The sequence below is a fragment of the Trematomus bernacchii genome, unplaced genomic scaffold, assembly GCF_902827165.1.
Source record: "Trematomus bernacchii unplaced genomic scaffold, fTreBer1.1, whole genome shotgun sequence".
NCBI classification, from domain to species: Eukaryota; Metazoa; Chordata; class Actinopteri; order Perciformes; family Nototheniidae; genus Trematomus; species Trematomus bernacchii.
Window position 1 is genome coordinate 3,849,387 of NW_022987851.1, and position 60,948 is coordinate 3,910,334.

Below are 60,948 nucleotides of genomic sequence, written 5' to 3' on the forward strand. Positions count from 1 at the left end.
CCTTGAATGTGTAAATAGCCCAGCAGTTTGGGGTTGAATCAGTTTTAAGAGACCTGGATAAAGCGTTGGAAGCAGGGCCCCATTCATCAATATGAATGTTGCTCTGTGACCCTGACTCGTGAGAAAAAAAACCCAGATCTTCAGAAATTGGGTCCATAGAGCATTCGTAGTTACATTTTCCTTAAACCCCTGAATCTCCAATCCACTGTGTGTGTGCTGTGTACATGTGTGTCACAGTTAAAGAGGATTTATTTAAAATCTTTAATTGACATGTTCTTGGTTTTGTTCATTTATATCACCTAAAAGAACATTAGCAGCCTGTATGGGGTTATTACACCTCACTTTGCCTCTTGGAACTTGGATAAGCCATTTGTTTCTTACTGTATATTCAATTTTGACAATATTGTTTCTGATAAATATGTAATCTAAAGAGTGAGCTCAGGTGAAAGAAACCGTGTGAGACTGGTGGAGTGTTGTGGTCGAGGGGGGTGCAGAGGGAGGGAGAGGACAGCTGTCAAGCAGCCTGCAGGTCTACATGAAACCTGCTGCTGACTCGGCAACTGCAGACTGACAGACAGCTGTCCTGGAGCTGCCCACAGAGGTTAGACTCATATGCGGCTGATATTCTCCATTTATTTAGAAACTGTCAGCACCCTCAGCACAAGCCAACCTCACTAGCAACCCAACAAGTGATTATGCATTTGGCCAATAACACAACCCTTTATACGTAGCATATTATTTAAATTAAAAGGTGTTTTTGCCGTATTGAAATTGCAGGAAAATTAAACAAATGTGTTGACAGATGGAAAAGACGAGGTACTGATAAAAAGAACAGAAGTTGCAACAAAAGCGCAATTGAAATCACACCAATGAATAATGATGTACATGCAGCATGTGATTTAACAGTCTAATAGTGTTTCTACTCCACTGAAGACACATCAAATGGTGGCAGAGAAAATTATCATCTGACAGAAGGACTAGCACAACCAGCCGATTATCACGATGCATTCAAATACTTATATTTTCAGAAGAGTTCTGGATGGTTTTGTGAAGTGATTCACCATTTTCTCTTGCTTTTCTGAAAAGTTGAATGGCACTGAACAGCTTTGCCCATGGATCCAGTGAACTCATTTACAAAGTATCACAAACGTCTTACTTTCAAACCACTTGCATGATTAAATTAGAGTTTCTTAGATGATGATGATTCATTTTGAAATGTTCCTTACAATACAAATAATTTTGCATTCAAAACTGCTTCACCCAACTTAGCGAAGCTGCTTAGACCTACAAAACAAATGAGTACCCCATTATATCTTAAATGCTCTTTTAGAAGATTAATAATCTAACTTAATGCTGTTAATACAGCTTTAATGAATGATACATAGTTTGGGAATACAACAATGTCTGAATACTTTTACATTTGTATATCAGATTTGAAGATATAACTGACACAAAATACTGGAAATCATCAGACCAAAAATACGTATTAGCAACCTACTAACCTATTATATCAACGTTCAAAAGTCCCTATCGCTCAAATCTTGAAGCTTACTCACTCCTACACTTAAATGCTGCTCGTGTTGCATCTCTCCATCTTTGCCTGAGGCCAAAAGCTGCTTTTGACACAAATCCTCCAGTTTCTGGAGTGAAAAAAATGAATGAATGTGAAATCATCTAGGAACGAGAGCTAAATAATACTGTGGGTCATTATTAACCATGCCTATGCCTTTGATAACAACCGTAGAAGGCATTTGCCTGTGGGTCATTTGTAATGCAAAATTGCCTATACAACCTTAAAAAAAATCATGCAACCACGGTGAGATTTTTGAGTGGAGACAAAGACCCCATAATCTGATAGCGCTGCCTGTTTGCCATGCTTCCGGACAGAGCTTCAAATGAACCATGATATGATCGCCAAGCTGCAGTGGAAGTGCACCAGTGAACAACAGCAGACGGTGATGCAGCTCTCATATTTCAGGAAGGAGACTAATGACATTGATATGACCTTGTTAGAGACTCCCTATTTGGGCAGACATACTGTATAATGATGACACATGAAATGTAATAATAACCATATTGCTTTGATTTTACAATCATTTTCAAAGAGCTGGACAGGCAGAATGGAAGTAAACCTTCAGAATCAGCTCGTATTAATCTGCATTTCAAAGATAGTGGGCTAAAAAAACGGGAATGACTCAATAATTCATGAGTTACCAACTCCACAGCTCTTTAGAGTTCCCGTAGCTGTTTGCAGGGTTCACAGATGTAGCCCACTTGGACCCACAAACTGTAGACATTTTCCTTTCCTCCTTCAAATCAGTAAATATGCAACCCTTGAGCTGAGCTATACAGAAAGTACATTTCCTATGTAGACAGCTGTTGGAGAGGAGACACTGAGAAAGTGAAGTGGAAATATGGCGCTGTGAATGCAAATGTCATCATCTCAATGTTTTCAACTGTTCATCTAAAGCCCAGGAGAAACATTATAGTTCTCAGTACATTTATGACCAGTATAGCAATTGTGAAAACCACATTATCTACACAGGAAGTGAGTGGGCGTCCACTTGATGGAACATAAGAACTCAAATCTAACTTCATGAACGGACAACAGCTGTATGTCGAGCGAAAAGAAGGTCAGAGTCTCCCTTTCGATCTATAAGACTTTGTTAATACTGCAATGCAGATTAGTCTCATTTGAGCTGTTTGAAAGTGCTACTAGGCATACTTTAAGTGTTATGAAATATTTGACATCTCTAGCAGGGGTATAAAAGGAATTGACACACTTTGAAACACAGAGAACTAACTTTAATTGTTTTGCCCAAACAAGAAGCAGAAAAAGATAATGATCCCATCAAAATAATAAGACAGCTGTGGGTCAATTGAAGCAGACTGGGGATACTATGGTGAAGCTCACACTTCTTATCCTTCTTAGTTTTGAATGTGTATATTTCTACCACTGTCCAGAGGTCACACATGCTGACCACAAGACTTAAAGAACTGGGGGGATATAATAAATAGCACTTGACTTAATTAGCATTTTATCATTCCCGGTTCCCTCGTCTCAAATTCAACGCTTTTTTGAACATGGTTGTGGTTTGAAGCCTGAAATAGGGTCTGTGGTTAATACAAGCTTACGAGATGTTCACGTTTTGTTATAAGACATTAAGTATGTCGGTAAATACCAGACTGGTGAATGTCTGAAGTTCGTTGTGGAACGTAGTCTGTAGCTTTTTATTCTTGCAAATTGCATTTTTGCTGAAAAAATCTGAAAGTGTTTTAGAGATTATCCTTCTGAACAAAACGTGTTAATCACAAACATGTTCTGGCCACATGCTTATTTTCTGCCCTATACTGAAAGCCAATGGGGGAATCCCATTGCTTTTGGTCGAGGGAGCCCTTGTGAAGCTAACTTCCAGTCGGGCCTAAAAAAATATGTCATCATGCCTGACTCAATTGCCTTACGTCAAGATTTTAGATTCTTCCAAATGAGCTCACGCCTAAAAATTATATTTGTGAAGAATATTTTTCTGAATGAAATGTGTCAATTTCATCAATCCCATTGACTTGTAATCGAGGTAACCAATGCGATGCTAAGTTCCAGGTCGACCTACAAAAATACGTCATCCCTGAAGCAGTCAATTGTGAACATGAAGTCTTAGACATCAGCATGAGAGCTTGTTCATGTTTGCTGAACAGAGGTCCCATAGAGCTTGGTATGTAGTCTTGTCAAATGCAGGAACATGGCTTGTTTTACTTTCTGATAAAACAATATGCAAACGATAATAAATGAGTGTATATGGAATTCCATTCCATTAATTGTTTTGTTTTTTACCGAAGTCTCAAATGGGTTCGAGAATCATTTAGTAGTTTTGGTATTGACTTATACATTTCTGGAATTGTGACATTTCTATACCAGTACATGTCACTGGAGTTCATCAAGGACTACTAAGGAAATGCCAAGTCAGGTCTTACTTTGGTAGAAGACATTGTGCTTATGTATAACCCCATTATTTATAGAGAAAGGGTGATTGAGAAATGATGTTTCAGGGCCTTTAAGAGTGATCATTTTTATCTCAAAAAAGGAGATGTTGGTATCCTTCAGCCAAGATCTTTTTTATGCGTGGACTGATATGATTTTCTTTTTATCACCTTGGATCCGGAGCTCTCTCTCTTTAGCTCACGATGATTCACTCTCTTGCCATTCTGGGCCAACGTGCAGAGATGTTTAGTCAGCCCTGTCCGGCTACTCTTGTAAAAGTGAGCATGACTCTGCTTATTTGATGTATAATTAATCATTACATTAAGAGTAAGCTGAATGCACAAGGTCAGAGTGTTGACTTTGTTAATGGCTGGAGGTGTATGTTTTGGAAGGAAGAATAATTTGCACAATCAATTTTGTATTCCTTCAGTGTTTTCCCCTGGAGGGGATGTACAATCATTTCCTCATGTCAAGATGATGGAAATGTCAGTTGTTAATAACAGCAAGATAGATATTTTCATTGTCAGCAACTGACTGGTGAGCGTGCTCCTTTTACATATTGTGGTTTACATTATTTCACATTTGATTTTACCTAACAGTCTTTCAATCTTAAAAAATGACATTCTAAGGATTTGCATTCTTGTCTGGGGAGAAAGGGCAGTAACATCCCTACATTGTTACTCAGAATAATGAGAGAGAGAAAGACGTAACAAAGGTCCCCAGCCTCGACTCCAACTGGGGGTGTTCTAGTTCATCTGAACCCCTAAGCTGTGTTTGCATCCCACTTAAACTTGAATCTATTGAAGAACTTTCCATTCATGTGACCAATATAAGTTTGATATATCGCTTCTATCTAGGCAGTTTATTTTTACACTACGCTACTCTCAATACTCATTTATGAAATGATTCATGGTAAGCACATAGCCCTAGTTGAATCAATATTGTTCCGATCCCTGAACCCATCAGCTCTGACAGTTTAGCGTCTGGGCATAATGGCCAATATTTTTGGGGTTCTAGCGTAGCCAGCTAATATCCCGATAATGGGACACAACTTCCTCAATTAGCAGCACGAGATGAAATAATGGAGTTGGAGTTAAAGGGGATGATGTCTACGGTAATCTCTTGAAGATCTTAGATGAAAGAGCAAAATCAATGTCAGACGATGGGTGATGGGTACCAAGATTGCCTTTCAGTCAATGTGTTCCACCTCTTTTGTTCTAAAAAAAAAACTGCCTACCTGCATGAACCCAAAGCCCGTTCAATCACGATTGGTCAACAATACTCGGACTACACTGAACTGAATTGAGAATGAAAGCAAAATCTTGTCTTGTAGCCTTTTTACTGCACTCATATGCAGATGTATTCATAGCGATTCATATTTCTTTTAGCACTGTCAGCTCTACATTTGTAAGTCAAATTGTATAAAGTTAAAGTAAAGTAGTGATAAAGCCAGTGGGTGTATCTACTCTACACTGGTAGCAATGTGGCGATGCCCCAAACCAAAACAATATGAACATCTTTCTACACAGCAGTAATCCTTTTATAGCAAAACCAGGACACAATAAGTTGGTCAGGAAATGTAGTGGGTCAACCCCTTAAGACAGAAAAAAGAGGGAGTGAGTCAGACAGACAGTTAATAAGTGGCCGTGTCAAGGCCAAGCAGTCATGGGCTGATATTAAAGAGGTTGTGGCTTCCCTGAGGGAGTGTGTTCTAGGCCAACGATGGCCTGCCTGCCTGGGGGCCTGTCATCATATGCTGTGTCCATTCAGCAAACCACAGCACACTTCCTCTGACATACACCATTACTAACACTTACACATACACACAAACGCTCTTGAAGTGTGACATCTGTCTGGGTGAAAGGGGTGGAAAGACTTCCAAGGTTAAGTGTATATACTGAAAAGAGAAGTGCAAAAGTGGTTTGAACTATACGGACACAAATAGGTGATTTCACTAATTAAAATGACACGTGACAATACTGAATCTAGCATAAACTGTTTATGGCAGCTGTATTCAAAGGGTTCTTTCCTTGGAAAATCCACTGGGAAACGGGAAGTGATTTTTGTTTTAGATGTTTATTTAGCTAAATTAGAAGTAGAGGTTTTTGGATAGTCAATGAAAGCCATCATACATGGAAAATGATGTCACGGTTATAGCAGGGACATTTCACTCTACCATGTTTGGCTGGTTCCAACACTTCCTCTGTTAGTTTGTAATACATATATTCTCAGTTAATTTCTCGATAGCTAAAGATCCAGTGGTACAGTGACTAAAATCATCAAATTAAAATATATAGCCATACACATCCTTCATTACAAAATTATAATTAAAATGTGGCCTGAAAACTGCATAATAATGCAATTTATGTTTCCAACAGACAACACCAACGCATGCGACAAAATAAGACCAAATAACGCATTGCAGGCAACCAGAGAGGGACTGTTAATTTGATTAAATTACAGATTACTCTAGGTTGAACGCTCAAAGAAATGTAAGGAACACTCTGAAAACACATCAGATCTCAATGGGGAAGAAAATCATGCTGGATATCTAAACTGATATAGACTGGGTAATGTGTTAGGAACGAAAGGATGCCACATCGTTTGATGGAAATTAAAATGTTTAACCTACACTGGGCTGAATTGAAAGACACCCCGAAAATCTAAGTGAAAACATTATTTGGTAGGCTAGTCCATTTTGCGGAAATTCCATTGCAGCAACTAAAAGTGGTACTCAGTAATGTGTTTTATCCTAATGTGCTTTTTTGCATTCTTAACAACGTCAGGGAATGCTTCTTATGAGGCGATGGATGGTGTCCTGGGGTATGTCCTCCAAGATCTGGAACAGGGCATCACTGAGCTCCTGGACAGTCTGAGGAGCAACCTGGCAGAGTCGCATGGACCGAAACATAATGTCCCAGAGGTATTCTATTGGACTTAGGTCAGGCGAGCGTGGGGGCCAGTCAACGGTATCAATTATTTCATCCTCCAGAAACTGCCTATATACTCTCGCCACATGAGGCAGGGCATTGTCGTGCGCCAGGAGAAACCCAGGACCCACTGCACCAGCGCAGGGCCGACAATGGGTCCAAGGATTTCGTCCTGATACCTAGTGGCAGTCAGGGTGCCGTTGTCTAGCCTGTAGAAGTCTGTGCGTCCCTCCATGGATATGCCTCCCCAGACCATCACTGACCCACTACGAAACCGGTCATGCTGAATAGACAATGACCAGGCAGCAAAACATTCTCCACAGCTTCTTCAGACACTTTCATGTCAGTCACATGCTCAGGGGTGAACCTGCACTCATCTGTGAAAAGCACAGGGCACCAGTGGTGGACCTGCTAATTTTGGTGTTCTATAGCAAATGCCAACTGAGCTCCACGGTGCAGGGCAGTGAGCACAGGGCCCACTAGAGGACGTCGGGCCCTCAGGCCACCCTCATGAAGTCTGTTTCCAATGTTTTGTCAGAGACAGTCACAGCAGTGGCCTGCTGGAGGTCATTTTGCAGAGCTCTGACAATGCTCATCCTGTTCCTCCTTGTACAAAGGAGCAGATACCGCTCTTTCTGATGGTTTAAGGACCATCTACGGCCCTGTCCAGCTCTCCTAGATCAACTGCCTGTCTCCTGGAATCTCCTCCATGCTCTTGAGACTGTTCTGGGAGACGCAGCAAACACTCTGGCAATAGCACGTATTGATGTGCCATCCTGGAGGAGATGGACTGCCTGTGCTTCCTCTGTAGGGTCCAGGTATTGATTGATTGATTGAAAAGTTTATTAACAGCTTGTATATTGGGTACAGTACAGTACAGCTCAAAACATACAATTGTTAAGGGGATGCAGACCAGAGAAAGACTTTCGTCTTGTTTACATCAGGGTCCCCCATTTCCAATTCATCATAAATGTACAAGTAGTGACACTGACCCTACCCAAATGCAAAACTAGTAAAAAACAATCAGAAAAGATGATGAGGGAAACATTTCAGTGGCCTCCGCCTGGAAAACAATTCCTGTTTTGGGGGATGTGTCATTGTTGCCACCTCAGCTCACAAATCAGCTGAAACTAATTAACAACCCCCTCTGCTACTTAAATGACCACATCCATATCCCAGAAGTTTAATTGACTTGATGCTATACTCTGATTAAAAAGTGTTCCTTTTTTAGCAGTGTATATAACATAGGTCTAGTCTTTTTTGGACATTTAAATGTGTTTAAAAAAGCCACTGTGCAAGCTAGGTAGTTAACGATAGCAAGTTAGCTGACAACAAACATCTTTTAAAAACCAAATTACAGTGTACAAAGTAAACACTATCCAGCAGTGTAACCGTTACAATATGAGTATTATCTGCTGACTTCACTGACTCAGTGTCCATTCAATCTGAAGTATAAACAGAGCCAGGAATCCCTTTTTACTGTGGTGATTCACTACACTAGGGTCAACTCTGACACTGACACCACAGACCTCTAGCCCATAGCAGCTGTGTTAGCATGGGTAACATTAGGGAAAATGGGATTTTAGCATTCTTTCTGTCTAATTGAGAACTAACACCAAACTAATACAAAGTGAACATACTACCATGCATCACGTAATAATGATCAGTCCAGCAGCGGTATTCCAGTATTTAGTATAAATTGCTGCTTTCCTGGCCGGTGATACAGTATACAGCAGTGTTGTGTTTACAGTGAGAGCCTGTAGCAACAGTACGGATTCAAACTCACAGATCTGGCCAAGTTAAAGACAGTCGCTCCATTCAGAAACAGCAGAGGACACAGGGTGAACCGTATGACACCTCCCCTCCACAACCACACTCAGTCATGACTCCATGACTCCTGACTCTAGTTTCCTCAATAGTTTACGTATGACAGCTTCTCAAGATTATAGGCGAAACATACGTTTCTTACTTATGGTTAATTTGACTCAACTGAAATTGTGAAAGACTGAAGAATTTTTTTTTTTTTTCTTCATTGTATTTACCACAGTATTTACCATAAAGTTTAAAATTACACCCAGAAGAGACGAAGAAAACCTCCAGAATTAATGTATTTGATGCACACTTACTCTCAGTGGTATAAGTACTCAGACATTTTACTCAAGCAATAGTAGAAACAGTCTACAAATACTCTGTTACAAGTGAAAATCGTGCATTTAAACTCTCACGTAGGTAAATGTACAAAGGTATTGGCATCAAAAAATACTTAGAGTACCAAAAGTAAAAGTACTTATAGTGTGTAATGTCCCGTCGTAGAATCATGTATTACATTAGTGGAGGATTTATTTGTATGCATTAATGTGTTCATTACAGCTGTTAAAGATGGAGCTACTTTAATTCAGAAATCCTTTATTGGTCCCACAATGGGGAAATGTACATCATTACAACAGCAGACATTGCAGATAAAGTAAGGAAACTTTTTTTAAATGGCTTAGTAGGCTATGCACAGTAAGTTAAAAAACTCAAACTAAAACTAGCAGATATGTACACCATGGTAATTACTTTAAATACTGCTGCTGGATATCTTAACCCCTAATTATATATCACAGTTTATTTATTAGTTCATTTATATTTTGTTTTAGCTAATAATCTGAATGTGTAAAGTAACTAGTAACTAATTTTGTCAAATAAATGTAGTGGAGTAGTATATAAAGTACAATATTGGCACCGAAATTGATGTGGGGTAGAAGTATAAAGTAAAGTAGTATAAAATAAAAAATACTCAAGTGAAGTAAAAGTACCCCAAAATCGTACTTGAGTACAATACTTGAGTAAATGTACTTTACTATGACACCACTGCTTATTATGTTAACTTTGGTAATTCTGTCTCGCGCCACTCAGGTCTTTCTTTGCTTTTCTTATTGAGTTATATGCGACATTGTTCTTCATTTGTACCTAAACATTTCTGCTATATGATATTTTATTCGACTGTATTCCACTATTAAGTTGTATAGGCTGTATACAGGGAAAAACAGCTAGCTGCTCACAGTGAAAAGCGACGCAGGGAAACGGCAAGAGAGTGGAGTGATGCTGCGTGTGACCCGTCCGCTAACTCCCACAACAAAACCGTCACACACCGGCCGTGTCCCCGCCTGGTCCCCGGTCGACCTCTGAGAGGCATGTAATCCCCCAGCCAACACACACATACGGGGTTAAGGTCAGGCTACTTACGCTCTCGGTCTGGGGAAGCCCATAGATAACAGCACGTCCAGGTTGGAGCCACATTTCACTGAACCCGGTCGGTTCTGCCGGAGCCTCCGAGGGAGGATTTTACTGTAGAGGTCCTCTTTGGCAGCCATGGTCCACTGGGTCCCCTACTCCGCTACAAACCCGATACAGTCCACCACCACACCTCCAGCTAGTCCATGAGCGTCGGCCGGGTCCGCATGAGTGAGAGGGGAAGGCAACAACACGGAGCGGAGCTGAGAGCAGCGCTGTGCGGCCAGGCAGAGCCCTGCTACTCCGCCCACTGGAGGAAACTGCAAATTAGATCTGCTCACTGAATACACACAGTACAGGGAAATAGTACACAATATATGAGAGGGTTAAAGGAAAAAATGATCATATAATGTTATTGGCAGTGGTGTAAAGTAACTAAGTATACTAAAGTACTGTAGCCTACTTAAGTACAATTCTGAGGTACTAGTACTTTACTTGAGTATTTCCATTTTATGTTACCTTGTAATACAACTCCACTACAATTCAGAGGTAAATATTGTACTTTACTCCACTACATTTATTTAGCAGATATGGATTAATGATCAATTAAATATGATCAATTATTAATTAATAAGACTAAAGTTACACCTGGATTCAATTCACATGCTACTCAGCAGTAAATCAATAATACATTAAAAAAAAAAAAAAAAAACATTTGTTCCACCTTTACAGGGCTTGATAAACACATTGATATATCAATGATTATAATGAAAATATATAATATATATTGTTCTGAAATGGGCAAAGCGAGTACTTTTAAACTGTTGGTAATTTAAGTATATATTTTGTGCTTTTACTAAGGTAACATATTGAATGCAGAACTTTTACTTCTAACAGTGTATTCCTTCACTCTGGTAGTTGTTCTACTTAAGTGCAAGATCTGAGGACTTGACCCACTTCTGCTTATTGGTTATTTAAACTAGTTTGAACTACTGTATAGACTATATTTATGTACAGGTTGAATAATGTTGCTTTGAGAATTGGAATTGGTACATGACTATTACAGGTGAACAATAAAACTGAGAAAAACACTGACAACGATACAGTTGCTTTTTAATTTGTGTAAAAAAATTACATTAGATTATACAAAGATAATATCTATAAAATATCACATGTAGAAAAATAATTACATAATTTTCACATTACTGCGATTGATATATTTGACTCAAGGTCATTCTCGTGCAGAACCTTACATTTCCATGTGATCATCATTGTCATATAATCTGAAATAAAAATGTAAAATATGCAGACTCTCTTTTGTCCAGAGATCAAGTGACGCAAATCCTGATGGATGATAAAGCACCATTTGATCAATCTGATTAATAATTACACACAGTATCCCCAAAGATTTAATCACCTAATGGCAACCCTGATTTTCCTTTTTTAACAATGGCTTTCTTATATTTTCATGTATCAGAATACCTTTATTCATCCCACAGAGGGGACATTTACACATTTGATCATAAAACAATCATGATCTCCGCTGTCTGTTTTAGTAATAAGGGCTATGAAATGATATTGGGCCTCACTGAGGGTTGCACTCTGCCATATCCAGCCGATGGCCATGAGCTGGCCTCGGGTAGCCCTGACTGAGTCGTGGGGAGATGTGAGGCTAGTGTTGGCCGCCCACAGTGCTGGCAGATGGGTTGTATGGAGCGATGACACAGAAGACACAGCCTGCCTCCTGGAAAGCTTGCCTCATTTCCACCTAGTGGGCAAAACACAGACTGCATTAAACAGCATTGATTCACAAATAAAGTACACACTCAGAATTTGCAAACTATAACAGGTTAATTACTGTTAAATCTTAAGACCTCAAGTCCAAGATCCTGTCAAATGACACTATATGGAATTATAAAAAGGCCTGAGCTTTGACATACTGTGACGTTAGGAATAGTTTGGATCTACTAACAAAACCTTGCAGAACTTGGGATTTGCTGCTCCACTGCTGCCTCGATTGGTTCATTTTTTTAATTTGTTTTATTTATGACTCTGATGTATCTGAAATAACCCTTTAAATAACACAAACTACTAACCATCCTGCAACCTTCATGTTCCGCAAGCAAGAAATACCGTTTTTGTCAAAGATGGCTTCGAAAAGAGCATCAAAAAAGGGCTTTTTGACGGCAAGGTAAAGGGAGAATTTATTCTAAACATTTTCGATATTACGGACTAACTTTGGCCCCAGCCATTAGACACTGCACGCTGACATAATATTTGTGGTTACTTTGAATGTTGAATTTAAAATTCTGCGAAAATGTAAAAGGTATAAATGCAGAAAAAAGAAAATAAGGAAATGTTACTTTAGATTTGAAGTCATCTAAATACTAGTGTTATTGCAAGACATATAACTTCCTTTACGTGGAAATATGCTCACTATTTTAAAGTTGTTTGGTTTTCTGAGCATTTTTTTGTCAAAATAACTTATTATTGTTGGGATGGAGCCAAAATCAGGTAGAGTATTGTTGAAAGAAATACTACATTCATTAATTAAGGGTTAACAAAGCCAACATTGGACATCCCTACATGGAAACACAAATTAAAAAGTCTTTCCTTTAGCAGAGAATTTTAATGAGGATTTCTTTTGATTTCATCAGAAACTAGAATCATGGTTTCAGACGTTTAGAATGTGCTCTGTGACTACACATCACCCTCTGATCCATAGAACATGTCTGCTTAGCTCTCCTGTTTACTAAGGTAAGGGTTAACTCATCTATTTTTATTTATTTTGTATTCATTAGTTTATTCCACTCATTGCAATTATAAAACAAAACATGTACACTTTATGCAATGTTTATAGCCCATGATGGAAAGGAACAGGGAGAAGAAAATCTTATTTTACCGGCCCCTTACTCATAAAAAAAAAGTCACAGCTGCTTAAAAATAGAGAAACATGAAACCAAAATCAAAAGTCAACATAACAATCTTCTGTACCTTCAGCAACACGGGTTACCTGACATCTTTATTCTGTCTAATTTGTATTTCTTTATACATTTTATAAAACCTAAAGATGTTCTTACAGCCCTTTAAATCATTTGGTAATGAATTCCACAGTTTAACGCCAACTACAGAGATACATAGCTGCTTTAAGGTAGTCTGTGCAAAAAGTTACATTTCCATCCAAGTTGCTCATCCTCTGAAGTTAAAACAAATTTGTTTTGGATATTTTCTGGCAGTATGGTATTTTTTGCTTTATGCATAACTAAAGAAGTCTGTAATTCAATTAAATCTTTACATTTTAACAGCCTCGACAATAAACAGTTAATTTGTGTGTTCTCGGGGATGTGCATTATGCAAAATGCTCACTGCTTTGTTCTGTAGTGTCAATAAAGGTTTTAAATTACTCATATCTAATGGAGTACAAAGGGAACCAAGACGAAGAAAATAAATATGAGGCTCCAATCTCACATAATGTAGTCTTACCAGTTTCTCTTCATCCAGACACAGACCCACCACGGCTCCCCCACTGCCGGGTAACTTCACCGCCGATCCAAACTGCAACGAGCATTAAAACTTCATGAATGCATAAATAGAAAAACACTCCACACAGATGGAGATGGATAAAAGTGTGAATTAATAAATAATGCTTGCTCTTAGCAGGTGGAAGAACATTTCAGTACCGACCTGCCTCGCCAGCTGAACCATCTTCAGGTTCCCCGGACCCAGACAGTCATCAGTGTACACAGACCTGTGGGATATGTTGTTACTGTAGCTAAGAGTGTACCTGTAGAACCTTCTGCCTAATGCCTAACATCAAAATATACTATTTACCTCCGCAGCTCAAAGTTCTGGTCCATCAGTTGAGCCAGGCGCCTCCAGTCTCTGTCCTGTAGAGCCATCCTGAGGAGAGAACAATATTGAATCAGCTTCACATCTAATGGTCCCATCTCTGAAATGTCACAACATAGCCAAAAACACTTCCACAGTATTTCACACAACAAGTCAAGGAATCCATCGGTTCTCTGTCCGTCCGTCCCTTCGTCCGTCCATCTTCAACCGCTTATCCAGAGTCTGGTTATGGAGGAAGCAGTTCCAGAGTCCCTTTCCCCGGCCACATCAACCAGCTCTGACTGGGGGATTCCAAGGCACTCCTAGGCCAGCGTGGAGACATAGTCCCTCCACCTGGTCTAGGTCTACCCCTCGGTCTCCTCCCAGCTGGACGTGCTCGAAACGTCGGCCTGGTGGCATCCTTACTAGGCTCTACTCCGTGTTCCTCCCAGATGATTTAAATTCTCACTTATCCCTAAGGGAGATGTCAGCCACCCCGGGAGGAAACCGTTTTCGGCTGCTAGTATCCGCGATCTCGTTCTTTAACCATAGGTGAGAGTAGGAACAAGAGCGGTAGATTGAGAGCTCTGCCTTCTGGCTCAGAACTATGCTGTAAAGCGACTGCAATACTGCTTCCGATTCTCCCGGCCCATCTCACCTACCATCGTCCCCAACAGATACTTGAACTCCTTCATGTGGAGTAAGGGCTCGTTCCCTACTTAGATTAAGGGTTCAGGAATCCCAAAGCCATTTCACGACAGTTTGAAAAAAGGCCAGACATAATTGTGGTCAGCTTTTGCGTGAGATGTTTTAACCAACCTACCCCAGTGCTTTTTATTGCATACATTCTTGATCAACAATCCACTTCAAAGTGCTCAAACCAACCTTGCTTGATCGGTGAGCTCAGCAAAACTCTCATGGCCTCGACACCAGAGGCTTCCCCTGTGGAAAGACAAGCAGCATGAAAGTAGTCCAACTAACTATTTCCTTTTAATAATCCAACATGAACAGAAATATGGAAATATGCACATGAGCTTGCATATTATTTTTTAAGAGGAACTGAGGATTTTTGTTCGTTTATAGAAAAACTGAAATGTCTGGGCATTACCTACGTAGGAAAAGTTAATCCTAAAGGGGAAACACAATTATACAAGACAGTATCTTCTAAAGGGGTGTGAAAGAGAAACTCCCTCTGGAGGGAACTTTGGTATTGTTTAAAAGCCTTTGCAAAACCATTTACATGCACTGAAACCTATATAAAACACTACAGGAAAGCAATGATAGGGCCTCTTTAATTAGCAGTGAAGATTTGCTGAGTCATTTTCCATAAGAAGACTCACCACTGAGCCAGCGCTGTCTGATGTTGCTGTGGATGCGTCCAGAGTCGCTGGGGTCGCTCAGGTAAGCCAGCCAAAAGTGTGGGAGCCCACTCATGTCCATAGAAACATAGTTCCTGACAACAGGAAACACACATTAGGAAAGACATTTCTTTGTATCATTCACCTTATCATCCACGGACAGATGTTGACTTCAATACCGTAGCCCTGCTCTGCCATGAGATTCTTCTGCTGAAATCCATGTAGACAAGCCTTCATACACCTGTAAAGACAAAGGAGTATTGAATTTAAGTTAAGTGACATGGTTCGATGTTGTGACGGTACATTTGTGGAGAGTTTATTTATTTACTGACCTGAACAACTCTGTCCCTGCAGGCCCGCAGTGATGAAGAGCTCATCAGTCTCCACGTTGAGGATGAAGTTGGCTCGGATCGGCTTTGGGAGATCCTGGAGAGGTCAAATAGGAGATACATAAACAAGTTAAAGACACAATAGATACCTTGTATGTCATTTTCACATTATATGTAATAAAAAAATAAGTGTTTTTTTTGTGTTTTTTTACCATGTAAGACTAAGCCATATTAATGAGGGGTCATGTTTGGGTCTAATCTGTCACAATTGTGTGTTATTATGTTTGTGCGTAATGTGTCACTGTCCTATTGCCAAGGGCAGAGATACAGTATTTAGAGGTGCTGTGTCATATGATTGGGGTGTGTTTTGACCGTTTTTTTTACCCGTCTGTAGCAGCAACGTGTGGTGATGTTACGTTCGCGAACATCTTTTGAGCGGCTCTTTGGTACAAACGAAGGGAACCGAGTCGTACTTGGTGAGAGCCATTCTTCAGTGGTACAGGTAGACGACGTGTGTTTCGGGTGAAAAAATGAGCAATCGCGAAAAATTGCAGCAATGATAAAGCGGAGTGCAACATTTGTGTAAGCCAAAATATAATTTAAAAGCAGGGTCAACAAATAATCTCCAACCGCCACTTTTTAAAAAAACGGCTCTTTGACGGCTCTCGGAAAGGAACGGAGCCATAAGATCCGGCTCCCTTCAAAGAGCCGTAATTCCCATCACTAGCAACGTGTGTGGAACACTGCTAGCATTGTATGGACTTTACTTTTATAATGCACATGCTCAGAAAATAAATGGATTGTATTAAGCTTCAACAAAAGAGCATGCAGATTTCTTGATTGAGGCCACACAGCAACGGTATCTTATTGAGCTTTAGTATTTGACTAAGCTCCTTTGGAGTCTTTCATTTCATTTGTTTAAAAAAGACTTTGATGATTACAAAGAAACACAATTGCAGCTGATGGTTTTTTCATTATGACAAACAGCGGAAAGATATGACAGCATATCAGGGCCATTTCAGTTATCAACAATATGAAGGGAAAGAGGGGTAATATTCAGTAAAAAAAGTAAAACAAAAATCAACTTAATCTTAAACAAAAAAAATCTTGGCTGCCAGCTCTAACCACTGAGCTATCAGGTGACCCGTATGTGGTATCCGCTGCCAGAGTGCGCGAGTTCGAGTCCGGCACACAGAACTTAAAGGCATTGTCGACCCCTCTGTCTCCACCCTTTCAACACTGTATCTCTCAATAAAAGGCACTCTTTAGGCCAAACATATCTTTAAAAACAAATAAATAACTTGGATAATCTCTAAAATAAAAATTAAATCTACTTTAAAAGAATAACTCCACACCTCACTAATGTTATTTAAACTTCTGTGATGAGTTTTTCGTGTCTTACATCAGTGACTATCTCTGATATTATTTTCTCAAATTATTAACCCCCTTCCTCGGCTATGTATATTTGTATCTTTTGTTTCATCATATGTTTTTGTTTTTAATCCTTTTAGGACAAAATGTCCTCTCCATTAAAGGCAGCTCATTGTGGAATAGCCTCCCAACTGAGATACGGGATTGTCCCACTCTCAATAGTTTTTAAAAGGTCACCTCAAAGAATGGTTGAGAAACAAACAGACGTGCAATCACTGCTGAATGCACTTTAACACAGGGGTATCTCCTCTTGCACTTTATGTAGCTCTTTGCTGCTACATATGTACGTGCTGCTATGTGGTAAATACTTGTGTGTGCTGCTCTTGCTCTTTTGCATATCATGTATTTGTCTTTGCTATGTGTATAATTGTCATGTTCTTAAATGTTTTATGTGAGGGGACTGCAGATGGAAATTAGCTCCAAGCTAAAATCCGGCATATTTACACTATTTGCATTTTTTTGCAAGTGTTCATTAATGTGCATTGCCCCTGCTAATATAAACTATTAACATTTTTTTTTTTTAAATCTGCTGTAGTGGTAAGGTGTAACTGAAAAGTCCAGATAGCTTTGATGTTTTGGTAACTCCATCAGATGGGACAAATCCTTACATTGTCGGTGATATTGTAGAACTTCATGAGACACTTCAGAGTAGCTGAGACGATGGCAACTGTGAAATAAGAGGGCCGTCAATTATTTAAATAAAAAGGCATAGAAAATTACCTAAAATGACCTTATCCAAATCATCAGACAGAATGTTTTACCTGCTTCCAGCGAGGCCCTGCAGTAAATTAGAGACAGATCATTTCATCATTACGGAAGGTTTTCACATGAGGAACCAATACACTGACTGTTATCCAGTATTTAAAATGGCTGCTCACCACTTGCCGAGGAATGTTGGTGTCATACTTCAGTGTGAAGTTCTGCTTTGTCAAAGCAATACTGTGGAAAAAACACACAGCAGACATTGAAGGAGCATTATAAGCTAGTGTGACTCTCATTAACAAATAAGGTAAGCTAAGTTAAATAAATAAAATTAAAATTAATTTAGGATTAATTATTTTAAAACATATAAAAAGACAAAAACGTTTTTTATTATTATTGTATTTTCATATATGTATGTATTGAGTATTGCACACAGAACACACAGATATGATACAAATATCTTTGATTCAGGGTGAATACAAATTTTTTTGAAATGATAGAACTATTCAGTTGGCTTGATTCAGGGGAGAGCCCCACAGTGTCAGATTGTTTTAATAAATACGTCATGTATTTAAAGCAGTGCTTTTAATTGTAACTAAGTATTTTTACAATATTCTATTATCACTCAACAAAATTATCTGAAAACTTAATTTATTATTCACTATTTTAAATTGCAAAATTAACCCATAGTGTTGGAGAAAGTTAAAGCAGTATCCGTGGGTGATATATAATGTATATGATATACAAAGTTGGAGGTAAAAAGAATGCTAAAGCTAATATTTAAATTAAATATTTTATCCAATAATAATCTGACCTTACCCTTGTTTGGAGCAGAACTGGTAGGAACTTCTTGCAGGTAGCCTGCAGCAGCCGCAGACCTCCCAGGTACCTACAGGTGGGGGGGGGGGGAACAGAACATGTAGAAAAAAGCCTGAACATGACTCGTGTATTTTTGCTCATTTCACGTGTGATGTACTCACCCTTCCTTCCTGCTGATGCAGAACAGATCTTGCAAGCTTTCCAAACTCTGTGGGGTCGTTGAGGGGATGAGGGACTAACACCTACAGAGTCACAGAAATTCACAAATGTTTTCCACAATATGTCCCAGATGAAGTTCTATTTTTTTACTTCTGAATTTGTAAGTGTTACCAAGTCTGGCTCTCCACAAGAGTGACCTCGGCCCAGAAGTTAGAGATGGACATGGCGATGGTTTTCCCGTTGAAGCCATCCGAGGGGTTCCCCATCAATCCAACCCTGTGAAGCATCATATGTTTTGAAATCTGTTCATATAGTGTCTTTCAGGTTGTAGGGCTCTTGTTGTGAGGGTAGGAGGAAGGAGGGACAGTTTGAGTGCGTTGTGTTGAGGTTTTTCTTACCGGGCAAAGGATCTGTATGTGATTGGTTTAGCAGGGTTGTCTTGTTGCTTGGTGGAGTAGTGGGTGAGCCACTTGGTGTAGTCTGACAGGCCCTGAGATTTCAAGAGGATGAAAGAAAAGATGTTAGAACTACTAAAGGGCTTTGAATGTAATCAGAGGGATACTATATTAAATCAGAAGTAACATGCATGGCAACACATGAATAAAGTGACCAAAACAACCTTTAATCACCTAAGAAACATTGACAATGTTTTGGCTTTAAATATCCTGTTAAAGAGGCAAACAACTATGTTTAGACTCAAAATAAATCTCTCTTTATCATCACTAAGGATCAAAAGGACAGCCACTTAGTCCACTTTAAGAATATAAAGAGACCCGTATGTGTTTTGGGGGTTTTCCCTTTCCTGTAGTGTGTTAAATAGGTTTCAGTGTACAGTTGAGGCCTAAATTATTAGCGCCCCAGGAGTTATGGAACATTTTCCTAAAATTCTTCCCAATGTTTCCAGCATTGATACAACTTGATATAATCAAACATTCACCAGTGCTATTTAATAGCTTTTGGTACATTTTGGAAAATAAAATAAGTTTTTAGGCTTGCTTTATATCAAATATAGTGAAAAATGGGTTGGTCAAAAATATTAGCCCCCAGGCCATTAATAGTCAATAGTGTACCCTTTCTGAGCCACAACTGACAACAACCTCTTACGGCCCTTGCACACGGCGGCGTGCGTTGAAGCTTGCTGGCGGGGGGGGGCTGAAACTCGACCAACAACCAATCACATGAATCTCCCGCCCCGGACACACAAGCACGCGGTTTGATTGGCTAGAGCTTGTACTGGCATATGATTCGATTGGCTGACGCTTCCGCCGAAGCTTCAAAAGTTGAACATTGCTCAACTTTTGCAGCGAGCAACGCTTCTGAAGCTACGCTTCGCTCCCACAATGCAGTTCGGCGAAACGTGACGTCACCCCCATTCAAAGTGAATGGGGCAGAAGCGTTGAAGCTTCAACGCACGCCGCCGTGTGGACGGGCCGTTAGAGTAGTTCTTTACTAGGTGGCACAGGTCTCTTGAGGGATTTTGGGCCCATTCTTCCATTGCAAATTGTTCCAGCTGGTCCAAATTGCGTGGTTTCCGAGCATGGACATTCACTTTGAGCACCCGCCACAGATTCTCAATAGGATTAAGATCTGGGCTATGTGCGGGCCACTCCAGCACCTTGGTTTTGGTGTCCTTTAGGAACTGTTGAACCAATTGTGATGTGTGCTTTGGGTCATTGTCTTGTTGGAAGACCCAGCGACGACCTAAGCGAAGACTAAGACCAGATTTTTTCATATTATCCCTCAAAATGTCAACATAATTTTAATTTTTCATGATGCCTTGCACCCGAACAAGGCTCCCTGTGCCTGAGGCTGCAGAACAGCCCCACAGCATGATGTGTTCTTAAGGTTGAAGGCCTCTCCCTTTCTTCGCCAAACATAAGCAACATCCATGTGCCCAAACAGTTCCAGTTTAGTCTCATCAGACCAAAGCCACAGACTTACAAAACTCATCTTTACCTTTCAAATGTTCACGGGCAAACCTCAGTCTGGCTCTGATGTTCCACTCTTTGAGTAATGGGGTTCTTCTGGGACGATGGCCCTGAAGCCCACCACGATGAAGAGCCCTCACAACTGTGTTCCTTGAAACATCAACTCCAGAAGAGGCCAGGTCAGCAACAATCATCTTGGCAGATGTCCGGGGATTCTTGCTGACATCTGACTATTTTCCTCTCCAGAGTTCTTGAAAATCTTGCGCTTTCGACCACGCCTAGGTTTGTTTCTTACAAAATGTGTCTCCTTGTACTTCGCAATGATGCAACGTACAGCAGTTCTAGACATTGTGAAGCGCTTGGAAATAGCAGTATAGCCTTCCCCCTTATCATGAGCCTCCACTGTCTTCTTTCTGAGCTCAAGACTGATTTCCTTTGTCTTTGGCATGGTGAGTAGGAGTAGTAGTATAGTCCCTCTCAATAAGGTATTCAAGTGCCTGTTTCTTGGAGTCCTTTTATGCTGATTGAATGCTCAGGTGTGGCTTGAAAGCTGATTGGTTGATTAGGTGTGGTTTGAAAGCTGATTGATTGATTAGGTGTGTTTTGAAAAAAAATTCACATGGGGGCTAATATTTTTGACCAACCCATTTTTCACTATATTTGATATAAAGCAAGCCTAAAAACGCATTTTATTTTCCAAAATCTACCAAAAGCTACTAAATAGCACTGGTGAATGTTTGATTATATCAAGTTTTATCAATGCTGGAAACATTGGGAAGAATTTTAGGAAAATGTTCCATAACTCCTGGGGGGCTAATAATTTAGGCCTCAACTGTATGTAAATGGTCTGCTAAGGCTACAATCCCACACTCCCCCCCCCTGCCTGAAACTCCTCCATTGGACTTCATTGGACTCCTTTGTTTACTTCCGTAACAGAGCAGACTGGGCTCTGGTTTCAGACAGAGGGTGAAAAGAGGTGCTGCAGCACAGGCAGTATGAGAAAAATAAAGACCTTTTTGAACATTAAAGCCTGGAGACATGTCACAGTAGAGGCACACAATACAAATGTTAATTAACTCATGCTTTGTTCAAAATAGATTAGGTCATGACAATGTTCCTTTTCCTGGTCTTATGAAACGGTCAATGGAAAAATGTCAATAAACTGGTTCTGGAGTTTTTACCAGAAAAAGGAAAATAGGGTTTCTTTGCTAAGCTTCATTCAATTCCAGTTTTATTTTAATTGTATTATTGTTAAGGTGTATGTACTGTATATAAACATCTTAGTATTAAGATTGGTGTACTTTGTAGAACTTTGTACTTAGAACTTAGAACTTGACTTTATATAATCTGTAATGAGCTCTTAGATCTTCTACTGTTAATAATTATTATTACTGTTTTTAATTATAGGAATAACAAAAAATACTTTGCTTTTTTTTTTTTAAACTATGCTCCAACATTTTGAAAGACCCTACCAAGATCTATTACAGAAGTAAACCTTTTTCTAAAATGCCAGCTAAAAACCTTCAATTTCAATTTGGCCTATAATTAGTTTGCACAGGGAAGAGGTCTGAGTGGATGCCTGTTTTAAAACACTGGTCTCTCAAAAGGGAGAGTCCTGTGGCTGGCTGATGATGATGAACTGAGGTAGAATACAAACCACTTGTCCAATGAGCTGGAAGCCAGTAGGAAGCTTCATCCCAAACACATCCAGTTGCTTCTCATTGACGAGCCACTCCTGAAGAGACAGGAAACACACATTATTATTACTTTATTCATTCATGATAATGCACTTGTTTGTTTTTTGGAGTAAAGTGGGACTGATTACAATCTTAATGAGTCAAATTTTGATAACGAAAAGTTTAATCAAAATGAAAATCAAGGTCATACAGTAATTGTCCATAAACCTACTTTTTAAATCATGTGCAGATAGAATAATCACACAAGGGCAAAATTACAGTCAATTGACCCCATTATACATTTCTCGTACGGCTCCACAAATATTGAGAATTTAATCGAAATCACATATGGACTAGTGCAATATTCAAATTGTTTAAGCACAATATTGGTCAAAGGCTTAATATGTGTTCAAATATTATTTGAATATACAGTAAGTATTGTGGAGCTGCAGCGATATCCAAGCCTACAGATCTACACTCCTGACAAAAACTTATCTGTCTGGTACAAATTATCTTTAAACAAAATAAATCACACTGTAATCATTTAATGTATTTTCAATGAAAATTCCAAAATGAATGTTTACTTAACAACATAGGCAATTAGTTAGTAGAGAAAAGTCCAGTTTAATGTTGTGAGGGGGCAACATTTACAGTTTCTAACTTGATCTGAGGTCACACTTCTTGAATTAGCACTTACGAACCCAGAATCGTCCGAAGGATGCCTGAGGCTGCAGGCGCAGGAAGTCGGACAGGTGGGACAGTGTGTCTCTCTGGAGACAGTAAAACACAACGCTGGCCAGCCGGGACGCTGTGAGCCCATCCTGAGGTTTCTCCAAGAAGCGTGTTACCCTGATTCAGAACACTACAATAGATTAAAATCTAATCTGCAAAATAATGAAATGCCACACACAAAGTACTTTTGTAAAAAGGTCAAACATGAGACATTTCTGCATTTAAATGTCTTTGAAATAGTTTTCCTGTTAAATGTATTTGATGGTGTCTGTATTCCATTTAGCACACATAAGTGTAAGTCTGCTATTAGGCAAGCTGTATTTAATTGACTTTTTATGCAGTTCACAGCTACATTGTTACGATACATTTTTAGATCTTGGTCGTGTTCGTAACCCATATTTTTAATCTAGAATAAGAATTTTCGGCATTGGAGGCCTGGATCTTAAATTATTATGTTAGCAAACATTAGCTGTAGCTCAGATCGCACTCGCTCTGATAAGTTATTTTCCCCCGCATGAAGAAACACAGGTTTAATTGGTTATATTGGTTTTCATTTGTTTGTTTTGGCTTGGATAATTCCTCTGTGGATAACTTGGCTTCCAGTAAAACCTATTGACCGATGAACACTAAATCCTCATCGCTAAGTAGAAGAAGCATTCGTGGTAAAGGCAGCACCTCCCCTAGTGGCAGAAAATAACATACTGTGCATTTGTTGCTGCTGTTACAGCATGTGGTGCATTTTAGAGAAGTGTAGAATGAGTCCTAAAACTCTAAAATGAATTAGCATTTTACAACATCCGAATTCGTCGTCACGAGGTCAACGTTTTTTTTTAATGTGATTGTGGTCAGAAGCCTGGAATAAGGTATTTGGTTAAAACAAGCTGAAGAGATTTTGAAGTTTGGTTCTTTGAAATTAAATAGTCCGTAATTACACCACTGAATTTCTGAAGCTTCTATGTGTCATAAAACGGCAGTTGCTAAATAACTAATTAAACTACTAAATGTCCTCAAACCACAAAGGATATTTTCTGCAATATTCCGAAATCCAACGGGGAAATCTCTCTGATATTTGACGAGGGAGACCTTGCGATGCTTCAAAAATACATCACTTCTCCATTTTATTAAACTATAGGTAAATAATGTCTCACCTGTGGGTGTCGGGGCAAACCTCCACTATGCCTCTGGAGCTGCTTTTCTCACTTTCCTCCAACTCGTAGTATATGATTAACTCTCCAGGCTGCAACACACACAAAGGGAAGGGCTGCTCATGACTTAAAAAAATCAATTTTACCTTGATAAAAACCCTTAACACACACTCGGTTGTATGCTTTTATGTCCACTTAATAGATGAAATCGTATTGTGGCGAATCACCTCTGACCTGAAGAAGCGGATCACTTGAGCAATGTCAAAGTTCTGGTCTGCACACAGCATGTCTCCTGCAATCTGATCACGCAAAGAGAAAACCGTCACTGAAAGACATCCATTCATTCAATTATAATAGCATACACCCTGTCAACACAATGAAATCAAACTAGGCAGCAGGGTTGGGTAACAACAGATGAATGTGTAATCAGAATAACATGGTCAGATAACAAAAAACCCAGTATCTACTAGCTGATTACATTTTAAAAGGTTGCAATAAGAGTAACAGCTACCTCTGTAATTTGTATTTAGTTTTTGTGTTTTATTTATTGTGTTATTAATAACGTGTGCATATGTAGCAATTTTTTGTAATTTTTATCCTCATTTTACCTGCACTATCCTCTGTTGTAATCATGTTAATTTCCCCATTGCAGGACAAATAAAGTTTGAGGCAGGGGGGCGGGTGTGTTGGAGAGAAACGATAGTTACGTCTGTAACTACGGTTCTATGAGTCCCTACTGACCGCCAGAGGCGGTGCTTTAGCACTGGATATGTCCATAGCGCGCATGCGCAGCTCGAGTACCAATAACAACAAAGTCACCTGTGACCCACGTGACACCGGCGACCCACGTGACACCGGCTATATCTGCCGATGTCGTCAGAGGATCTGTTCCTAGAATCTTCTCGCGAGCACACAAGAATTCTGAGTGACAGGATACTCTGGCGGTCATCCGGGACTCATAGAACCGTAGTTACAGACGTAACTATCGTTCTATTTCGTCCCTACTGACCGCCAGAGGCACTGGATGACTTATACCAACCATGTCATGAAGAATCCAAGCCCTTGCTCACTACTGGAAGCAGCGGAGCTCGGCAAAAGGACCACGCCCAAAGGATGGGGAGTGGCGACATTAACCCGATAAAACCTGGAGAATGTGCCAGAAGACGCCCACAACGCCGCGGCGCAGGTGGTCTCCAGGGGCACCTCTCTCAGGGCAGCCCAAGATGTTGAGATGCTCCTTGTAGAGTGGCATCTCAGCCCTGATGGCAGGGGGCGGCCACTGGCCCCATAGGCATGTGGAATGGTATCGACAACCCAATGGGGCAGCCGCTGTTTAGAGGGCACAACCTCTTTTAGTGCCGGGAGCGGGAGCGAGACCACTGCCTTCACCAGCTGAGTTAAATAATGAAGCTTAGCAGAACATGCAAGATGTTAGCCAAGTGGCTGCTGCTAACATTCAAAGCAATACGTTACCGGGAGCGGGAGCGAGAGCACTGCCTTCACCAGCTGAGTTAAATAATGAAGCTTAAAAGTATATGCAAGGTGTTAGCCAAGCGGCTGCTGCAAACAATCAAGCAAGTCCAAGTCAAATAACACAAATGTTAAGCCCAGATAATTAGCTTCTAAAGAAGAGAACAGCACGGCATAGAACCGTATTTACAGTAGTAACCATGGCCAGTGCTTACACGGCATAGAACCGTAGTTACAGTAGTAACCGTGGCCAGTGCCTACACGGCATAGAACCATAGTTACAGTAGTAACCATGGCCAGTGCTTAAAAGTGTCAGCCAAACGGCTGCACACTAGCAATAATATAATATTGGGAGGGATGAAACCCTCTTTACTGGCCACACATGCAGAGCACACAGCACACACAGTGAAGATTGTTCTCTGCATCTAACCCATCCTAGTGCTAGGAGTCTAGTACTAGGAGCAGTAAATACGATATAGTTAGGCTGAGCCACGCTACTGCTAACTAAATAAAACGAGAAACGCAGCTAAAGCTGGAAACTCAAAATGCCAATGATAGCTCGGGCACAACGCCACAAGCAGAAAGTACAAAAGAGCACAATAAGGGCAACTTTATGGGAGAGGAAGCGGGAACACTGTCGTCACCAGAAAGTCTTAAGCCAAACAAAAAACAAGACAGCAATCAGGACAACTTAGCTGGGAGAGGGTGTAGGGACACAGCCATCACCAACAAAGTTGACACAAACCTGTCCGTCGCGAAGCTGCACGCGGCCAGCTGTATGCAGAGAAATCCCTCAGATCAAACGTTCAAACTGAACGCTGTAGGCTACAAGAATGTAGCCACGGTACTCTCGCGCAGCGAGAAGATGAAAGGAACAGATCCTCTGACGACATCGGCAGATATAGCCGGTGTCACGTGGGTCACAAGTGACTTTGTTGTTATTGGCACTCGAGCTGCACATGCGCGCGATGGACATATCCAGTGCTAAAGCACCGCCTCTGGCGGTCAGTAGGGACGAAATAGAACTCCCTCTGGATGGAACTTTGGGATTTCTGCCTTTGCAGACCATTTACATGCACTAAAACCTATAAACACGCTACAGGAAAAGGAAACGCACAAAGAGCATGATAGGGCCCTTTAATCTTTTTGAAATCCAATAGATTTTGTTACTTATACAAAAAAATGTAATGCGATTTGTGTGCAATAGCTGACTACATTTTATCAGTTATCTGATCCAACAGTGCTGAGCAGCTTTTTAAATAGAGATGCTCCAACACCAATAGTAGATGAATTCACCATACCACCATGATGTCGTCCTCCAGCTTTCGGCTGCGGATGACCAGCTCCAGATCAGCCACGGCTCCGAGGCGGTCCTCCAACGTCGTGCTGCCGTCATTCACAATGTTTTCAACCGGGAAGTCGTTAGCTGTGGCCCAGCGCTCATAGTACTTATACCTGGTTGGTGAAACACAATGAGAATGGAGCCACCAGAATATAAAACATTCACTTTGTAAATATCACTTTTTCAGAATTATGGGAATTGTAAATTAAAAAAGGCAAAAATATTTGTATCTCAAGTAGGGGTGTAACGGCCCGTCCACACAGCAGCGTTAAAAAAAATCTTGGAACGCTTCTGCCTATTCACTTTGAATGGGGTGACGTCACTTTGCCTCACTTTTCGCCGAACTGCATTGTGGGCAGCAGAGCGGAGATTTTCAGGATTTTCAGGATTCAAAGTTGAGCAATGTTCAACTTTTGAAGCTGAGGTGGAAGCGTCAACCAATCAAATCCCGTGTATGCAAATCTGACAGTTCAAGCGCTAGCCAATCAAACCGCGTGTATGCTGGGAGAGACATACCACAGGTCATTTCCTCATATTCCAAAAAATGGAGGAGAAATTAGCGGTAGGGAATCACCCGGTGCTTTATGACCAGTCCCTATTTACCTACCGGGATACAAACCGGAGGAGTCAGGCATGGAGGGAGGTGGCAGAGACAGTGGTAGGTTTTCGCCTGTTTGGGGAGTTTATATCCAGTTTACTTCGGGCTTTTTTGCTTCGTATGTCGGGGGGCGGGAGATTCATGTGATTGGTTGTTGGTGCCTTGCTTGCAAAAAATCCCCAAGCTTCAGATACGCCCACATCCAAGATTTTTTTAATGCTGCTGTGTGGACGGGCCGTAACGGTTCACAGAATTCACGGTTCGGTACGTACCTCGGTTTGGGGGGTCACGGTTCGGTACGGGTTCGGTACAACAAGAAAAAACAAAAAAAAGTCCAAAATGCATAATTCCAGGTTTGTTGTTATTTATTTTTGAACAGTAGTGCAAGTTTCAGTATAAAAATAAGGAACTCTAACATTTGAATAATTAACTGTATTACAGTTAGAAAACAAACCACAAACAGTACCACACACACTCAGATGGCCATATTATCTATACAAAGCTAAATGTCAAACAAAAAGGTTTCTTGAAAATATTACAAAATAAATAATAAGAAAGTGTTTCCAGTGCGCATTGCCGTTGAAATATATATGCCAATAGCTTCCGTTATTTATTTTGGTCTCTCAGCTTTCATGTCTATTGGCTTCTTAAAAACAGCGGGGATAAGCTTTTGAACTGCTGTTGTCTTTTGCCGGGCTCCGGTGATTGGCAAATATGGCTGATGCCTTCTGATATGATTTAGCATGTTTGGCGTGTGTTTCCATTAGCATACCGCACCGCTGTCGAACAACGCCAACACACCGTCCTCGTCCGATCCAAGCCCCCAGGAAGTGCACCGGACTCTGAGGAAAATATATTCGTTGTGGCCAAACGGCGGTACTACACTTCCGTATCAATCGCTGGGCCCGGAAATACTTTTTCCCATTGACTAATGGCGCATTTCCACTACACGGCCTCGCTCGGCCTCGCTCGGCCTCGTTAGGACTGGCTCACTTTATAGCGCATTTCCATTACAGTTTAGGAACTGGGGTAGTATCTATAGTAACGCAGTGTAGGCGGAGCCGCGACGTAATCTTCAATGAGAACCCCAGAAAAAACAACACAGCCGTTAGCTGTTAGCACTCAGAGCTCCTCATATGTTCAGAAACTAGACAAAAGTTAAACAAGTACAAACCACAGACTGTCTGTGTCATGGCGAATACAGTCGCTGCTTTATTTATGTCTGTATAGGCCGTTGTTGTGAGTGTGGACGGTCGAGGCATATACTGCGTTAGCTTAGCCAATCTCCATTTAGAAAACACGCATTTTAAAAGGTTTTTCGCCTGCCGTCTGTCTGCAGACTTGTCAAAGCATTAATTCATGGTTTTTACTAACCGGTATCAGTATGTTGTTACTTCGGCATCATTTTGAAACGTGTATTACAATTAAATCACGGTCAAATATGTCCATCTTGTTGTAGTTGTAGCCCCCTTGCCAGCGATTCTCTCTCTAGTTTAGCATACTCAGCCCGACTCAGCCTCGTTGTCTCTGGCCCTACACCCACGATTTTATGAGGCCAGAAAAACTGTGAATTAGGAACCGCCGGCCGGTACTAGGCCAAGTGGAAACGCAACCAAAAACGGGCCGCTGACGTCACAGCCCTCTTAAACCGTGCTCCGCGCTGTAGTGGAAACGCGCCATAACATTGGGAAAGAGACGTCTGTAAATCGTTGGATAATTTCTTTTAAACTAAATAAACTACCCAGTATGAACATTTGTATAGCCCTTATTAAAAACATTCGGTCCTCAAGTTGTAAAATGTGCTAATAACGTTATTCTGAGTTATTTTCCTCTGCATTATGAACGCGGATCTAGCCCACGGGACCGCGCCGCCCGTATTCGTCCCGAACCGTCACGGATACCGTTACAACCCCTAATCTCAAGTGAATGCATTAGGCTTCCGTATTCCAAAATAGCACCAAATGGGTATATTTGAACTCACTTGTCCGCATTAGTCACCAAATACACTTCTGTGAAAAGCTGTCGCCTGGAGAGAGACCATAAGAAGTTAACCAGTCAATGTTTTCAAAATAAAGGAAAAACAGGAATTAGGAAGTATCATGTTGGGGCGACTTGCGCCTGTCACGCACATGTTGACGGTTTCCCACCAAAAGTCGAGGATCTTCCTTCCTCCCACGCCAGGAAGTAAAGCCTTTGGTACTCCAGTCAGGTGGCTGTATAAGCCTGTTTCATCATTCTGGGAGAGGAGAGATGGAAAAAAACAGGTGAACTCAAATACAGGTTACTCAACTACCTATACTATGATGACAGTATATAGAAGGAATGTACACATGCTCGTCTAGAACAGAACAGAACAGAAGGAGTTAGTATGTGGGAGAGAAACTCCCTCAAGAGGGAACTTTGGGATTTTAATGTTTGCAAACCATTTACATGCACAGAAACACATACTATATCACACTATAGGAAAACAAAAATCACAATAGAGCTTTTTTAAAGAAAATAAAAAAGTAAAAGTATTGCTAATACACTGGCTGTGTACATGTATAATGTTCTATCATTTATTAGTTAATTCATGTGTAGCCTACTGAGAATGATTATCTGCAAACTAACTTATTTAAAACATAATCATTTTTGTAGCGTAACAATTCAATTAAGCAGTGCAGTACTTACTTAAAGGGGACCTATCATGCAAAATGCACTTTTGCACGTCTTTTATACATGAATATGTGTCCCCGGTGTTCCAGGGAACTCACCAAGTGTCAGAAAACACAACCCTCTCTATTTTCCTCCATACCCAAATCTCTAAAAAAGGGGGTGCAACGGATCTGATAAAAACTGATCCAGATTTGAACACTGTCCTGACGTCAGGACAGTGGCGCTACGGCTATTGGGCCAACTCCACTAATCAGGAGGAGACAGCCAGGGCCATTGCCGTTCGAAAGCGCTGGAGACGCTGTAGTACATATGCCAGGCTTGTAGATGGTGCTGTTCTCACCAGGGGCGTCGCCTGGACCTGAAAACATTCGGGGCTTAGCCCAGTGGTGGCGGCCGCGGCGCTACAGTGGAATTTTTTACTGCAACATTCCCCACACGCACACACACAGTACACCTGCGACTGTTACAATGAAGGCTCGATAATCAGCTCACAGCATATAGACAGGGGTAAAGTGCTATTTTTTGGGGGGGGGCGGACCTCACCTCCTCTAGGGGGTCCGGGGGGATGCTCCCCCGGGAAGATTTTTTTTTAAATATTGAAGTTAAAAGCATCAATCTGGTGCACTTTGAGAGCAAAATTAAGAGATCTATGGACACCTCTCAACACCCATATGAAACAGAACTGTAAACAGATTTACTTTTTCTTTATGGATATTTTACAAATCACTCCCCTTTTAAACTGCCATATAGTATTTCATAACTGTTTTTCCTTTATTCTCTTATTTTTTTTTATAACTATAATGATCATATGAAGGTGTGCCGCGGAAATAATCTTTTGAATAATTTGTGACCAAACCGTTTGAGACCCACTGAGATAACTTAGACTAAAGTTAACTATCTAAACACTTAGAGAGTCCTTTAGCTCACCTGAGTCTCTCAGTCTGACAGGACAGGACTCTCCTCCAGCAGCTTGTTGTGGAACAAACAACTCCTTATGTCTGTTAGCGCAGCTAGCTAACCAGATGCTAACAACACGGTCCCTGCTGTTCTTATTATACATCCATGGCTGGCACCGGTCCCTCTTTCTCCCTCTCTCCCTCTCTCCCTGTCTCCCTCTCTCTCTATCACACTAAATGCGCTATTACCACACACACACAGAGCTGAGCTGACACAAGCACACGTTTATTTCCATGCAACTCTCTGATTGGTCTGGTGTCATGCCTCTGTTGCATTCACTGAACACGGGAAATTACAGTCCTTACGTCCTCTCTTATGTCATGATGAGGTTCACGTAAAGCACGGTTAATGTATTATATTATTGGAGGGAGAATTGTCCGGGGCTAAAGAAAAAACATTCGGGGCTAAAGCCCCGAATGCCCAGGCCAGGCGACGCCACTGGTTCTCACAGAATCAGCCCTTGCAAAAACAGAGCTAACATTTTTCAAATTGAGCGAAATGAGGCATGGCTAAAATGCATGATCTGTTTGGTATTTTGAAGAAAAAAAAAGTATAAATATGCCTTATATACTGTAGGTATGGTCCTACACTATAATAACTAGTAATAACAGTCCGCTGCAGTACAGTATGTGTTATTAAGGTAAACTTTGGATTCCCTAGCTCATTGTATGCGTTTTACATAATGTACAATTTTATATTTAAAACAAAAAAAGGATAAGTGTTCACGTGGGGTTGTATGATACGTATAGGTGATATTAAATAACGTCAACTCAAACACAGGTGTCCCTAAACACAACACGTCCCCCTCTGATAATAATAACGTTATTTTGGGGAACATCATGTGCCAACCTTATGAAGTTAGCTCCATAATTGTGTCTTTCTTCCTCGGTGAATGTAATTGTTAAAAAAATAATTCGGCAGGTATATAACGTATACGAGTCAAGGTTTTTCACAAAACTTTAATTTCATTCCACCACAATGATAGATGGATAGACGGCGTTCCAGAGCCAATGACAAAAATGTCATTTTTTAAAGATTATCAGAAATATTGTTCGGTCAGATGTGCGCCGAATGTAACTTAACATCCCTGTGATTCTGTGCATGAGGTGGTGGTCTAACAGGTAAACAGACCAGCCGACTTGTAAATAAGTGGTAAAAAGGGGGATTCTTTAAGGTAGTTCTTTGTACCGTTATTGCTACATACCGAATCCGAACTTTGCACTCCTTCAGCTTATCTCCTTTCTGCCGCAACATTCAAGCTACTCACCTTAATTTGAGCCTCTAAGACGGTGCCGTGGCCCGCTACCAGCAGTATACAGATCATTGGTGAAACTTCACTGTGTCGTTATGTTGCTTTTAAGTCAATAAGAATAGAGTCCAGTGGTTGAAAATATCTTCGGTATCTCCAACAGCTTAATTTCGCAGCGTCAGTGAAGTAACGCACTTCCGTAAAGATCCTTCAAAATAAAACACCCATGACTTTTTTAGTAGTTCTTCTTGGTAGAGCAATACATACAAAAACAGCGTATACACAGTGGTGGAAGAAGTAATCTGATGTTTTACTTAAGTTAAATTAGCAATAATAAATTGTAAAAATATTCTGTTACAGGAAAAGTCCTGCATTCAAAATGTTACTTCACTAAATAGTACAAAAGTATTGTGATCAAATTATACTGAAAGTACCAAAAGTACTTCAAACTTTTGATACACAAATTATTGATGTATTGATTTTACTTTTTTGTATCTGAAACAGTAATTAGTCCACTATTTGAATGTTTAGAGATCGCATTATGTCAAAAGTTAATTTTGTGCACATTTTTCAGCAAAAAAGTCACTAAAGCTGTTTAATAAATGTACTAGAATAATTAATTACTCAAGAAAAGTACAAGTACTTCCTAATTTTACTTGAGTACATGTACTTAGTCCACAATATACAATGTATACTCATAAGTCATGACTATGATACAAGGAAATAAAAACAGGTTGTCATATTATAACCAATTTACCGCCTTTAATAAACAGTGGCTTATGTACGTACAGTATATTATTTGCTTTTTCCTTTTATTATAAAGACATACATAGCCTACCTACAATGAAAAGCTAACCAACCTCTGTTACTTTATTAGGTTAAATGGTAGCAATTAAATTATTGTCCCCAGTAAGGTTTTATGAAACGTACAAAAATACAAAGCAAAGAGCTGAACTATGAAGTTGGTATCATCTGGTCTTAGTGATATTGATTAGATCAAAACAAGTCAAAGCATGGATACAATGAGACATTAACATGAGTGCATTTGATGCAGAGAAGCACGGTACTGCAGAGGTTAAAAAAAAGTGACATGAGTAGCTGGTCATGTTTTGGAGCTTACTGTACTGGAGGTTAATGAACAATCATAATGTTTGTGGAGGAAGGCATTCTACAAGGGCTTTGTTTGACTGATGACTTTCAATGACATTCTTTACATTTCAATGTTGTAAAAAGCTTTGACGATAATATTCAAAGATTTCATTATGCAAAGATGCTGGATTGGAATACCAATGACCATATTCAATTGTTTTCATGCACTCTCGATCACAAATAAAGTATCTCAAAGCATTTCAAGTACTCTTTTGGCCCATACGCGGTTGTCTTCAAATACCCCGGGGCATCAGGGTTCTCACTGGGGGTCTGTGCTGGATGATCCCACAATGCCGTGCTGTCGTAGGAGGTTCCTCAGGATCTGATTCTTGGATTTCCAGTCCTCCACCTAAGCAACAGCAACAAAGATAGTTAAGAAGTAGTAATACTGCCTCATCAGCTGACTCTTGACCTTCTTTCATGCAACAACTGTGACTAACTCAAGTCATGTTGAAGTCTGGACAAAGGAGCATTAAGTGTTTCATTAGAATGTAGGTATCCACTACATGCTTTAGAAGTCATATTCTGGCTTTAAGTAGACAAATCCTGATTATAAGTTAAACCAATCACCAGTGCCACATTTGCATCTAAAATACGACGCAAACACACTTATTAACCAATTTTGTCAAGACATATGTCAAGTATGTATTGTAGTACTTGTAATATGTTGAAAACATATTATTCTATTCCCTTAAAAAAAGATTCTGATCAATAACTACAAGATGTAACAGATGGCTAGATGTTTTTTTTAACCTGCAAGCCATTGTATCAACTCTTAAACTAGACTGTTCTACGCAACCAACAGCAGGGTTTACTCATCATCGATTATGCAACTGTTTTGATCGTTTTTTAATCGTGCAAGTACATTTTCAAGCTATTGGAAACATTTGATTTGAATTGATTGCTGGGCATTTAGCATTTGTTTCCTGCCTAAATTTCTACTTTTAGATATAGCGTTTTCCCCATTTCTGTTATTATGTATTTCAACCAGATGAAATACATAATAACAGCATTATGGATCACATTATAACATTTAGTAAGCATGTAATCCTAGTACAGTGGTTTTGCTTTAGACTTTGGAGGTTGGAAAAAACTTGTTTTCTCACAAGACCTGGGTCATAACAAATTTCACACAACAGCTTAAGGAGAAATGAGTCCTACATTGACACAGATGCCCCTTTCACACCGGCGCTTTTCCAGCTCCTGCTCGGAGCTGGAGCTGGAAAAGCGCCGGTTTTTCCTGTTCACACCGCAGCGGCGGCGCATCATAGCTCCAGAATGCGGTTCACTTCCAGCTCCAAAAAATTGTCGGTCCAGAGGCAAGAGCTTCGGAGCTATGACGCGGCGTCGCTTACGTCTCTTACGTCTCTTACGTCGAGGCGTGCAGGAAACCTTACTTTGACCATCCGTTCGCTGTTATTGATCATTGTGGAGATACATGGGCTGTACAGGTTGTCATGTCCGACTATCACAAGTAGAATCATAATGAAAAATACGCCGGTAAAATGTGCCTGTAGAAAACGGCTTAGCAAGTAGTCAGTTTAGCTTCGGTTGCTATGCTAACATCACCCATGTTCTACCAGAGAAACTTTCATAACAGCGTTGTGATGCCAAACAGCGTCAATTCAGACTGACACACATTCACTTAAGGGGAACTGGGGATATGTATCAGCTGCTTGTGTGACAGTCAGACAGTGAATACTTTAGAGCCGTGTGAGCTAACCCGGAGCTAACGGGAGAATAAACTCCCGTGGAAGTGCAGCCAGCACTGCAGCGGTCGGTAAATGCCGCTGAAACACATTAATAAACAATGAACCACGGCACTCTGGAGAAAAGTATAAGGTTGGAGAAGTCGTTATTTAATTTGATCTGGCTTCGTATGATTAAAAGCAACACGATCATCGACCCGACGCAGTCCCCGGCCCGTTGTTGTTGTGGGAGAAAATCAGCGACGTAAACTGTGACGTCATGACGCAGCAGCGGCAGCTCTGGGCAGTGTGAACAGAGCGGGAGCTGAAAAGGGAAACCGGAGCTGAACCAGAAAAGCTCTCGCTAGGAGCTAGAAAGGGAAAAGCGCTGGTGTGAAAGCCGCAAGAGTGCCTAACTGTGCTTGTGGGTGGTTGCTAAACCAAACATTCCCTTTTCAGTTGTCAGTGTACACATGTTCAATTTATGAGTAGAACACATAAATCAGCAGGCGGATTTGTCTGTAAGTTATGTTCAATTTAAGACTTTTTTAGAGTAGCTATAAACCTGGAAATATGTCAGCATTTCACCACTTCCGGTTCCCTTGTCTCAAAGTCATCCATTTTTTGAACATGTTGTTGGTTAGATGCCCGAAATAGAGTCAGTGGTTGACAAACTGGAGAGATTTGCCTGTTTTGATCTACGACGTAAAATACATCAGTAAATACCCCAATCGTGAATGTCTGAAGCTTCTATGTGTCATTAACACTAGAACCGCCAGAGGTCGCTGTATACCTAAAACCGCCAAATTTACCCGCTATTGATTTTCAAGGTACAATGTTCTTTTATTTATCATGTAGAACAGTGAGTTTTGATCGCACAGGGATGAAACTTATACCAATAGAATCTGTGGACTCTCAGCTTTTCATATGATATAGTTTGTATATCGCTAACAGTGCTGATTTAAACGCTTGGTGTTAGACTTGTGTTTTGTTTAGGTACAAATCTCTCTATCTCTCTCTATCTATAACTATCTATCTGTCTATCTGTCTATCTCTCTATCTCTATCTCTCTATCTATCTATCTCTCTCTCAATCTATCTCTCTATCTATAAGGAACCGTAGTAGACAAAAGGCGTTGCTATAGCAACACGTCATGTTTACGCTGCATTTTCTATGAGGTAAATATTACTCGCAGGCGGATATAGGTATAAATGGCAATTTTTTTGGCCATTATTTAAATCTGACTTCATATTGACAATGTTTAACAACAGAGGGTGCTACATAACACAATTTCAGGAAAAGTCACGGACTGGGAGACATTAATATTTTATTGAAAAAAAGTTACATACAATCAAAAAACAGCTGCGGGTAAAATTGACCCGTTGGCGGTTCTAGTGTTAAAACAGCGGCTGCAAACAAGTGACTAAATGAGAATACTAAATGTCACCACAACGAACATTAGCCACCTTTAGCTTAGCAGTCGTGATGCACAGCCATGCAACTGTGATGTAGTTTACATTTACGCCTCAAGAAGGTGGTGTTAATATGTGGAGAATCTAATGCTTAATAAAATGTGTTATAAGAGTACGTTTGCCACAGATCTCATTCTTTGCAATATTCCTAATCCAATGGAAGAATCTCATTCAGTGTTTCCCCTATATACAAATAGTGGCGGCGCAGCGCCGCTGCTAAAATATGCGCGCCGCTGCTAGGGGGCACCAGCCAGGTACCCAAAAAAAATATATATATATATTTTTTTTTTACTTTTTTTTTTTTTAAATAAAATAATAAGTGGCGACCCTTTTTCATTTTTGATTGTTTCTTATGTGGATTTGTAGTATTTGTGTTACTGTATGTTCAATAAAGGTGTATTTTTGCTAAATCTTGAGACATTGCCACTGTATGAACTAGGCAGGGCACATTTTTGGCATAGGGCGCCAGATCTGGGGGGCGCTGTGCTGGTAGCTCTGGGAGGGGAAACATTTTTTTTGACCGTTGGCGCTCATCCTAATTTTCGGCCTTGATGTAACAACATTCATAATTAAGTAAATTTCACCCCGGTTACACTTTTCATTTGCCCTGTACGATGGGCGCTGTAAGTGATGAAAGTGGGGGATGTTGGCTTATCAGGCGCCCGCAGCTCACAGCCAAAGTGCGAGCGTGGGAGCGAGCGAGGGAGAGAGAGAGGAGTAATTTTAGTCTAAGTCATCTCAGTGGGTCTCAAACGTTTTGACCACAAATTATGTAAACACATATTTCCAAGGCACTCCTTTATAATTATTAGGATAAATAAAAACAGGTTTGAAATCATTCCAATGTATACTATAGGACAGTAAACCAAAAATATCGTTTAAAGTTGGAGAGATACAAAAATATGCATAAATAAATAAATGTTAACTGGGTAAAATAAGATATGAATGAACCACAAAAATAAAATAAGTTACATTTATTTGTTATTGGCTATGGTAGGTTATTGGTTATGTTCACATACTTATTTGATTATTAAAATGTAAACTTGTTTTAGAGTTGTACCCCCTAGATCAGGTCTCTAGTAATTGTGTGCTCAAAGTGCACCAGATTGAAGCATTTTACTTTAAAATGTTCAAAAATAAATAAATTAAATGAAAAAAAATTCATACAATACTGAATACATTTGAAGCCATTTTGACGTATATTACCTATGTCAATAAGTTTCTGTTTTTGTAGTGTATTTGTCTTTTGTAGAGATTTTTCATTTATTCTTTATATATAAAATCTCGCCGAGGGCAGCAAATTGGCTAGAACCGGCCCTGGTACTAGGCCTCAAGAGCCTTTCTTGTGCTGGCAGACACATAGAAACAAATTGGCGGGGCGCACTTCGCACGTGCACACACTAAAGAATTCCACGCGCTCCGCGCTCACATTATGCTGGGCCCACGTGCCTTAGCACCGCTGCTATGACTCCATCCTAGGGGAAACACTGTCATTCCTTTTAATCCAGGAGCCCTTGCCATGCTAACGTCATCACTGAACCACCACCAATATTTGAGAAATCACTATATTGTTTCCATGGCTGTCCACTTTACTGACAAAAAGTAACTAGACTTGACAGCTGTCTAAAAACACGTGCAGTGGTACCTCCTGTCTGAGTAGCTGGTTGTCCATCCTGAGGCGGTCCAGGGTGCTGATATCCTCCCCCAGCTTCAGGTTACTCTGTCGGAGCTCCTTGATGTAATCACAGGCTTTGGACAAGATTCCTCCTTTACTCTGAAACAAAACACAAGAGAATTTAGGAATTATAGAAATTGCCAGCTCTTTCTTTCCCAATCCTTTTTAGTGTAACAAATGTTGTGCTTCTGGAAATAAAAACAAGAGCTCACCTGTCCTGTCTTGGTGTAGTCAATGTTACAGTCTGGGATGGCCTTTGACAGCTGCACTATCCAGTTGTTAATCTTGTCCCTGCGCCGGCGCTCAACTGTTTGAACAACATTACAAATTTAATTTATAATCCATACCTGATCAGATATTAAATTGATACACTGGACATGAGCACTGACCTTCGTTGTGCTGAGCTCGCCGCTTATCATCTCTGGAACCCCGGGGAGCTTCTTGCTTTCTAAAAAAAAAAGATGAAAGCAAAGATTTTGCTAGATATAAGATACACTTTATGATTCCCAAACTGGGAAAACATTTTTTTATAGAAGATGTTCTACGATTGACTGTGTATTGAAGAACCAGTGCTGTATTTCTGTTAAAGGAGGATGTAATTACGCTATGTATGGCTGAGTGCGCGGTGCGAGCGTCCTTTGATTGGAACCCGTCAGAACTTCCTGGGGTGACATCATCACGTAAAGCTGCCCTGAAAAACAAAAGCTTACTGTCAGCTACAGATAAAACGTTAAGCATCTTAGAATAATCATCTTAAAGTAAAGGCCTTTAATTATGGTAATACAAATAAAGACTTCTTCAAAACTACTTAAAATGACTTTTTGATTAATGATTTTAAAAGTTGCATTTCATTCATTTATTATTAATATTATAATGTCTTTATTAAACAGGGACCATGCATAAAAATACATTCATCTAAAAAAGAGAAGAGATGCCATACAGTATTTAGGAGGTACACACATACCAACGAACAAACACTCTTAAAAATGTGACGTGTGTTGTACTTGGAACAACAAAGAAGATCCAAAGTTAAGATTTTCTTTACTTTCTCTTAGAAAAAAGGATGGAAAAAGGCTTCAGGCCATCCACAGAGAGGACGATAAACAATGATACCCAGTCAGCCAATGGGTGTATGTCACACAGGTTTATTATGATGCTAATGAGGTTAATGCCAATCGTCAAAGTCAACAGCTGTAACGTTAAAAGTAAAAAATATAGGATGGTGAATTTAAATATTATACACTGACAAACCGAAGGGAAATCCCTGTTTGAGTGTCAAAGGACATCGATCCCCTATTGATTTTAATTTCATTTTTTACACAGTTCAATACTCAATTACGATTGGGCAATTTGGATAATCCAGAGGCTCTCGCAGGCCGCTCCTAAGGAGAGCGGCCTGCGAGAGCTCTGGAGATGAGCGGTAAAATGTGCAGCGAGGCGGTCATTAATGAAAAGAACAACGACATGGTGATCTTGACTCACCCTGTTGGTGTTCTTTTTTCATTAATGACGCTGCACATTATGCCTTACATATCAACGCCGATCATCGATCTCGAACGACATTATGTAATTGTTTCCCTGACTGACCATCATAACTGGGCTCCATGTAGATACAATTATTTTTTGATGTGATAAGCAAAAACTCAGATTCTGTATTTACTGGCAGTCATATGAAAGCATGTTTTCGCCCAAAATGGGGCGGGGCCATGACAGAGGACAAGCACCCGGATTGGTTGCTCTCATTTATAGTCTCTATCACATTAACATCTATACAGATAAAGTACAGATCTATCAAATATGCATACCCGCACATTTATCATTACAACCTGATAATATATCATATTTAAGTAGTTATTATAGGAAAATAGCATTATATAGTTTTTCCAACAAGAAAGCAGCCTTAGCTGCATAAACACACACACACAGCAGTGCTTACCTGTGGGTGTGGTCTGACCCAGCAGAGTGTCGGAGGCCTGCACTGTGGTTACCATGGTTCCCGTGGTGGCGTCTGCGATGGTGGCAGGGTAGTATGTGTACTGCGTCTCCGAGCTGCCGTCTCCCTCCAGTCCCTCGGGCTGGGAGAACACAGCCTGACACCAAACACACACTCACATCAGCACTCCTCACAGGTACACAGTAAATGAGAGAGTTTATCCAAACACTGCATGTCTTAGCTCGAAGAATACATTTTCCAGAGGCATACATTTTTTATATTATATGAATGAGAATTTAACTGGGAGAATGTGATTCTTGAATGTGATGGCCAGTGCCGACAATATTATCGTTTATCGCAATATTTCCGGGAAAATGTATCGTCCAGCAAAATTAATTATCGTGACAGGCCTAGTGATGGGGTGCAATCTGCTACAGAGAGGAAGATCTATCACTCTGTTTGAGTTGCGAGAACTACAAAACTCTGTCTACAGCGGTGTGGAAGAGTGGGGACTCTTTCCTTACTAAGAATCTTTGTAGGAAGCACTTTAACCCTGCTTATATGTAAAGTACATAGATTTTTTACAGTTTATGACCATTGTTTATGATGAATGACAATGGCTCCTTTAATACATGTACATCTTCACTTCCTTGTTTTAAATACAGCTTTTTATAAACATTTTTACCAAGAATGTGCATTTATTTTTTCATATTTGTATTAACGTGTGGTTGCCTGTTTTTTAATATGTAAGTTCACCGGTGCATGACGGATGACATATTTCTGATTCTGAACCAGACAAGTTTCATTAAGGCCTGTCTTCATGTTACATCTATTTCGCTAACCTCTGTCTAAACTATGCTTGATTTTTGTTTCAAATTAATAGTTTTTGCCTTTATAGACACTTATTCTCGGTTGGTCAGTGTGGTTCTCACCTGTGTGACAGCCTGAGTGGATGCTGGGAAACCAGTGACCAGGCTGACGGCTGCAGCTCCGTCTGTTTGACCCTCCAACTGGCCATCGGACACCTGGATCACTCTGTAAGTCACCTGGGACACAACATGTCACACTGAGTGATCAATACTTCATTATCACTGAGGAGACCAACACACAACTGTCGGGCATACGGGGTTTGTGCAGCATTTTCTTTACTAAAATAAAGTACTTTTAAGGAACCTAAACTAAAAATGTCCAGACTCTCAAAGCCTTTATCATTAAGATTAATACATCTTCCTGTAGTGTGTAACATAGGTTTGCATGTAAATGGTCTGCAAAGGCTAAAATCCCTGTGTTCCCTCTAGAGCAGGGATGAGCAACTTTGATGGTGGTGGGGGCCACATAATGTATGTACTGGCCACCAGGGGGCCGCAGATTCACTTGGAACACACACACACACAAATTCCATGTGTTGTATGTAATTATTAACAAATATACTAAGTCTGACATCTTCATTGACATTTTCCAATCTTTCAGGGAACATCCTCTAATATGCTCACTAAACAAATGTCAGTTCACAGAAATGTTATTTAATGTTTACAAGTGGCATGTTTGTATTGAACAGGTTATTTAACAGTGGAATAAAACTATTTTAAACTATTGGAAAGCACGGAAAATGTGTGTGCATTGAGATTAACCATTAAGATGACATAAACATGAAGTCATGAACACTAACCCAGACATTAGTTGTCTAACTTGAACCTAAGACACTTGTAGCCTGTCTCTGCTGACGCACAAGAGGAGTGTCAACACAGACACCTGTCAACCCGCACTCTGCTGTTCCTCAGCGCCGCTCCCCCTCCCTCCGCTAAAATTATGAATGAAAAGCGTATAGTAATCATAGATAACACGGCAGGGTCCGTGACAGTTTGTTTTCATCTGATTTCAAATAAACAAAGTATTGGCTTTCAGAATATTAAACTTGTTTCGCCAAATTCAGATGATAAATACAACTTTGAAGCTTGTAACGGCATAATTACACGCAGTAACTTAACGTCACAGCAGGCATAACAACAGCCAGTGTTTCTTGTGAGTGTTTCCCCGGGAAACAAACACAATACACACAAACGCGTCACAGATTATTTTGCGGTATTTGAAATCATGTACGCAGCTCGCGACGTAACTAGGAGTCTAGTGGACGGTATCAGTACTACAAGTAAAAATATATATATATTTTTTTTTTTATTAATTACGTTGTTTATAAATTCATCTGAGGGCTGCAAAAAGAGGAGGTGGGGCCGCCATTTGCCCATCCCTGCTCTAGAGGGAGTTTCTCTCCCACACACACACTAAAAAGACAAAAATAAAGACCTTCATGAAATGAGTACAATATGTCCACCTTAACCCCTAAGGGGAATTGCAATTACCTAGTGTCACTATGAATGCAATGGAAAACAACAAAGTTATAACTATGAATGCAGTTGAGAAAAAGTTTAAATATTTTCTTTATACGCACAACAATCAATGTATCTTGGCAGTTTTTCATACGCACTTTGATTGTATGTTATCATCATTATTTAATGCTGAGCTAGCTCATTTCATCATGAATAATTGTGTCGCCAAAACGCCAGATTATTTAAAAAATCAAGCATTTATCCAACATTATGCTCAAAATTAAGCTTACAGCTAACCTTAATAACATAACTGTTCAAAGTAGGGCTGTGCGATTATGGCAAAAATCATAATCACGATTATTTGGGTCAATAATTGATATCACGATTATTATATACGATTATTCATTGACTTTGAAAAAATCCATTTATTGAACTTTAAAACAAATACAAATAATAATTTGAAGAGTATCTTTTTAACTGTTGATTACCCTGAACGTATAATTCAACTGAAAAACCAATACAAAAATAAATAAAATAAATGATACATTTAAATAAATAATATCAAAATAATAAATACCAATAAACAAGATCAACAAATATTTTGGAGCGCACTTCCCCAAGCTACTAAACATATATAAATATGATAAATACAAATAAATGAGACCAAAATGAATTAGATCAAATATGTTGCAGTGCACTGTCACAACCTACTGTAGCAAAGCAAAATAATTTTTTTTTTCGATTATGTTGTTTTCGTAATTGTGGCAGGCCAAAATCGTAATTGCGATTAAAATACGATTAATTGCACAGCCCTAGTTCAAAGTCAAGCTCTGTCCAACACTTTGTAAGAATTCTGAGCATACAGATAGAGAGATTGAATATACCTTCTACTTTTAGGTCTCCATTAAGTGAAGTGGGTCATGAGTGCTGAGACCAGGGGGTATTGCAAACTGGCACGATTATCAAGAAAGGTGGAGTCACAGACAAGATTTGCACTTCAAATGAGTTGCATGTATCAGGGTAATACTGTGTTCTGAGAACCTGACAACAAGGACAGTCTGAAGGGGGGGATTTGGCAAATCAAAGCAGCTGCTTTTGGCCTTAACTTATTTGGGGGTTTTTTAGGGGGCGGGTTGGCTACAGTCGTCAGTCATGTGACCCCCCAAGGTCTTTCTTTCTTCTGTGAAGAAGCTGTTGGTTCAGGAGAGGATGTCTACAACTTGATGTCTTTCTCCACAAATATAGATTTGTAATGCCACTTCACTCCAGTGTGCTTTGACTTTGTCTTCTGTTCTGTATCTGCATAATAATCCTAAAGTACATTTTTTACTTTGATGTCTCTTTCTGATTTTTGTCTGTGTGTTTTCCCCTGAAGACTTAATTGAAACTCTTTCCTACCTGTCCGCCTGCTCCTTCTGTCTTGAAGAGATATTTGATGGGTTGGTCGGTGAAGGTGGCGGCAGACTGAATGGTGGCAATAGCTGCCGGGTCCTCTGCTGTGGCTACGGACCCTGAAGGAGCAAAAAGTCACGGAAAATGTTAGTAAACTTTGAAAAAATCTTACAGAAATAACAGCTTTATTGTGCTATGGGTATACATGTAATTCCACAACCGTGTGCCATCTTAAAGGTACAGTTGAAAGGTAAGGATATATAGTAGGCACACACAGCATGTTTTCATGGTTAAAATGCACTCATATGGTGGTTTTATTAAAGGGTTTCATCCTCAAAGCATATCAAATAATAATTGTTTTTAACTTAAAAAAGGTTGTGTCGGAAACCAGGTTGTTTAACTTGTGTATAATAAACCATACACAGAGCATAGCAAATAATTGTAATGATACACAATATATAAATGTAAATATTTTTGGACATACTGTAAAGATAGATTTAATAGGCAATGATGTGTTTTTATCAGTGGTGTAAAGTAAATAAGTAGATTTACCCAAGTAGTGCACTTAAGTAACATTTGAGGGACTTGGACTTTATTTGAGTATTTAAATGTTTTGCTACTTTGCACTTCTACCACACTAAAAATCAGAGGTACATTGTGTACGTTTACTCCACTACATTTAATTAATACCTTTAGTTAGTTTGCAGATTTGGATTAATGATTTGAAATATAATCAACATTTAAATAAGGCGTTAGTTACACATGGAGTGAATTCACAAGCTACCCTGAGGTATACAAAGTCATTCAAACTAGCTGCACCTTTACCAGCTTTGATAACACTTTAATGATCAATCATTATAATCAAAACATATAATATATATTATTCTGGAATGGGCCAATCTGCATGATGAGTACTTCTACTTTTGGTACTTTAAGTACATTTTGATGCCATTACTTTTGTACTTTTATTTAAGTAACATTTTGAATGCAGGACTTTTACTTGTAACAGAGTATTCCTACACTCTGGTGCTTTTACTTTTACTCAAGTACAAGATCTGAGTACTTCTTCCACCTCTGGTTTTTACCTTCCTCGTTGACGGTTACACCCCCATCTGGTTCAGGGCTTTTCTGTTGGCTGCACAAATGGAAATACAAGAGAGGTGTCATGTTATTGTTAACGAATTCACTACTAGTTAGAAGATGTGTAGTCATGTCTATCAATGTATTTCTGTTGTTATACGTTGACAATAGCGCATGTTACGGTCCCGCTCACCTCTTCATTGCTGCCGACAGTCTTGGACGACGAGACCGCCTTCACTCGCGCCCACAGCCAGACTGTGAAACAAGTTCATAAGTTAGACAATGGAAATAATGAAACCTAGATAAAAACTATACAATACTGACTACTCATATGTCTCTTAACGACATGCCCCCAAAGCTTAAACCTGGAACGGTGTTTTGAATAAGGTTTTGGTAGCTAGCTTTGAGGCTGTGCGAGCTGAGCTGAAGTTACCGTGGATGGTACCGGAAGCTAGCCGTCGTCGCCTTCAAAATTAAAGCATAAAATGATGCGGGCCAAACAAAAAATACTGTGTGCGGTGAAAAACGGTTTTATGAAACCACGTTTTTATTTACTTGCCAGATTGCTTACACGAGTTGTGTATTTTCGGTTGTGTGCTATTTCACTCAGATAGCTAACCATTAGTATTTGAACAAGTATTTTGCTTCGGGGCTTCGCACCGGAAATCATGCTTTCTTGTAGCTAGCTTGACAGGGATTCTACATTTCTGCTACATTACCACTCGGCCCCAGCGGTTTTACAGATGTTTAACAAAGCACTTTCCATTCCTCTAACCTTGTTCGGGCAGTGACTGCAACAGCATACACAGACAATCTAAAACGAGTTTGAGGGGCTATAATATACACACACTGCTAAATTATGTAGAATATATTCCATTCTGAACAAAGATCTACTTACGCCGCAGTGGTCCCTCCCCCGATATTTGTCAACAGACCAGCGTCGATGACAGCGTTACGCATGCGCGATAAGGAAGACATTTGCCTGATTCCAGATCAGTTCATAAGTATTGAATATTCATTTTAATAAACAAGGAAATACAAATATCTGACGCACGGGCTGTTGTTGATACTGCCACATTCACGGGGGAGGAGGTGCGTTCAGGAGCAGGTGGGAATCTGAAACACTCGGTATCAACCCATCATTGCACAGTTCTGTTAGTTAAAACTTATCGTTTAAAGAGAAATCTTGAATCCATGATTATTAAAGATATTGCACAGTTCAATGTATACATTTATCGTATACAATGTTTAAAATAGTTCTGTTGATACATGAGAAATCGGAAAACCAAAATATTGCGAGATTAACGCTGCACAAATGAAGGCAGACCACAGCCGATAGGGACCAGTGTTGAGGCGAGTGCCAGCCGGACGTCTGAAATAATATGTTCGGTTTAAAAAATAAACAATACAAAATATATATATATTTTCTGTAAAATGAAATGGTGTGGTATGGAATTAAAGAGAACAAGTGAATACAATGCCATTACTAAAACAAACTCAACATTTATTTCAGAGCAACTTTGCTTCACTGATTCAAGTATTTTTATATTTTAATTTACACACTGAGGCAATTTAAGAAAGTAAAATGTTGGTATTTATGAGAATCCTTTACATGACGACAGCATGTGTGACCAGAGGGACAGAAAACACTGGACTGCGCCCGTGGTTCGATCCCGCGAAGGGATAGAGAACGTAGGAATTCTGGAGATGAATTGTTGTTCGAAGTAACCACTGAGCTAAGCCAGCGCGGATTTTCAGGAAGGTGGGTGGCTTTATAAACATGACAAGAATGACGTGTTGCTTGTGACATCCTTATAAAGAATACAAGGAAGTCAATCGTTCTTCAGATCCATAACTGCTGTCGTGGATAAAGAATATTGAGAACAAAAAATGACAAATGCTTGGATAAAATAAATAATACAAAACCAAATAAACACATGTCTATCAAGAAAGAAAGAAAGAAAGAAAGAAACAAAACATGTAAGACTTTTCTTTCCAAACATTTATGTTTTTATGTTTGGTCGTGGGAAACTATATTTAGCCTACCTTAAAATTACATAGCACGTTATGGAATGAATTAGTTTAATTACTGAAACAAAATCAACATCGACATTAGATATTCTTTCAAAGCAACTTTGCTTCACTGATTCAAGTATTTACTATTTTAATGTCCAAACTGAGACAGTTTTGAAAGTAAGATGTTGGTATTTATGAGAATCCTTTACATGACGACAGCATGTGTGACCAGAGGGACAGAAAACACTGGACAGCGCCCGTGGTTTGATCCCGCGAATGGATAGAGAACGATCGAATTCTGGAGAAGAATTGTTGTTCGAAGTAACCACTGAGCTAAGCCAGCGCAGATGTTCAGGCAGGTGGGTGGCTTTATAAACATGACAAGAATGACGTGTTGCTTTGAGACATATGGAATAAAAGGAAATTCATCTTTATTCCAGTCCATAAATGCATCGTGGATAAAGAATATGGAGTAGGCCTACTAAATATGACAAATGCATGCAGAATAAATGCAAAACCAAATAAACTGAGAATGAGAATCCTTTACATGACTACAGCATGTCAGACCAGAGAGACAGAAAACACTGGACAGCGCCCGTGGTTCGATCCCGCCAAGGGATAGAGAACGATCGAATTCGGGAGAAGAATTGTTGTTCGAAGTAACCACTGAGCTAAGCCAGCGCGGATGTTCAGGCAGGTGGGTGGCTTTATAAACATGACAAGAATGACATGTTGCTTTGAGACATATGGAATAAAAGGAAATTAATCTTTCTTCCAGTCAATAACTGCTATCGTGGATAAAGAACATTGAGAACAAAAAGTGACAAATGCTTGGATAAAATAAATACAAAACCAAATAAACACATGACTATCGAGAAAGAAAGAAACAAACAAAACATGCAAGACTTTTCTTTGCCAACATGTATGTTTCTATGTTTGGCCGTGGGAAACTATATTTACCTTAAAATTACATGGCACGGTATGGAATTATTTAGTTTAATACAATTGAATTTACTGAAACAAAATCAACATCAACATTAGATATTCTTTCAAAGCAACTTTGCTTCACTGATTCAAGTATTTACTATTTTAATGTCCAAGCTGAGACAGTTTTTGAAAGTGTAACCGCGGCCGCGCACACGGCCTAAAGTTTAGCTGTTCGACTGATCAAATTTGCCCTTTAACTCAAATGTAACAGCAAAAACTCCACCGATTCAATTAAAGAAACACGATACAGTTGGCAGTCAACAAAAAGGTTCAAGACAAGGATAATCTCCCAAGAGTATGAGTGTTTTTATTATCTCAATGAATCTTATCCAATGAATTGATATACTGTTGTGCTTTGTGTCTTTTGTTAAGGGATCCAGCAGCACCCCCGACGTGAGCGGCAGCCTTGGGAGTTGAGATTCAGCGGTGTTACGCCCTCACGTGCACTTCACTGCCCCTTAAGTGTGTGTGTGTGTGTGTGTGTGTGTGTGTGTGTGTGTGTGTGTGTGTGTGTGTGTGTTTAGTTAATTTTGCACCTTTCTTCATTTATCACTTTGTTTTCAGTTGCTGTGTACAGGGCACGTGTGTGTGGCGGTGAGTAATATTTAGATTTGACCTGCTTGCTTCCCCCTCCCAACAGTAACTGTCTGTGCTCATTTAGTCAGTTTTTATAGGCTGGATACCATTTTAAATAGCATTCTTGGTGTAGATGAATTCATAATAAATTGTTGTTTTTCCTGGTTAAAGTATCGTTTGTATGTGTCTGATATTGATAAATAAATATCATACTCTTGGGAGAAAATCCTTGTCTTGAACCTTTTTGTTGACTGCCAACTGTATCGTGTTTCTTTAATTGAATCTGTGGATTTTTTGCTGTTAAATTTGAGTTAATGGGCAAATTTGATCAGTAGAACAGCTAAACTTTAGGCCGTGTGCGCGGCCGCGGTTACAAAAGTAACATGTGGGTATTTATGAGAACCCTACATGACGACAGCATTTGTGACCAGAGGGACAGAAAACACTGGACAGCACCCGCGGTTCGATCCCGCGAAGGGACAGAGAGCAGTAATTCTGGAGATGAATTGTTGTTCGAAGTAACCACTGAGCTAAGCGAGGGCGGAATTTCAGGAAGGTGGGTGGCTATATAAACATGACAAGAATGACGTGTTGCTTGTGACATCCTTATAAGGAATACAAGGAAGTCAATCGTTCTTCCAATCCATGACTGCTGTCGTGGATAAAGAATATTGAGAACAAAAAATGACAAATGCTTGGATAAAATACAAAACCAAATAAACACATGACTATCAAGAAAGAAAGAAAGAAAGAAAGAAACAAAACATGTAAGACTTTTCTTTCCAAACATTTATGTTTTTATGTTTGGTCGTGGGAAACTATATTTAGCCTACCTTAAAATTACATAGCACGTTATGGAATGAATTAGTTTAATTACTGAAACAAAATCAACATCGACATTAGATATTCTTTCAAAGCAACTTTGCTTCACTGATTCAAGTATTTACTATTTTAATGTCCAAACTGAGACAGTTTTGAAAGTAAGATGTTGGTATTTATGAGAATCCTTTACATGACGACAGCATGTGTGACCAGAGGGACAGAAAACCAAAACCAAATAAACTGAGAATGAGAATCCTTTACATCAGGGGTTCCCAACTCCCGGTCCGCGGACCGGTACCGGGCCGCGGAGGTGTTACTGCCGGGCCGCGAAATAGCTGTGAGTTTATCGTAATATTTGCAGAATTATAAATATATAAAAATATTTTATCATAATATTTTTTTCAAAAAGTGTTTCATTTTTGCACCTATGCCACCAGTCATATTATTTCATCCAGTAGCTAGTTAATCTTTCACCAGAAAACCGTTGAAAATGGCTTTTATGATGTTCCGTGGGATTCGGCGGCTCAGCCTAAGGTCTCAGCCTCTTGTGCGCACGAGCATGTTACCGGTGTGCCAACTAGGAAGAGGAGCGCACAGGAGACAACCGTTTGATTGCAGACTGTTATGTTTATGTGGGGAAATGGTGGTGCTGTGGTGCCGAGAGACGGGAGTCGGAGGCGGGGTATCAAATGAACAAGCTAGACTTTTATTTTGCATCTGAACTTCATGTCAACAACAACATGCACGAGGAGAAGAATACCGGCGGAAACAGAAAGTCCGCCTCACTCAAATGTCCGTGCGGAACAAATCCCCAACCCCTAGATCTGTGGGTGGATAATGTCAATCACCACACAAGCCCCCCCAGAATTCACCCATAGTCAAAATCCTCGTGCCTGGGAGGAAGTACCACCCGACCCCGGCGCGTACGGACCACAGGGGCCGAGGAGGGCGGGGCCGCAGGCGAGGGCAGGGGCAGGGGCGCCAACGAGGGCGAGGGCATCCCCACAGGGGGCGGGGGGCGGGCCATGGGAGGGCGGCCCCGACGTGGGGGCAAAGCCAACTCCAACGGCCTGGAAACGTCCACGTGAGCAGGCTTAACCCGATCAACAGACACAGTCTCAGGCCTGCCACCAACGTCCACCACCAGGCTCTTGTCCCCGTGACGTATGACCCTGAACGGACCGTCGTACGGGGGCCGCAGGGGGCCGCGGTGGGCGTCGTGGCGAATAAAAACGAAATCCGCCGACCGTAATCCGGGGGACACCCGGAAAGCTGGGCTGCTGTGCTGCGACGTTGGGACGGGCGCGAATGTCCCGGCGGTCTCCAGCAGGGAGGAGCGCTGCCCGGCCGCAGACCAGGGCACAGTGGCGGTGGGAATGAATTCCCCGGGGACCCGTAGCGTCTGGCCATAAACGAGCTCCGCCGACGAGGACTGCAGGTCTTCTTTGGGGGCACACCTGAGGCCGAGCATAACCCATGGGAGCTTATCCACCCAGTTGCCGTCTGTCAAGCCGGCACGCAGCGACGCCTTCATGGATCGGTGAAACCGCTCACACAATCCGTTAGCCTGGGGGTGATAAGCGGTGGTGCGGTGCAGCTTGACCCCCAAACCCACAGCAACAGCGTTCCACAGCTCCGAGGTGAACTGAGAACCGCGGTCAGAGGAGAGGTCAGACGGGGTCCCGAAACGCGCCACCCACGTGCCGATGAAAGCGCGGGCGACGTCGGAAGCTGACGTGGAGGTGAGGGGAACGGCCTCGGGCCAGCGGGTCGTTCTGTCCACCATCGTAAACAGGTAGGTGAAACCGTGAGAGGGGGGAAGCGGACCTACGAGGTCGACATTGACATGGTCAAACCTCCTCTCAGGAACCGCAAAAAGTTCAAAAGGGGCCCTAGTATGGCGGTGGACTTTGGCCCGTTGACAGGCCACGCATGAGTCGACCCAGGACCTCACGTCTTTCTTAAGCCCCTGCCACACGAACTTCTGTGACAACAACCTCACGGACGGCTTCCTACCGGGGTGGGAAAGATTGTGAACCGCCTCAAAAACGGGTCGGCGCCAGTCCGCAGGGACCAGCGGCCGAGGCTGGCCCGTGGAGACGTCACACCACAGCTTCGCGCCCGAGTCACCGACCGTGACCTCCTCCAGGCGTAATCCCGTGACCGAGGCCTTGAGGGTTTGGACCCCGTGGTCAGAGGCCTGGTCAGCGCCCATGCGGAGGTAATCGAGGCCCAGCTGCACAGCTCCGACAACCGCTCTGGAGAGGCAGTCCGCGACCACGTTAGCCTTGCCAGCGATGTGTCGAATGTCCGTGGTGTACTCGGAGATGTACGAAAGCTGGCGTTGCTGTCGGGCGGACCACGGCTCAGCCACCTTGGACATGCAGAAGGTAAGCGGCTTGTGATCCACGAACGCCGCAAACTCCCGGCCTTCCAGCAGGAAACGGAAGTGGCGAACCGCCAAATAGAGACCAAGGAGTTCTCTGTCGAAAGCGCTGTACTTGCGCTCCCTGGGAGTCAACTGGCGGCTGAAAAAGGCGAGCGGTTGCCAGGCGCCATCGACCCATTGTTCATGCACCGCGCCCACCGCGTAGTCAGACGCGTCGGTGGTGATAGCGATGGGGGCCCCGCGCGACGGGTGAGCCAACATGGCGGCTTCGCTCAGGGCGGCTTTGGTGGCGTCGAAAGCAACCTCCCTCTCAGCCGTCCAGTCTATGGCCTGGCCGGGGGACTTGTCCTTGAGGGCCTCGTACAGCGGGCGCATCGTGTGGGCCGCCCGGCGGATGAACCGGTGATAAAACGTCACCATCCCGAGGAACTCCCGGAGCGCCCGAGCTGTAGGCGGTCGTGGAAAGGCGGACACGGCCTCCACTTTCGACGGGAGGGGGGCGGCCCCACCCTTGTTGATGAGGTGCCCGAGGAACTGGATGGAGGACAACCCGAACTGACACTTCGCCGGGTTGATAATCAGGCCGTGTTGGTCGAGCCTTGCGAAAAGGACCCGGAGATGTGCCTGGTGCTCTTCGGAGGAGGAGCTGGCGACCAGGATGTCGTCTAAATAGACGAAGATGAATGGCATGTCTCTGAGCGCCGAATCCATCAGCCGCTGAAAGGACTGAGCAGCGTTCTTAAGTCCAAAAGGCATACGCAGGAACTCGAAAAGCCCGAACGGCGTAATTACAGCAGTTTTGGGGACGTCCGAGGGGTGCACCGGAACCTGGTGGTAGCCCCGCACCAGATCCACCTTGGAGAAGACCAGCTTGCCCGCCAGGTGTGCAGAGAAATCCTGGATGTGAGGGACCGGGTAGCGGTCTGGCGTAGTGGCGTCGTTAAGGCGGCGGTAGTCACCACACGGTCGCCAGCCACCGGCTGCTTTAGGGACCATGTGAAGCGGCGAAGCCCAAGGGCTGCCTGAGCAGCGGATGATGCCCAGACGCTCCATGTTGACGAACTCCGACTTGGCGACTGCCAGCATGTCAGGGTTGAGCCGCCGGGCCCTAGCGTAGACTGGAGGGCCCACAGTGTCAATGTGGTGCTCTACCCCGTGTTTGGCGGTGGCAGCGGAAAAGGTGGGCTGCGTCAAGTCGGGAAACTCACTGAGAAGGTGCTGAAACTTGTCACCCTGTGAGAGTGAGCTGGAGAGCCCGCTGAATGACGCCTCGCCGCGGGTACATGTGAACGAGGCAAATGTCAGTGCGTCCACCAAGCGGTTGTTCTTGACGTCCACCAGCAGCCCGTGAGCGCACAGGAAGTCTGCGCCAAGGAGGGCGAAGGAGATGTCAGCCGTGACGAAATCCCACCTAAACCGCTGACCCTCGAAGCACAGGTCCACTGTCTTTGTGCCATAGGTGCGAATAGGGGTGTCGTTAGCGGATGTCAAAGGTGAGCCGTGACCCCCACCGGCGGCGTCCTCCACGGTAGCCGGCAGGACGCTCCGCTGGGCTCCCGTGTCACAAAGGAGTCTGCGACCAGAGAGGGTGTCCCTGATGAACAGGAGCCGGTTGGACGTGCCCACGCTCGCGGCCACTACCGAGCGCAGGCCTTGGCGTTTCCCGTTACCTTGTAGGTGCAGGGGGGACGGCACATCTTCGCTTTCGCCCCGTAGCGTGCATGGTAATAACACAGGCCAGGGCTGGAGTCGCTGACGTCGGCCCTGGAGCTCCTGCCAGGTGGCCTGCCTGTACCCGGGAAGGCGCCGCTGTGTGTCGGGGCCAGCACCTCAGGGGTAAAACGCTGGGTTGCCAGGAAGAACCGGTCAGCCTCTTCGGCCAAAGCGCGGGGCTCGGTAATAGCCGTATTAGCGAGCGCTGTCTGCACATGCTGTCGGAGTGCACCGAAAAACCAAAAAACGACACCGGTTCTTTTTTAAACTTTGTTAATATGTTTTGGATGCATATTGTTATAGTATTTGTTCAGGCTGTTACATACAATTAGCCTCTGTTGCTACCTGCTGGTGGTGAGTAAATATTAAAATCAGTTAAAATTGACAACCGGTCCGCGATTTTTTTTTTATGTATCTGCCGGTCCTTGGCACAATAAAGGTTGGGAACCCCTGCTTTACATGACTACAGCATGTCAGACCAGAGAGACAGAACAGCGCCCGTGGTTCGATCCCACGAAGGGACAGAGAACAGTAAGAATTCTGGAGATGAATTGTTGTTCGAAGTAACCACTGAGCTAAGCCAGCGCAGAATTTCAGGAAGGTGGGTGGCTATATAAACATGACAAGAATGACGTGTTGCTTGTGACATCCTTATAAGGAATAAAAGGAAGTCAATCGTTCTTCCGATCCATAACTGCTGTCGTGGATAAAGAATATTGAGAACAAAAAATGACAAATGCTTGGATAAAATACAAAACCAAATAAACACATAACTATCAAGAAATAAATAAAACATGTAAGACTTTTCTTTGCCAACATGTATGTTTATATGTTTGGCCGTGGGAAATGTATTTATTGTAAAATTACATGGCACGTTATGGAATTAATTAGTTAAAGGTCCCATGTCATGCTTTTCCGGTTATTACCCGTCCCCTTGTGTGTTATGAAGGTTTGTATGCATGTAAACGGTCTGCAAAGTCACAAACCCTCAAAGTACACCCTGTAGCGAGTAAAACTCTAACACAGAAAAGACCTGTCTATGCTGCCCCAGAACGCCTCGTTGGAGATTTCTCTTTTTCTTCCTGGTACTAAGTGACATAACGACGACCCAAATGGACCCATTGGTCCAAATGAACCAATCCGTGGAGCTCCTCACACACACACACACTCTTTTAGCGTCAAAAATGTGATGCGCTGGGGGGGGGGGGTGATAGTGGAGCCTCGCAGAGCTGCGAAACTGTGGCGCACTTACCCCTAGATTCCACCGGGTCCGTCTGCGTCGCGTTACGGTCGCGTTACGGCCGTGTTACGGCCGCGTTACGGCTGCGCCGCGGCGTTCGCAAACATCGCGGCCACTCTAGTCAATGGGTGCTATTCCACCAGACGCGCCGCGTTACGGCACAGAAGCGTCTCGGCGCTGGGCTCCGCTCAAAATAGGATGCAAGTCTGTTTTTGACGCGACGCGAGGCGTTGCAGAGGCGCCGGGCAGGAAGTGGAACGGTCAGAGCATCCGGCCCATCCCCAAAATAAACTAATTTTGCAGACCCTATCCCTCCGTAGTCTATCAAGTAGGAGGAGAAATTTGAGCTAGTTGAGCCTTGCTGAGGGGGCTGCTGCAGCCCCCTCAGCACCCCCCCCCCCCCCCTTCCCGCGTCCATTCGTGATGTCTCGCTGTCTCGCAGCAAGCAGGAAACCACACCAGTAAGGGTGCGTTTCACTTCGGTTAAATGGATTCCTTGCGTCCCTCACTTGCGTCGTTTCCCTGCGACTAGTCCCTCCCACCAGGGAAGCATGGAGAGACGCAAGGAAACTACGAGAAGCAGGGAAATGAGTTTTAAGAGCAATGGGACGTTGTTTCCTTCGGAGCGTCACGTGAAGCAACGTCCGTTTGTGATGATGCCGCACAGCTGATTGTCTGACAGCAGCCAGATCAGATTTCACAGGAGGATGGTCTGGTAGTTCCTCGATTATCACTCCTCCGTTATCACTCCTCGATCCTCGATCCTCGATCCTCGGTCCTCCGGCAAAAATAAGGCTACTGGACAGTACTCAAGATGGCGCAGACAAATCAACTTCCGGTGATACCGAGCCCGAGGAGCGAGGAAATGAAAAATAACCGAAGTGAGACGCACCCCAGTAAGCCAGCTCTGTCAGCTCCTCGCAGCAGCGAGCTGACCAACCAGAGCACACTGGGCCCACAGGGAGGGAGGGGGGCAGGAGCTCCAACAAGGCATTTAGGACAGAGAGTGAAATTCACTGAATACACATAGGCTACTATACAGAGATGCTGTAGAGAAAACCAATGTGAGTATGGAAAATTGCACAATGTAAATATATTCTAGTAGACCTCAACAATGGAATTATGATCAGTAGAAATGGCCATGTCATGGGACCTTCAAATACAATGTAATTTACTGAAACAAAATCAACATCGACATTAGATATTCTTTCAAAGCAACTTTGCTTCACTGATTCAAGTATTTACTATTTGAATGTCCAAACTGAGACAGTTTTGAAAGTAAGATGTTGGTATTTATGAGAATCCTTTACATGACGACAGCATGTGTGACCAGAGGGACAGAAAACACTGGACAGCGCCCGTGGTTCGATCCCGCGAAGGGATAGAGAACGATCGAATTCTGGAGAAGAATTGTTGTTCGAAGTAACCACTGAGCTAAGCCAGCGCAGATGTTCAGGCAGGTGGGTGGCTTTATAAACATGACAAGAATGATGTGTTGCTTTGAGACATATGGAATAAAAGGAAATTAATCTTTCTTCCAGTCCATAACTGCTATCGTGGATAAAGAACATTGAGAACAAAAAGTGACAAATGCTTGGATAAAATAAATACAAAACCAAATAAACACATGACTATCGAGAAAGAAAGAAAGAAACAAAACATGCAAGACTTTTCTTTGCCAACATATATATTTCTATGTTTGGCCGTGGGAAATGTAGGCTACTGTAAAATGACATGGCACGTTATGGAATTAATTAGTTAAATACAATGTAGGCTAATTTACTGAAACAAAATCAACATCAACATTAGATATTCTTTCAGAGCAACTTTGCTTCACTGATTCAAGTATTTACTATTTTAATGTCCAAACTGAGACAGTTTTTGAAAGTAAGATGTTGGTATTTATGAGAATCCTTTACATGACGACAGCATGTGTGACCAGAGGGACAGAAAACACTGGACAGCGCCCGTGGTTCGATCCCGCGAAGGGATAGAGAACGATCGAATTCTGGAGAAGAATTGTTGTTCGAAGTAACCACTGAGCTAAGCCAGCGCAGAATTTCAGGAAGGTGGGTGGCTATATAAACATGACAAGAATGACGTGTTGCTTGTGACATCCTTATAAGGAATAAAAGGAAGTCAATCGTTCTTCCGATCCATAACTGCTGTCGTGGATAAAGAATATTGAGAACAAAAAATGACAAATGCTTGGATAAAATACAAAACCAAATAAACACATAACTATCAAGAAATAAATAAAACATGTAAGACTTTTCTTTGCCAACATGTATGTTTATATGTTTGGCCGTGGGAAATGTATTTATTGTAAAATTACATGGCACGTTATGGAATTAATTAGTTAAAGGTCCCATGTCATGCTTTTCCGGTTATTACCCGTCCCCTTGTGTGTTATGAAGGTTTGTATGCATGTAAACGGTCTGCAAAGTCACAAACCCTCAAAGTACACCCTGTAGCGAGTAAAACTCTAACACAGAAAAGACCTGTCTATGCTGCCCCAGAACGCCTCGTTGGAGATTTCTCTTTTTCTTCCTGGTACTAAGTGACGTAACGACGACCCAAATGGACCCATTGGTCCAAATGAACCAATCCGTGGAGCTCCTCACACACACACACTCTTTTAGCGGCAAAAATGTGATGCGCTGGGGGGGGGGGGGTGATAGTGGAGCCTCGCAGAGCGGCGAAACTGTGGCGCACTTACCCCTAGATTCCACTGGGTCCGTCTGCGTCGTGTTACGGCCGTGTAACGGCCGTGTAACGGCCGTGTCACGGCCGTGTTACGGCCGCGATACGGCCGCGTTACGGCTGCGCCGCGGCGTTCGCAAAGATCGCGGCCACTCTAGTCAATGGGTGCTATTCCACCAGACGCGCCGCGTTACGGCACAGAAGCGTCTCGGCGCTGGGCTCCGCTCAAAATAGGATGCAAGTCTATTTTTGACACGACGCGAGGCGTTGCAGAGGCGCCGGGCAGGAAGTGGAACGGCCAGAGCATCCGGCCCATCCCCAAAATAAACTAATTTTGCAGACCCTATCCCTCCGTAGTCTATCAAGTAGGAGGAGAAATTTGAGCTAGTTGAGCCTCGCAGATGGGGCTGCTGCAGCCCCCTCAGCAACCCCCCGCCCCCTTCCCGCGTCCATTCGCGATGTCTCGCTGTCTCGCAGCAAGCAGGAAACCACACCAGTAAGGGTGCGTTTCACTTCGGTTAAATGGATTCCTTGCGTCCCTCACTTGCGTCGTTTCCCTGCGACTAGTCCCTCCCACCAGGGAAGCATGGAGAGACGCAAGGAAACTACGAGAAGCAGGGAAATGAGTTTTAAGAGCAATGGGACGTTGTTTCCTTCGGAGCGTCACGTGAAGCAACGTCCGTTTGTGATGACGCCGCACAGCTGATTGTCTGACAGCAGCCAGATCAGATTTCACAGGAGGATGGTCTGGTAGTTCCTCGATTATTACTCCTCCGTTATCACTCCTCGAACCTCGATCCTCGATCCTCGGTCCTCCGGCAAAAATAAGGCTACTGGACAGTACTCAAGATGGCGCAGACAAATCAACTTCCGGTGATACCGAGCCCGAGGAGCGAGGAAATGAAAAATAACCGAAGTGAGACGCACCCCAGTAAGCCAGCTCTGTCAGCTCCTCGCAGCAGCGAGCTGACCAACCAGAGCACACTGGGCCCTCAGGGAGGTGGGGGGGGGGGGGGCAGGAGCTCCAACAAGGCATTTAGGACAGAGAGTGAAATTCACTGAATACATAGGCTACTATACAGAGATGCTGTATGCAGTGGCGTTTTTATATGTACAAAAGTGGTGGGGCACAAAAAACTTAGATGTCTATATATAAGCTTCTGCAGTGACGTGCAGTGAGGTTCATGGCTGGTGAGGCACTGGCACTGACTCTTCAGGTTTACAAATATTATATTTTGACCTAAACCAAAATATAATATTATTTTCAAAAGCTTTTTTTGTCTGATGCTTCGATTAATTTTAAACAGACAGTTCAACAAAAGGATACCCAAAAAATGTCATTTTATCATTTAAATATTGAATTGTTCTCTCTTAGTAAGATCCCATTTTCAATAAAATGGCGGTCTTACCTTGACTTGAAGATGAAGTCCATTTGCCTATCCTTCTGGACAAACATTTCTATTACTTTTTTGTAAAAGTCCTCCTTATGTTCTTGTAGTTTCAAAAGTCTATCATAAATCTAATCCATAGATTTATGATAAAAAAATTATAAAAGTAGGGTAGACATGTGGATGTTATCCGGCTAATCAAAACGTGCATTTATCTAACAGGTACGTTTCCCACAGATCTTATTTCGAGCTATTTTCTAAAATCCTCTGGAGAAATCTCATTGCTTTTTTGTCGAGGGAAGCCATGCGCAGCTTACTTCCTGGTTTTAGGACGCGCCACTGCAGCTCTCTCGTCTCCTCTTCACACAGCACACTTTTCGCGGCACACGTACTTACAGCCAATCAGCTCTGAATGATTTGAGACGACGTATAGTGGGGATGGTAGCTCCATGCCCCTCTGGTCATTATTTTTTTGCCACACACATTTCATTACAAAATACTCTGAGCATGCGCAGTGTAGTTTTTACAGTCACCGTTGACTTCACAGCGAGAGGAAGGGGCATAATCAGGTTTTGTCCCACATGGCTCTAAACAGCTCAATAGGCACACACTGTGACTGTAGACACACTAATTAGAAGAACATAGACTAAAACAGCAATGTACAGACGAATCAGATGATTAAACATGATCTTAAAATATATTTTATATATTTTTTTATTTATTTTTTTGCATTTTTGTAATCATTATTTGTAATACTTTCTGCTGACACTAGGTGGGGCTGTGCCCCACCTGCCCCTAATGACCAGTCGCCACTGGCTGTATGAGAAAACCAATGTGAGTATGGAAAATTGCACAATGTAAATCTATTCTAGTAGACCTCAACAATGGAATTATGATCAGTAGAAATGGCCATGTCATGGGACCTTCAAATACAATGTAATTTACTGAAACAAAATCAACATCGACATTAGATATTCTTTCAAAGCAACTTTGCTTCACTGATTCAAGTATTTACTATTTGAATGTCCAAACTGAGACAGTTTTGAAAGTAAGATGTTGGTATTTATGAGAATCCTTTACATGACGACAGCATGTGTGACCAGAGGGACAGAAAACACTGGACAGCGCCCGTGGTTCGATCCCGCGAAGGGATAGAGAACGATCGAATTCTGGAGAAGAATTGTTGTTCGAAGTAACCACTGAGCTAAGCCAGCGCAGATGTTCAGGCAGGTGGGTGGCTTTATAAACATGACAAGAATGATGTGTTGCTTTGAGACATATGGAATAAAAGGAAATTCATCTTTATTCCAGTCCATAAATGCATCGTGGATAAAGAATATGGAGTAGGCCTACTAAATATGACAAATGCATGCAGAATAAATGCAAAACCAAATAAACTGAGAATGAGAATCCTTTACATGACTACAGCATGTCAGACCAGAGAGACAGAAAACACTGGACAGCGCCCGTGGTTCGATCCCGCGAAGGGATAGAGAACGATCGAATTCGGGAGAAGAATTGTTGTTCGAAGTAACCACTGAGCTAAGCCAGCGCGGATGTTCAGGCAGGTGGGTGGCTTTATAAACATGACAAGAATGACATGTTGCTTTGAGACATATGGAATAAAAGGAAATTAATCTTTCTTCCAGTCAATAACTGCTATCGTGGATAAAGAACATTGAGAACAAAAAGTGACAAATGCTTGGATAAAATAAATACAAAACCAAATAAACACATGACTATCGAGAAAGAAAGAAACAAACAAAACATGCAAGACTTTTCTTTGCCAACATGTATGTTTCTATGTTTGGCCGTGGGAAACTATATTTACCTTAAAATTACATGGCACGGTATGGAATTATTTAGTTTAATACAATTGAATTTACTGAAACAAA

The 60,948-nt window shown here is 41.7% G+C and overlaps 2 protein-coding genes across 3 annotated transcripts; both read right to left on the reverse strand.

Moving 5' to 3' along the window:
- Positions 1–11,275: 11,275 nt before the first annotated feature.
- LOC117468988 lies at positions 11,276–32,671 on the reverse strand. Its single transcript, XM_034113379.1, has 23 exons — positions 32,522–32,671; positions 29,772–29,878; positions 29,624–29,668; positions 27,004–27,157; positions 24,460–24,531; positions 24,236–24,324; positions 23,057–23,204; positions 22,337–22,414; positions 19,150–19,241; positions 18,923–19,027; positions 18,588–18,662; positions 17,957–18,010; positions 17,833–17,849; positions 17,680–17,738; positions 15,640–15,737; positions 15,457–15,552; positions 15,294–15,406; positions 15,066–15,081; positions 14,839–14,895; positions 13,957–14,025; positions 13,810–13,873; positions 13,609–13,680; positions 11,276–11,893 (listed from the first exon to the last, which is right to left on the reverse strand). Exons 1-23 carry the CDS (start codon positions 32,576–32,578, stop codon positions 11,798–11,800), a joined length of 1,833 nt encoding a protein of 610 aa, XP_033969270.1. The 5' UTR covers positions 32,579–32,671; the 3' UTR covers positions 11,276–11,797.
- Positions 32,672–33,240: 569 nt separating this feature from the next.
- On the reverse strand, positions 33,241–46,161 carry LOC117468949 (upstream stimulatory factor 1-like). Of its 2 annotated transcripts, none has more exons than XM_034113335.1 (11): positions 46,118–46,161; positions 45,413–45,474; positions 45,225–45,274; positions 44,146–44,258; positions 41,353–41,466; positions 40,424–40,577; positions 39,091–39,178; positions 38,877–38,935; positions 38,700–38,794; positions 38,458–38,586; positions 33,241–34,001 (listed from the first exon to the last, which is right to left on the reverse strand). In XM_034113335.1, the coding sequence occupies exons 2-11, from the start codon at positions 45,418–45,420 to the stop codon at positions 33,912–33,914; spliced, it is 900 nt and encodes a 299-aa protein (XP_033969226.1). In that variant the 5' UTR covers positions 45,421–45,474; positions 46,118–46,161; the 3' UTR covers positions 33,241–33,911. The 2 variants fall into 2 exon arrangements, with proteins under 2 accessions (XP_033969226.1, XP_033969227.1); XM_034113336.1 differs by lacking the exon at positions 46,118–46,161 and adding an exon at positions 45,995–46,013.
- Positions 46,162–60,948: the final 14,787 nt, after the last annotated feature.

Coding starts and splice junctions, on each gene's coding strand:
- LOC117468988 (XM_034113379.1), bottom strand. CDS start 32,578: ATGATCTGTATACTGCTGGTAGCGGGCCACGGCACCGTCTTAGAGGCT. Junction 19,242..22,336: donor TCCAGCTCATTGGACAAGTG/GTTTGTATTCTA, acceptor TTGAAATCTCAG/GGCCTGTCAGACTACACCAA. Junction 18,663..18,922: donor CTTGTGGAGAGCCAGACTTG/GTAACACTTACA, acceptor CCCCACCTGTAG/GTACCTGGGAGGTCTGCGGC.
- LOC117468949 (XM_034113335.1), bottom strand. Junction 39,179..40,423: donor GGGTCAGACCACACCCACAG/GTAAGCACTGCT, acceptor TTTGTTTTTCAG/GGCAGCTTTACGTGATGATG. Junction 38,587..38,699: donor ACTACACCAAGACAGGACAG/GTGAGCTCTTGT, acceptor GTTTTGTTTCAG/AGTAAAGGAGGAATCTTGTC.